At 42.4% G+C, this 72,089-nt stretch overlaps 1 long non-coding RNA gene and 1 other non-coding gene across 7 annotated transcripts; both read right to left on the bottom strand.

Annotated features, from left to right (window-relative positions):
• Positions 1-11,642: 11,642 nt before the first annotated feature.
• Positions 11,643-11,714, bottom strand: trnah-gug (transfer RNA histidin (anticodon GUG)). The gene has a single exon. It is a non-coding gene; the product is annotated as a tRNA-His (tRNA).
• Positions 11,715-36,471: 24,757 nt separating this feature from the next.
• On the bottom strand, positions 36,472-68,867 carry LOC140456928 (uncharacterized). Of its 6 annotated transcripts, none has more exons than XR_011953218.1 (7): positions 68,783-68,867; positions 66,578-66,684; positions 60,144-60,232; positions 57,613-57,720; positions 57,167-57,346; positions 41,220-41,337; positions 36,472-37,243 (listed from the first exon to the last, which is right to left on the bottom strand). It is a non-coding gene; the product is annotated as an uncharacterized lncRNA (long non-coding RNA). The 6 variants fall into 6 exon arrangements; XR_011953221.1 differs by lacking the exon at positions 57,167-57,346 and adding an exon at positions 54,383-54,421; XR_011953220.1 differs by lacking the exon at positions 57,167-57,346 and adding an exon at positions 51,829-51,973.
• Between the last annotated feature and the right edge of the window lie 3,222 nt (positions 68,868-72,089).

The following is a 72,089-nucleotide window of genomic DNA, read 5'->3' as shown; positions in this document are numbered from 1 at the left end:
GGGGCCATTTGTCAGTTTTCCTCAAGATGCTGCGGAAAATGTTTCTGTACTCACATCTGAATTGGTTTACCCTGTTTCTTCCTCAGCTTCCTTCTTCTATCTATTAAATGGTTCAGATTCCAGTACAGACACAAGGTGCAGGTTGCGGAAGTCACGTGCTTGTACTTTTATTGACACTCTGTCTCGCCGGGAGCTGCAGACCTTCCCCACACTGATTTAGACAGCACTGTCCTTCCTGTGACATTGCCCATGGAGAATGGAAGGACAGGCATTAATAACCCGCACTTGGAAACCGAGCGACAGTTTTAAAACATTTCCAGTGCCCCAGCCAGGAATTGAGCTCCTAACTCCCGCATAACATACGGCGACACGAACCACTATACCAGCAAGGACAACAGTTTCAAAGGAGACACTTCAGCCTTTTGTGGTTGCATTTGTCAAAAGCAACTGCTTAATGACCCGAATGGTTTAGCCCATAGCCTTACCTTCTCGAAGATGCCTTGGCAGAACATATTCTCATCTGCATTTTCCTTCAGGTTATAAGGGTTGCTGCCTCTCTTACACTTACAGACTGTGTGTTCCAAATTCCAACACCCGCCGGCCTAAACCGCTTTTCTCCACATCTACTTTAATCTTTCTGTCTCTCTCCTTAAATTTCTGCCCCCCTGTGATCGTTCTTTCCATCGATGGGAAGCGCTTCTTTCAGTCTACCTTATCTATACCCCTCACAAACTCCTCTGGTCGGTGACAAACAGCCCAAGTTGGTACTGTCTCCCTTCATGACTGAAACTCTTCAGCCTCGACACTATCCGAGTGAATCTCTCCTCGAACTTTCCCAGTGCGATCTCATCCCTGGACAATTCTAGCACTGAGCCGAATGAACATATTTCCATTCTGTAATAGCATCGGGGGTGGCTCTGCAGCATTTATTGCCTTCCGGTTTGGAGTCACGTGGACGCCACACCAGACAAGGACAGTAGTGTCAGTGAAACAGATGGGTTTTTCAGACAACGTATTCTTAATTCTAGGCATTTATTGCATTCACATACTATCATCGTCGTGGTGTGGTGGGAATCCAATCCGTGTCCACAGAACATTACCTGGCTTTGCTGTGTTAACAAACCAGCGATAATACCACTCGGCTATCGCAGAAAGCCCTCCTGGGGGATCTTTTCCAATAGAGTCTCTTTCCCCCAATTATTCCCTATGCCCTTTTATTGAGCCTCACGCTCCAATAATCTCTGGTCCATGTCAGTAAAAGCTGCTAAAAGAGAATTGATCTCACAGCCACGATATCCAAACGGATAGAATGATTTGAAGGTGCCAATGAAGAGATTGGGGCAACAGTGAGTGCAACGGCACAGACTGGATGGTACCAACGTGAAAATGTATGTTAGATTGTGCAATGCCTCAGTCAAATGGGATGAGAGACTTAAAAGGGTGCGAGGGAGAGACATCCTCGAGAACTTTTGGGTTTAAATCCTGGTATTTGAAACGCAGAACAACAAAATTCGATGGAAAAGAAATCATCACCTCGCAGAATATTATCTTGTAAAAAACGATTAATTTCTTACCATGTTTCACCAAAAGTAAAGCTTTGAGAGAACTGACCGCTATGGTGTGGATTAGAGCCGAGGTCGCTGCAATCACAACGCAGAATGCGAACTACTAAACGTATGGTGCAGTGGAAGGTTGCAGCAGTCCACAGACCACGCTTGCAAACTGCAACCAATATGGTAGCAGAGGAAATGTCAGGAAGAATGTACAATATCAGGACTTAGCGACAGGCATGTGGGAACGTAAAATGAACCGAATCTTTAACTTTCGCATCCCCAGAGACTGTGGAGGTTCCATGAATGAGAGTACAGGAGAATGGGATTAATGAAACTCTCCAAACTTTTGGGAGAGTGCAGAATATTGTTGAAACGTATGCTTCAATAGCATTATATTTGAACATTGGCTACTTCATCACTTTGCCCACACAAGGCAGGAACAACTGCTGCATGCAATCACACATAATCCCAGTTCCAGATCCGGAATCCGAGAAACTGTGTGAAGCAGCCAAGAAGATCCAATTGGAAACTGGGATGGAATGACAGGAGAGAGACGCATGTATTTCCGAGGTTGGTCCTGGTCAAAAGCGGGGTGGAAGGGAATACTTGCCCCCATTTATACTATTATGACCATAAACAGTACATGTTGCTGAGACAGCCGATTGGCGCATCCAAAGCATGTGGAGACTTTAACTTTGGGGTGGCAATGTACGAAATTTCATTTTCCTGTTTGGATCTGTGGTTTTGACATTGGCACCTGCTTTTGTTCGCATCAACTCAGAATCAGCTTCTTGTTCCCAATAAATACTGCAACCTGGAGAAGGTGGTGTTGTGGTTATATAATAAATTAGTCATCCTTGGGGACTCACACACGGAACTGGTAATGTTAAAGTTCGACGAATAAAACCTGGAATGGAAGCCTGACCTCAGGAACAGACACATGCCTTTGTTATCCTTCAATCCCATTTATACATGTCACTTATACAGGGGATGCTACCATCTTTACCCAATCCTACCTACTTGTGTCTCCAGGACCTGAACGAAATAGCTGACCCTTCATCCGAGAATGACGACCCTGTGGGAAAGCAGGCCATTCGGCCCTTCCAGTCGACACCATCTCTCTGAAGAACATCCTAGCAGACCCACATTCCATAACTGTTCCGTTCCTCTTCATTTCCCATGGCTGACCCCAGTAACCTTCACACCTTCAGTCTGTGGGAGGAAACTCACACAAGCAAAGAGTGAATGTGCAAACTGCACACGGTCACACGAGACTGGGATCGAATCCATGTCTCTCGAGCAGCGAGGCAGCAGCGAATCAGGATGAACAACAAATGCTGTCCTGACCAGCGACATCCCCACCCTGTGGATATATCAAGCAGAATAAAAAACACATTCACAACATGGACAACGGGACTTACGTCTGCATGGACATGATTTCAACCAATCGTTCATCCTGGGTAGATACAAGGACACCGATATCACAGAGAAACCAACGTAATGCGGGATTCAATTACCTGCTGAAGTGGAAACTCATCGACTCAGTCAAACTGGAGACAGACAGTTCAACAGTCCCGTGTATGGGAAGGGCTCAATGAGCAGAAGAACCTCCAGAGTAACCAGCAAGATTACATATCCCAAAAGGAGATCAACTAAACTGTCAACCCTGCTGTTAATCCCAACCAACTGCCAGTTTCATAGTGTCAAAGTCATAGGCTCACGCAGCATGAAAACAGGCCTTTCACTCCTACCAGCTCATACTGAACATAATGCCAAACTAAACGAGTCGCATCTGACGGCTCCTGTAATTGCTGAGGGTTAGTAATGCCCTTGTGATATTATTACTGCATTGTTAATATGAATGTCCAGATATAATTCTGTGGACACTGGTTCAAACCCTGGCATGGCAGATGCTGGAATTTTATTTAAATAAATACCTAGAGTCTAATGATGATGTTGAATCAGTAGATCTGATTCACTAATGCCTGAAAGGGAAGGAAACTGCCTTACCTATCTGGTGTCTGGCTGGTGTGTGACTCCAGATCCATAATATCGTGGTTGATTCTGAACTTCCTTCTGGGCCATAAGTAGTGTACTAGGCATGTATGAATAGCTTTTTTTAATCCCACTGAAACTTTCCAATTCATTTATCGATCCAAATATCCCGTAAATATTGTAAATGTACTTTCATTCATCACTGCCTCAGGAAGTGAATTGCACACATAAACCATCCTCTGTTAAAAAAAAGCCTCTCATCTCTTATTTTAAATCCCTCTTTTCACTTTAAACATTTACCCTCTCGTCTTGAAGTCCCCCCTCCTTGGAGAAAAGACAGTTACAGTTAACTCGAGCCGAACTCTCAATAATTTATAAATTTCCATCAGGTCACCTTTCAAACTTCAGTTCTCGAGTGAAAATATTCTCAGCCTATCCAGCCTTTCGTTATAACACAAACCTTCCCCAGTAGCCATACGCTGGTATACCTGTTCTAAACCTACTCCAGCTGAATCATTTCCTTGCTATGCTGGGCGACAAGAACTGGACACAGTATTCCAGAAGACGCAACACCCAATGTCCGATTCAACTTCAACATAACGTACCAACTCCTACGCTCAAAGGACTGAGCAACGAAGGCAGGATGACATTTTTTTTAACCATTCTGTCTATATATGAAGTAAACTAAAATTAATTATGTACTTGCATTCCTGGCCTCCGTGTTCCATAACACGATGCGACGCTTGATCATTAATTGTATAAGCCCTACTCTTATTTGATGTAGCAAAACGCAATATCTTCCATTTATTCAGATTGAACTTCATGTGACATTTTTCAGCCCAAAGACGCAATGGATTAAGATCCTTCTGGAATCTTAGATCACCTTCTTCACAGTCTCCTATTCTGCTGTCCTCTGCAAGCTTATGAACCATGGCTTCGATGAGTTCTATTGTTTTCTCATATAGGTCAACGATTTTTAATTATTTGTTGTGGCCATCATTTAGCAGTTTGAAAATCAGGTAACAATTAGTCATGTCGTTAACCACGAGGAAGAAAGCCATAGACTGCAGGGAGATTGGAAACAATTGGCAAGAAAATGTGCTGAAAGGAATTCAATCCAGTGAAGTGAGTGATAATGAATTTGAGGACGCACAATGAGAACAGTGTGAATACTGAGAGGTTTAAAGTAATAAAAGAGAAATTGGAGTAGACATTCACGAATGTTTGAAGGTGATTGGACAAGGGATCAAGTGGTCTCGAGGGGTTGGAGATACTTTCTGTTCTTGACCGCAGTTGGGAATATAAGAGCAGGGAAATGATGCTGAAACTTTAGCAACAGCCTATTCAAGATCAATGGACAGGGGAATCAGAATAACGGAAGTGCGTACTGCAGGTGCAGGAAATCAGAATCAAGATTAGAGTGGTGCTGAAGAAGCACAGCAGGTCAGGCAGCATCCGAGTTGCAGAAAAAAATAACCTTTCGGGCAAACGCCCTTCATCAGGAATAAAGCTGGGAGCCTCGAGGGTGGAGCGATAAACGGGAGGACTGGGTCTGGGAAAAATTTAACTGAGAGTGCAAGAGGTGGATAGAGATGGGGTGAAAGGTGATAGATCGGAGAAGAGGGTGGAGCGGATAGGTCGAAAGGAAGATAGACAAGTGGGACAGGTCAGTAGGATGGTGCCAAGATAGAAAGTTGGAACTCGGATAAGGTGGCCGTGGGGAGATGAGGAAACTGGTGAAGACCACGTTGATGCCCTGGGGTTGAGGGTCCCGAGGTGGAAGATCTGGCGTCTGGTGGTGAGGGAATGGTGTGGAGGAGACCCAGGAACTGCATGTCCTTGGGAGAGTCGGGGGACGTGGTAATTGATGTTTTTGGTCATGGGGCGTTGGAGTTGAATGTTGCGGGTTCCCTGGAAATGTTCTCTGAAGCGCTCTACGAGAATGTGTCTGTTGGCCCCAATGTAGAGGAGACCGCATCGCGAGTAACAGATGCAATAAATGACATGTGTGGAAGTGCACACGGACATTTGATGGATATGGAAGGCTCATTGGAGCCTTGGAAGGATGTAAGAGGGAAGATGTGGGTGCATGTTTTGCAATTCCTGTGGTGGCAGGGGAAGGTGCCGTGAGGGGAGGGTGGGTCATTGGAGGGCCTGGACTTGACTAGGTAGTCGTGGAGGAAAGAGTCTTTGTCAAAAGTGGATAGGGGTGGGGAGGGAAATATAAATTTCCCTGTCACTGCAGGAAGTGCAAAACCTGCACCCACATCTACCTCCTCACCTCTGTCCAAGGCTCAAATGGAGGCTTCCACATCCATCAAAGTTTCTCCTGCACTTTCACACATGCCATTTCTTGTATACATTCCGCCCGATGCGGTCTCCTCTAAGTTGGAGAGAGGAGATGTGTTCTCACACAAGACTTCAGAGAATATCTCCAGGATACCCACAAGAAATAACCCCAGTGCCCCATGGCCAAACATTTCAACTCCTCCTCCCACTCTCCCGAGGACATGAAGGTCCTGGGCCTCCTGTATCGCCACTGCCTCACGACCCGATGCCTGGAGGAAGAAAGCCTCATCATCTGCCTCGGGACCGTTCAACCCCATGGCATCAATTTGGACTTCACTCGTTGCCTCATTTCCCCTCCCCCTACCTTACCCCAGTTCCCACCTTCCAGCTCAACACTGTCCGCCTGACTTGTCCCACCTGTGCATCTTCATTCCCACCTATCCAGTCCACCTTCTTCTCTGCCATATCATGTTCACCCCCCACCTGCATTCACCTACAGCACTCTCCGCTACCTTCTCCCCAGCCCCACCCCCTTCCCATTTATCTATCCATCCCATGTGATCCCAGTCTCATTCCTGATGAATAGCTTTTGCCTGAAACGTCCATTTTTCCTGCTCCTCAGATGCCGCCGGACCTGCTGTGCTTCTCCAACACCACTCTAATCTGAAGGGGAGTCAGTTGATTGAGAGGGTTTTCGGATATTTTCTATTGTTGACCACAGGCTGTGGATGATAGCAGAACTTTAGTAACCACCAGTTTAGGGAACAGCTAAAGGACTGAGCACAAGTCTGGTCACCGCATAAATCAACATTTTTCTTAAAATTGTAAGATAAAAGATGGAAGGCTGAAGTATGCAACTTTGCCCATCAAGACCGTTTCACCAATGAGTTTCTCACTGATTCCTTTCCAAGTCAGGTTGCTATGGGCCTTGGAGGGTAACTTGAAAATGGTGGCGTTTCGTTGCATCTTCCAACCTTGTCCTTATAGTCAGTATCGCTGTTGAGCTTTGAAGGTTGTCAAAAATGCCCGAATGACTTATTCCAGTGCATCTTATAGTTGGTGCACTCTGCTGTAATTGCGCCTTAGCGGTGAAAGAAATGAATATTGCAGGTGTTGGAGAGGATACACTCAAGTGACTGCATTGTCGTGGACTGTGTCCAGTTCCTTAAGTGTTATTGAAGTTATATCCATCTAGGCAAATGGAGAGAGTTATATTCCATGTCTCATTTGTGGCTTGCAAACGATGTAGGATTCACAGAACAATGAGTTGAGTTTATAACCAAAAAATGTCTCAAGAACATGTTATTGTTGTCAAAGTGTTTATGTAGCCAGTTTCTATAAGTTTTTTCCCCCGAAATAACAGCTCTGTGGACACTTACACGGGGTAATTTGTTTACAGTAAAGTTATTGAATGTTAATGAGATAAGATTAGATTCGCATTTGTCAGCGTGATCATTACTCTATTTCGTCCTTGTGTGGACCAATCTGATTCCAGTCGCTGTTTGATTTCAAGATCCAATTCCCGTCTGTGCTTGAAATTTCAACCGTTTCTTCGCATAAATGTCTCCACCTGCCTTAATAATATGTAAGGACGCTGCAGGGGACAGCAGAGATTAATGAACATGTTGTCAACACTGGAGAAAATGGAGCTTCGTGGAATGATTGGTTAGGCTGGGATTATTCTCCTTGAAACAAAGGAGTGGGAGGGGACCTCTATAATCACATAGTAACATTTATTAATGTTCAATATTCATGGGATCTTGACAGGGTAGTTACGGGCAGGTGGTTCACCCTTTGGTATGAGGAGAGCACCAGAGGACATGAACTCAGAATTAGATATTGCCTATTTAATTCAGAAATGAGGAGTAATTTCTTTGCTCAGGGGCCACTGGATCGGTGGAACTCCTTGCCGAAATTGTTGTTAAGGCTGCGTTGTTGGTATTTTTAAACTGTACCAGACAGATATTTAACCAGAAAGATGATGAAGCTTTGTCGAGGCAATGCTGGAGAATGGAGTTGAGGATTATCAGATCAGCCATGAGTTCGCTGAATGGTGGAGCAGACTCGATGGGCTGAATGGCCGACTTCCAATCCTACATCATTTGGTCTAACGTCTTATTTTATTGATACCTTTAGAATTCTGAGGGGATGGAATGAAGTAATAGAAAAGGTTTCTCAAACTGATCAGACAGATCAGGAACAAAGCTCATAAGTTCATGAACAGGAAATGTGCTGTGGCCTGGACACAACAAATGGCACTGGGCACACCGCAGATGGGTATGTGCAGATGTTGTGATTGCTAAAGAAAATTGGTGGATCTAATATTGTTGCCAACTTGGTGATCACGCTGGATGATGGATCGCGGTATGATTCACACAGCAAAAGGTTGTGAAAGAATGAAAGATTCGTTTCATTGGAAAGGTTTTCTGCGGTTCCAATTCAATTGACTGTTAAAAATACTGATCAGAACTTTGTGTGGAGTGTTACATTAAAATTCACAATCCCACTGGATAAACTATTGCACCCGATCTCTCCTTATTTGTTACCCTTTCATTCGATGTAAATTCATAGAAAGTCAAGATGGAATGAAAGGAGAAAAGAAGCGTTTGCACTCCTTTTCATTATCCCAATGTAATTTACAACAGAATCAAATTGCTTTACTTCGACTTTGATGAGGTATCGATTTATTACAAATCTCCGGTGCAATGAAGGGCAAGAGCAAGATTCTCCACGTTAAATGTTGCATTCAATTTTGCTCCGAATTTATTTCAGCTTAAAGAAAATACTCATGAGAAAAAACAGAAGGTTGTACTACAAAACAAGATGGCAGTTTTGATGCTCAGTAACTTTGGCAGATTTCAATGGGTATCAAATGAATCCAACATCATGGCGATCGTCCTCCCATCTTTAAGGCATGGGATTAAAGCAGGAACTCGATCTCCAAGAGACCGTTCACTTCCTATTCATTATGGAATAGCTGTGTCTTGACAATAGACAAAATCTGCTCAGTTCCATTTATAATGCTTCATGTGGAATATTAATAGAAATCTTTCAAAACTATGAGTTTTCTTTTTGCTGAATCTTACTCAGCTGCAGACGTTTCCGATATTTCTTTGCATCTGAAGTCGTCCAAATTAGATATTGTTTCCTCGCACCATCTACCCCCGACACCGTCCTTTACACTTTTACCTGGCCACAGGCTGTCTCTCTCCTGGTGAAACTCGCTGCTTCTGTGTCTCTAAATGTGCCTTTCCAAATATTTTGGAAACGGATTGTCTGAATGACAAAAAATCTGCTCCCATTATTTCTTTGTCCTACATCTATGGTTTTGAAATCTTGACTTTCAGAAATTTATGAACTTGAAAGAGTGAATTTGCCACATATTTACTCTCTCCAAACCTCAAATACTCTGGAAAACTTCCATTCTGTTTTTCTTGGTTTAGTTTCGAATTTTCCAAAACACAAATAAATAAAACTCCATCCCCACTAAATGCCGTCAGCATCGTCTCCAATGTCTTAGCAGCCCAGTAAACGCTGACAGTGTCCTCTCTGATAGAATCTCCGATTCCCTCCAATGCAGAAAGTACAGTTCAGACAATCGAGTCTGTAGGGAGACTCTGAACAGCATCTCAACCAGACCTAGCTCTCGTCTCTATCCCCGCAGGCCTCTGGCTTGTGATTTCAACTAAACCTGCTGGAATAAAACCTGGCATCGTGTGACTGCTGACCTTATTACCGCGTTACCCATGGCTAATTCACTTAACTTACTGAATTCACTCCCTGGACACATCAGCGCAAGAGCAGTGCGAACCACTGAACAAATGTACCATCACATTGAACACTATCTGTATCATTTACACACTGGCAACTCCGCCCAGTGAAACAAGCTGCGCCCAGCAACCCGAATTCAATGCATCCAAAAGCGGTTCTGCGCTGTACAACCTCAGTAGTTCTGCTGGAAATGTCTCTGCGCTCAGATCTGAATGAGTTTATTCTGTTTTCTTCCTCAGATTCCTGCTTTAAATAAACATATCAGTCAGGAACGACTCTATATAATGGTTTTCATTGCAAAACAAACACAATGTGCTGAAGTTACGTGTTTGCACTTTCACTGACACTGTCTCAGCGGGAGCTGCAGTCCTTCCCCACTCTGATTCAGACAGCACAGTCCTTCCTGTGACATGTCCCATCGAGAATGGAAGGCCAGCCATTAATAACCTTCACTGGGGAACAGAGCGACAGGTTTAAAACATTTACGATGCCCCCAGCGGATTATTGAGCCCTGTGACAGGCGGGACACTAACCACGATACTGTGGAGGACAACAACATCGAAGGAGGCCGTTCAGCCTGTTGTGGCCACACTTGTCAAACACAACTGCTTAACGACCTGAATCAAGTTCCATCGTTTAGCCTATAATCTTACATGTTTTGGCATCGCAAATTAACATCTCAATTTTTTTTAAGGTGAGAATGATTTCCGCCTCTCTGACCCTTTCCGCAAATCTACTCTAACCTTTCTGCCTTTTCCCGAAATCTCTTGGCCCCAGTGTCCAATCCATCCATCAATAACAAAGGCTTCTTTCAGTCTATCCCATCCATATCCCTCAGCATTTAATACATCTCAGTCATGTCTTCTCCAATCTCCTCCGCTCGGCGACAAACAACCCCAGTCTGTCCAATCTCTCCTCACAACTGAAACTTTTCAGCCCAGACAATATCCCAGTGAATCTCTACTGCAACGTTCCCAGTGCGATCACATCCATGCAGTACTCTGAATTGCAGAACTGCACACAGTAATCTAGCTAGGGCCGAATGAACTATTTTTTCCTGTTCTGTTACAGTATGAGGGCGTCGCTGGCTCGGCAGTATTGATTGCTATCCCTAATTGCACAGCGGGCAGTTGAGACTCAACCATATTGTAGTGAGTGTGGAGTGACATGGAGGCCCGAGCAGGTAAGAATGACAGTTTCATTCCTTAAATGGCGTCAGATGGATTTGTTTTTTCTCAACAATTGAACATGGATATATAGGAGTTATAAGATTCGTAATTCCGGATATTTATTGAATCCCAATTCTACCACCGAGCATGGTCGGAGTCAAACCCAGGTCCCAGGTGTCTGAATTAACAGTTCAGTGTTCAGTGGTAATAGCGCTTGGCCATTGCAGAAAAGCAGTGAAACTGATCTTATCCAATTAAGTCGCTTTTCCCCGATACTGTTCTGTGCCAATTTTCTGAGCTTGACCCCCCGCAATAATATCTGGTCCACATCAGTAAAAGCTGCTACATGAGCATTGAACTCACAACAGTGGTAACCAAATGGATCAAATGGTCTGCAGGTCCCGATGGTGGGGTTGGAGCACGTTCACCCAGCAACAGTGACTGCAGCCACACAGACTGATCGGTATCAACGTGAGAGTCTGTATTAGATTCTGCAGTGCCTTAATGAAATAGGAAATGACTCCTCAAACACATGATGAAAGAGCTGCGCTCCGAAAGCTAGTGCTTCCATTAAACCTGTAAGACCATAACCTGGTTTTGGGTCATTTTTAACTTTGTACTCCACAGTCCAACACCAGCATCTCCAAATTAATGAAATGGGTATGGGATGGAAAGTTCGGTTCGTGATCGTAGGAGGGAAGAAATCTCTGAGAACGGGTGGATTTGAATTCTGACATATGAAACACAGAGATGTGAGCGAGCAGAGCTTGAAGGAAAAAAAACAATCACCTTGGAGAAAATCAAAACTTTAAAACAACTGATTCCTTTGTGTTTCACAAAAGACTGGGACACACAGAGCTGTTACTGCCGTGACTCGGATTCGAACCGAGGTTGCTGCGGCCACAACGCAGAGTACTAACCACTATACGATCACGGCAACCCACAGACGAACACACAGAGCTCCCGCAATAAGTACAATATCATAAGAAATGTTAGGCAGAGCACCAAATCCACAATATCAGTGCTTAGCGAACAGTGGCAGATATGTGGGAACTCAGAATGGTCTGACCGTTTAATATCGGTTCACCCAGTGGCTGTGGTGATTCCATCATTAATGTGTTGAAGGCTGAGATAAATAGATTTCTCCAAAACATCAAAGACTCCGGGGACATCAATGTGGACTTCAACAGTTTCCTCATTTCCCCTTCCCCCACCTCACCCCATTTCCAAACTTCCAGCTCAGCACTATCCCCATGACTTGTCCTGACTTGTCCTACCTGCCTATCATCTATTCCACCTATCCATTCCACCCTTCCCCCCGACCTATCACCTTCATCCCCTCCCCCACTTAACTATTGTACTCTATGCTACTTTCTCCCCACCCCCTCCCTCCTCTCACTGATCTCTCCACCCTTCAGGCTCTCTGCCTGAATTCTTGATGACGAGCTTTTGCCCGAAACGTCGATTTTACTGCTCCTCGGATGCTGCCTGAACTGCTGTGCTCTTCCAGCACCACTAATCCAGAATCTAATTTCCAGCATCTGCAGTCATTGTTTTTACCAAGCTTTTGTTGAAATGTATACTTCAATAGCAATGCAGTTTAACATCGGTGACTTCTCGAGTTTCCCCACACAAGGCAGTAACCACTGCTGCCACATAGTCCCAGTTCCCTGCCCCAGAATCAGAGGAACTGAGTGGCGCAGTCGCGAATAACCAACTTGAAATCAAGATGGGAATGAGGTCGCAGAGATACTCGATGGCTCAAGAGAGGCAACCGGAGAATGCAAGGTATTTCTATGATGGTTTAGAGGCGCAAGCAATTCCAAGATTGGGAGTGCTCCTGGTCAAAAGCGGGGCAGAAGGGAAAATCTGTTCCCGTTTATAATAACAGCGATCTACAGTGCATCTTGCTGAGACAGCTGAGTGCCACAACTGGAGCGTGAGCAGCTGGTTTGAAGTTTAAATTTGCTTCATTATCACCCACTTCCGTGGAATGAATTGCTTTCACCATTTTTATTTCCAATTGTTTTATATCTCCCTGTAGTCTGCAGCTTTCTTTCTCATGGTTAATTGCATGACTAACTGTTCTATGATCTGCACACTGCTAAATCACGGCCACTACAAGTAAATATGAAACATTGATCTATATGAGAAAACAGTGGAACTCACTGCAGACATGCTTCATAGGTTTGCAGGTGACACCAGAATTGTAGACAGTGAGGAAGATGATCTAAGTTTCAAAAGGATCTTAATCCAATGAGTCGTTGGACTGAAAAATGTAACATGGAGTTCAATCTGGATAAATGGAAGGTATTGCATTTTGGTACAACAAAAAGAGTATGGCTTTGCGGATGTTGGAGAACAGGGAAGCTCGGAGTGCAGGTACATAATTCCTTGTAATTTGCATTACCAACAGACAAGATGGTTCAAAGGCATTTAACATACGTCCCTTCATTGCTCAGTCCTTTGTGTATAGTAGTTGGGACGTTATGTTGAAGTTTTGCAGGACATTGTTGAGGCGTCTTCTGGAATTTTATGTCCAGTTCTTGTCGCCCAGTTGTGGGAATGATATTATTCCGCTGGAGTAGGTTCACAAAAGGTATACACGCATGTTGCCTGTGGAAGGTTTGAGTTATAATGAAAGGCTGGATAGGCTGAGACTATTTTCAGATTCGAGATTGGGGTGCTGGAAAACCACATCAGGTAAGGCAGCATCCGAGGAGCAGGAGAATATTTTTTTTTCGCGCAAGCGTCGTTCATCAGGCTCTTTCCCGAAACGTCGATTCTCCTGCTCCTCAAATGCTGCCTGATCTGCTGTGCTTTCCCAGCACAACACTCTCGACTCTGATCTCTCATCTGCAGTTCTCACTTTCTCCTAGTTGAGACTGTTTTCACTCTCGGTTAGGGGTTTGAACGGCGACCTGACAGAAGTTTATGAATTATTGAGAGACAAGTTTAGAGTTAATGATAGCTGCCTTTTCCCAGGAGGGGGATTTCAAGACGAGCGGGCATATGTTTAAGATGAAAAGAGATTTAAAAAAAAGACGTGCGGCATTTTTATAGGGAAGGTGTTTAACGTGTGTAATTAACTTGCTGAGGAAGTAATGGATGAGCGTACGTTTGCAACATTTAATGGGCAATTGATTCCAAACATGAATGGGAAAGTGGGATTTTTAAAATAAATGTATTCATGCCTAGTACATCAGTTATTTCCCAGAGGACACTTAAGAGTCAACCACGGTATTATCCATCTGGAGTCTCCTGTGAGACAGAGCAGATGAATATGACAGTTTGCTTCCCGAACTGGCATGAGTGAATCAGATGGGATTTTCCACACAACTGATTCAGGTCATCACGAGACTCTTCAATTCCAGGTGCGTATTGAATTCAAACTCCACCATCTGTCATGCCAGGACTTGAATTCTTTGTGCCCAAGATATTACCTGTTTTTTTGGATTAACAACACAGTAATAAAACTACAAGGGCATTATAACCACTTAACGGGTACAGGAGGAGGCAGATGTGACAAGGTTAGTTTGGCAGTATGTACAGCATGGATTGTTTGGACTGACGGGCCTGTTTTCATGCTGTATGACTCTATGATTGACGCTATGGAGCAAATAGCTGTTTGGGATTAACAGCAGCATTGATAGCATAATCGAACAACTGATAGGATATGTAGTCCTGCTGGCGTCTCGGAGTTTGTTTTGCTCAGTGATCCCTTCCCACACATGGGAGTGGTGAACGGTCTCTCCCCAGTGTTACTGATTAAATGAGTTTCCATTTCTGTGGTTAATTGAATCCCTTCCAGAAGTTCCCACATTGCCCTGCTTTTTCTGTGGTATCATCGTCTTTTTTTTTCTACCCAGGGTGAACGATCCTTTCAAATTGTGTCCACACAGATACAAATCCCGTTTTCCATGTTGTTAAGGTGTTTTCATTGTTTCTCATTAACCCACAGGGTGTGAGTATCACTGGTCAGGACAACATTTATTCTTCGCCCCTCGTTCGTTGCTGTCTGGCTGCACCACAAACCCGGGTGGGATCTCAGCCTCGGGTGTCTGTCTGTGGGCAGTCTGCACATTCTCTGTGTGTTTGTGTTTTTATTTCTCCCTCTGACTTAAGATGTGCCAGTTACAGGGATCAACAATGGAAAATGCAGGCTTATGGGATAGGGAGTACCGTGGGGTCTGGTGTGATGCGCTTCGGATGAATGTGTGGACTGGAAGGGCCGACAAGTCTGCTTCCCTCACAGTGGGGATTCTTGGATTAAGGGTCAGCTAATGTTTTTTTTTTCTGGTCCTGGAGTCTCTCGTAGGCAGGACTGGGTGAAGATGGTAGAATCCCCTGCATAAGGGACATGGATGAATGAGATTGCAGCAAATTAAAGTCATGATCTCTGTTCCTGAGGTCAGGCTTGCATTTCAGGTTTTATTCGTCGAACTTAAACATCACCCTTTCCGTGTTCCAACCCCCAAGGATGACGAGTTTAAAATATTACCCCAACACCACCTTCTCCAGGTTGAAATCTTGACTGTGTGGAAGAAACTGATACTGAGCTAATGCAAGCAAATGTAGCTGCCACCACCAGTGTTGGAAACACAGATCCAAATAGAAAAATCATCTTTTAAACCCACCACTGCAAAGTTCAGGGCTGAACACGCTCCACTTGTGCCACTCAGCTGTCTTAGCAAGATGCACTGGAAATCGCTATGAGACTATAAACGGGAACAACCGTTCCCTTGAGCAGGAGCACACTCAACCAAGGAATTTCTTGCGCCTCTATACCATCGTAGAAGTACAGCACGCTCACCTATTGCATCACTTGAACCAGAGAGTAACTCCGCGCACACATTCCCATCCCCATTTCCGGTTGGATCTGGGCGGCTGTGCCAATGTTAAGCTAAAATGCTATTGAAGCAAACATTTCAACAATACCCTGTATGGCCCCTCGAGTCTTGGATGTTTTGTCGAAATCGATCAATCTCAGTTTTCAACATTCTCATTCAAGGGATCTCCACAGCCTCTGAGGACATCCAGCTGATAGATTCAGCTCATTCTCAGTTCCCACATGTCTGTCACTGTTCGCTGAGTACTGATATTGTACATTTGCTGTTCTTCCGAACATTTCCTCTGCTAGTGTACATATTTCTGCTTGCAAGCATCCTGTTCTGTGGTTACTGTGATCGTGGTTGTCGGTATTTTGCATTGTGACCACAGCAACCTCGATTTGAAACCAAATCACGGCACTAAGTGTTCTCTCCGTTGTCCTTTTTGTGACACACGTTAATAAATTAATTGTTTTACCTTCAAGTTCCGCTCTCTCGCATCTCTGCGTTTCATATATCAGAATTCAAACGCACCCGTTTTCAGAGATTCCGGTCCTTCCCACGATCATTAAACCTCCTGACCGTCCCTCCCCCCATTTCTCTGAGGCAATGCACAATCTATCACTCTCTTTCACATTCATACTGTTCTCTCTGTGCTGCTGCTGTGGTTACTGTTGTTGGGTGAACGTGCCCCAATCCCACCATCGGGAGCTTCAAACAAGTCGATCCATTTGGATACCGGGGTTGTGAAGTCAATCTCCATGTAGCAGCTTTTACTGACATAGGCCAGATACAATTGTAGCGTCAGGCTCATGGAAAATACCCAGGACAGTTTTGGTGAAAAGACATTTCATTGGAAAAGATCAGCTTTTATGGCTTTCTGTGTTGGTCTTGTGATAATTTCATAGGACTGATAATCCAGAGACCGAGGTAATAGTCTGGGTACTCGGGCTTGAATCCCACCATGTCATGATCGTCAAATTTGGATTCAAAAAATATCTGCAAGGAAGAATCTAATGACTACTATAGATCCATTGACAATTGTTGAAAACAAAATCTGTTTCACTGATGTCATTTCGGGATTGAATTTGCTATCCTTACTTGGTCAGGGCTGCATGTGACTTCAGACTCATAACAATATGGTTGAGTCTCAACTGTCCTCTGGGCAATTCGGAATGGGTAATACATTCTGCTTAGCCAGAATCGCCCTCACACTAATCCAGAAATTTTGAAACAAATGCTCATTAAGCTCAAGCAGGAGTGTTGTGTGCAGTTTTGCAAGTCACATTATAGCAGGGATGTGATCACACTGAGAAAATTGCAGGAGATATTTCCCGGGATATTGTTTGGGCTGAAGAGTTTCAGTTGTGAAGAAAGACAGGACAGAGTGGAGTGTTTGTCGCAGTGTAAAGGAGATGTAGACAAGACATGATTGAGTTAGGGTATGGACAGGGTTGACTGAACGAGTTTCCCATTGATGGAGGGATCGATTAGCAGGGGCCAGAGACTTAAGGAGAAAGACAGAAAGCTTTGAGAAGATGTGCGGAAAAGCTTTATCAGCCAGTGGGTGGTTGGAATTTGGAATACACTGTCTGCATATTTCAGAGCGGCAGAAACCCTTATAACCTGAATAAATATTCAGATATGAACTTTTGAAGCCAAGACATTTAAGGCAGTGGGGTAAGCATTGTGAAATGGGATTCAGTTAATTAGGCAGTTGTTTTTGACAAGTGTGGCCACATTTGAAGGGCCTCCTTTGACACTCTTGTCCTCAGTAGTATAATGGTTAGCTGCCCCGCCTGTCACAGGGCTCAATTTTCTGCTGGGGACAGTGTAAACGTTTTAAAACTGTCGCTCCATTCCCAAGTGCGGGTACTGATACTTGTCGTTCCATTCTCGATGGGGCATGTTACAGGAAGGACAGTGCTGCCTGAATTAGTGTGGGAAAGGGCTGCAACTCTCAGGGAGGCAGAGTGTCAGTGAACAGCCAAACACGTGACTTCTGCAAACTTCACCTTGTGACTGCGTTGGAATGAAGAACGTTTGACAGACTTGTTCCGGATTGAAGTGTTTACTAGAAGCAGGAAGCCGAGGAAGAAACAACATAAACGCATTCAAATATGAGTGCAGAAACATTTCCCGCAGCACGAATGAAATTGTAAAGGACAGATTAGCGTTTCAATACATTGAATTTGGGTTCATTTGTTTTGATGAGGCTGTAACCAGGGTATAAAGCCATTAAAAATGATACAGCATTTGCTCAGTATGATGGAACATTGTCTCAGTAATTCGCACTGCTATTCAGTGTGACGGTTAGGTTGATTGGCAAAGTTAAATTGACCTCTCGTGTCCAGGACTGAATTAAGTAAGTTAGGTGAATTAGCCACGGGGAAGGTGGGGATAAGGTCAGAAGTCACAGGACGTCAGGTTATACTCCAACAGGTTTATTTGAAATCATAAGGGGGAGGGATTCCCCTTCTTCAGGTGAAATATCAGGAAATAGGGAGGGGAGCTGGATCTGGGTGAGATGCTCTTCAGAGAGTCGACACTGGCTCGATTGACTGAAATGCTCTTTCTGCACTGTCGTATTCCATGATTCTATGAATTGATAATGACGCTATTTACTAGGGTTAGCCATTAGAGAAGATGCTGATGGAGCTGTACAATTATACAAGTGATGCAGTTGAAGGAATATCAGAACAGCTTGATGTGACAAGTAGGATGGCATGGGAAAACAGAATGGCCCTTGGTATGATTTTAGCAGAAAAAGTCTGTGTGTGTGTGATGTCATGAGGAAGCTGTTGCAACTTTATTCCTAATAACACTACACCTGCTGGTTAAATTACTCGGGCATTAAGGGGATTGACTGCCTTAGCAGAGTAACTGGCTGAGAGTTCAGGAGTAGACACATCTCTCACGGGATGGATTGAATCATGGTTTGGAAAATGGAAGGGGGTGGTGGTTTCCGTCCTTACTTCCCTGATAGCAATAGTCGGGGTATTGGTAGCCATTGGCTGTTGTATCATGCCCTGTATACGAGGACTCACCCAAAGACTGATTGAGACAGCTTTAATAAAACAAATGCCCCGAAAATGCAATCAGGCAGAGGAACTTTGTCGATTAAATAATGAGGGATGAGTGAGACCAAGATGGATGAAATCTCCGGAATGATGCTTGTGAATTTTGGGGGCAATGCTTAAAAGAAAAGTGCAGAAGATAACAAATGGTAATTAAAGAAAAAGGGGGAAATTGTAGGATCTAGGTAAAGCAGTGTTACTTCTGCAATCATAATTATTTATGCAAGGTAAATGCACTCACACCAGTGTATAATTGTTTCAACCAAGAGCTGAATCAACAAGAATGAAAATTATGTGGAGGAAATATATAATTGTTTTAGTATTAGCTAAAATGTGCATACAAGAATGAAACGTGCCTGCAAACAATGGTAGATATTACAGACAACGAGATAAGGTGCTGGTGGGATGTAGGTTAAGCCAAATATGCTTGTACAAGCAGTAGTTATAAGCATCTGTTGCCCACTTTTGCAAAAACACAAAAGCAAACCCCAATTAAATGGTCATAAGGATCAATATGGTTGGGAAAAGGGAGGAAATGTCACAAGCGATGGATTTAGATAGAGGTGATGGAGGATATACCTAACAGTGGGCCGCAGCAGGATCCGGTGAAATGGCGAAATAAAACTTGTACATTGTTATGCACAAGGCCGGATAAGGCAAGCGAGAAACAATAGTAATGGGCACCCGATTTGGAGTAGTGAATCCTATACAAGATATGTATTTGCTAAACACTGTGTGCCTTATTCCAGGCACCACGCTTGCAAGCGTCCAATAAACATACTGATTGCTTCAGATCTGGTCTTGGACTGAAATTATTGAAGTGAGTGAGCTGTGTTTCTCACACTCTGTAATTTAACTTTACTGTGCTTTCTATTCACTCAAGTTCTCATATTAAATGCTCCTCGTTTTCTTCTTAACTTTGAGACAAATCTCAAAATTCCAGGCAGAATAAAAGCGATATGAATTATAAATTATTATCTGGGCAAGAGAACCAATAAACAGCTATATTGACCTCTTGAACATCCGAGATATTTGAATGAAAAAGCAATGCCTTTCAAAAAAATCTTTGGATGTCTGTATCCTTTTTCAATTCATTAATCCTGCAAATAGCTTATAATTGTCAATTGATCTCTCTTAATGAGTATCTAATCAATGTCATTGCAAACCACCGAAAAAATTGAAACTTTTATTTGTTAAAATGAAAAGATTCATTCTCAATTCGTTATTAAAACAATAAGTGAACCATATTTTACCTGTCCACTAAGGTCAAGTGACCTATCGCCCATAATTGAACATTCTAAATATTCCTACAGCTGGAGAAATCGGAGCTAAAAAGGCCAAACTAAATCAAACATTAGACAAAATAATCAGGTCTAGAAAACTGTGGAAAGCCCAGTCAAAGAGGTCACAAAGGTTCGAGAGATCCAATCACAACCAGCCCGAGAGTTGTGCTTTGGAGAGTTTGAAGCAGACTTCCTGGCACCTTGACTTGCATCCAATGTCTGAGCGTTATACACCTCGCTTGAAAATTATGACAAGTGAAGGGTGTTTTGTACGAAACCCATTGAATGCTTAGAATCCAGAATTTTGGTAAAATGTTGTGAAACATTTCCCTGATCATGGAAATCAGCTCAACATTATTGAAGTCAAAGTACTCCTAATGGTCTTCAAGACCACCTAATTACTGTTCGGTGAAAAACACTTTGTACCTGTCTAATTGTTCTCAGGTTTAATTATCACAGCAAACATCACAGTCTCACCAGATCCAAAGATATGTAAGAGAAACCTTATTATAATTTAAACACTAGATCTTTTCCAGACCCATGATGACACCTTATTTCTTCTGACTGAGGATACTACGAGTAACATTTATCGAGATGAAGCTAGTCCTGAATATAGGATTTTTTTTCTGATAGATTTCCAATCCAAAACTTATGATAACAATGTAATTGTGGCTCATTCATTGTCAACAGATTCCCATTAAACGTATTTATCTGTTTATTCAGAGACACTATTGAAACAAATACGTTGATAAATGCTGTTGACTGTATGTTTCTGTAAAAATAAACCTTCCTTATTGACTTATTTTCTTTATAATTCTGACTCAAATGTCTAAATATTGATGATATGAAAAATTGCATGAATTAAATACAATGCAGAATTTGTTCTTGTTATATATTATAGTTCTCCAGAAGAAAAGTAGAGAAACCAAGTATAGAAATCTTGAAGATCTGAGAATTTTGAATGACAAACCATTTCTGATCAACATCCACTGAATGTCTAATGTCTTTCCATATCATCATGCCAGAATTTGCAGTCTCAGCTGACAGATTAAGAAATATCTAGTCAACATCAAAGCAAATCCATTTAGCAATATTGAATCATTTACTTTGCCAAAGTTCTAAAATTAACTATCAATTCATTGTCATTCCAAAAATCACACAGCAATTCAGTTTAGGTTTTGTAACAAACATCGTCAAATTCACATTTTAATTTATTCCAGTATTTCTTAGTGTCAATATTAAAAAAAAGGATAGTAGTTCCCTTATTCCAGGATAACACAAACACAACCTAATTAATGATTCCCTATCCAACACTCAAAGATAATATCTGGTCCCTTCTCATTTGAATGTTCACAGAAATTATTGGATTAATATTCGTCCTTACATATTAAGAGACGTCTGATTATTTTACACTCCAACAAATGCTGTTCATTTTTACACATGACGGGCAGCTATATGAGATTTCTAATCATTTTTAAGTTTGCTATGAAATGTTTCTAAGATTAATTGTTGCTTATATCTAATATTTAAGAATTGATCAATTCCAGTATATCCAGCTTTAAGTGAGAAATTAAGGCTCAGTAACGTAAACGTATTGCATTGTACAGAAACCAATGATAGCGAATGGTGATTTTTATTTCAATACTTGAATCTTAGTTAATTTGCTGTCCTGGGCATGGCTTGCCCCAACCTGGAATAGAATGCTCCATATTGGCTCATACAAAATGCCTGACAATCAAAAACAGGCAGCCTACCTTAGAACTAAAATACAAGGTGTCAGGGGATGATAAACTAGACGAACATTCTGTTCCAGCCTTAAATTAAAAGAAAGCACACTACCAATTGACCTACTCCAACGCCAGGACTACAGCATTCCAGACATTTCTTAATAAGAGCATGCCGACATGCAGACAAATGACCAATCCTGATCTTCATAAATGAAAGGATTATTGTCGCAGGAAATGAATACACAGCAGCTGCAGGGTGCAGCCCAGTTACCTCACTAAGCAGCTATCATGACAACAGAAGAGTTCATTTGTCAGATATAGTTATTATTTTACAGTTACTCAGAATATTAAACAAAGGTTCTAATTACAGATTCTTGAGTATAATAGGGGAAATTTGCAACATAAGTTTGATACATGTAACCAATGCCTACTAAAAACATTATAGAAAAGCATTTAGACTGAGATTTGAAGTTAGCTAGTTTTAGGAATTAACTTCACGGTATGATGTTGACTGCCCATTAATTATAAAGTCCTGACAGAAAGAGTAGCTGTATAATTTTGCACAATATAACGAACTTTATAACATAAGTCATATTACTAATCTTATGGCAAGTAAGCTAAAATTAACTGTCTTTTCTATTTGTTTGTACATATATAATTAAGACAGTGAACAATATGAGGAGTAATTGGCTTTCATAAAATAAAATATGATGAATAGCAGAATTCAAAATGTCCCAACTGATAAGGTATCCTGAGAGGCGCGAGGGAGTTCAGGAATAACTTTGGAATCTAAGTTAATAAGATGCATGGAAAGATCCCAATAGGAGTCTGGGGATGTCCATTAGAATGCCCATCTGCGATTATGTATTTCAATTGGGTGGCTGGATGAGGAGAGAAGGGCTGTAACCACATTGCATGTGGCCTTTGTGATGCAGAAAGTGCATAAAAATGCTGCTTTTTTACTGTGCATGTTACAGTGTGTTATGGATCTCCCTTCCGAGATTGGCCTCGGGGGATGATCCCTTCATTAACTAGTTGCTGCATGAGTAAACATCTTCCACATGCCTGAGCTCAGCCTGCCTCCTGAGTCCTCATTCTCTGTCAGGGAAAGCACTTCTACACTATGATGACATTTCAATTCAATACAAACTTTTATTGTGTGTGAAATGATTACATTCAGAGTGATTTAATTTTCATGATAAAATTGCTTTACATTTACTTTGTTTGGTGTACAAGAAAATGTTTTGATTATATCCATTTGTTCTTTTGTTCAACCAACACTAAGTTTTAAATTATTGTAAAGACTACAATGGGGGAAACGGGAACGAGTCTTCAGCTCAAATGTCATATGAAATGACTGTTTCCTTTTTTCAAACAATGTGCCCTCCAAAATGATTTTTATTTTCATTATAAGAAAAAATTGCTTGGACAATTGTTGACAATTTTCCTTTTCCTCCCATATTAGGTGTCAGTGAACAATAATCACAAAATTATGAGAATTCCTTTCTGTATCAAATGTCAGTGACTCTATATTTTGTTCACAATAATAGTCACTTTTATGGCCTAATTCTTTTCCTCCTAATTCTGAAATAAATATCGAAGCATTTATTGTGGTAAAAATTACATCAACAAAATTGGCATGACTCTTCAAGAAAACCATTGGAAGCATATAAATCTTGCATTGCCTTCATTTTTAAATAAAATCATTTTTTTTTTCAATTGTTGTTGAATGATTTTTTTACATCATACAGCTAAGTGTTATGCTTTAATTTTCAGTTTCTTAATCTTAATGAATATCCAATCAACATCAAATCAAAGTGTTTTCAAAATATTAAGTCAATTTATCTGTCAGGATTCTAAAATCAATTTATCAATTACAATAATTGCACAGAAATTTAACATAGACTTTGTAAAAATGCAGTTTTTTAAAAAATTTCATTCATTATTTTTTATTAATACCAATATGTTCAGGCCCATACACATACCAAACGACCAATAATATCCCTTGCAAAATTCTTTGTAAATGTCTGATTTTTGCTCAGGTGAAATATAACAATTATCTCAGCTTTTGAAATTCAGAGAGCTCCAATTGCTTTTCCCTGCAATATTACTCTTCATTTCTACATATTACTCAGTCTAATATCAAGATGGGATATCTCATTATTCTCAAATTCATGAATATGATTTTTAAAATCCGTTTGTTGCTAATATATCTTATATCTAATAATTGTGCAATCCAGTAAGGGCTACAAATGTGGAATTATGCTTCAGTACAATAAATACTGCAAGGTCATTACAAAGTACAATCTCTCAATCATTGTGAAAATTGTATTTATTTTAAACTTGCAAACATTTTTTAAATGATTTGATTATAATTTATTTCGATGCTGACACTTACTGTATATACAATCACAATATCAGTAGATTATTTGGAGGTATCATCGTGCATTCCAATAATCACAGTATCTGCTATATACTTTCTTCTGGTCACTCATAGCAAAATGTATCTAATTCCACTCAATCAATATGCCTCAGAAAATATTTGAGAATGTTGTGGTCATAAAGCTGAAATATACAAAGTCACGATAGTCATTAATTTTCTCTTGTTCTGTAGATCTTAGTTAAAACAACACAGAATTTTATGTTCCAGTGCTATAAATATGAGAAAAGATCATTTACATATCAGTAAAGTAAACAAATGTCACTTGCTATTATTTATCAATTAATAATTATTGGTCAGTTTATGAATTGTGTGAGATTTAATTTTAGTTTTCCAGTCATCTATTTACATTGAATGTGATATTGAAATGGTGAGAAAATATCAGGGTTTGTTCATTTGAAAGTTCAATTTGCATATCTCTCACTTATCCCGTTGATTGCATGATGGTTTAAGAACGTTTCACTCAGCAATCCTCGAAAAAATCAAAAACTGTCTGATTTTAAATCAGATCATTTGCACCCAATTATCACTTTGTTCTTAATTCATACAAATACCTCAATTTTATCGAACCCAATGTTAACACTATACAATACACACAAAGCAACACAAAGACTTCCATCGCCATCTGATTATTTTTCAGTAGAATAACCTGAGTAAGTACCTTATTGCTCCTGAAACCAATGACAACAGTAAACATTTGTTTACTATTCCATGCAACAAGTGCAATTGATATCTTCTATTTCAGTTCAGTAGTTAAAGATGATTTATGTTGCTTAAAACAATGCTTCTACTTTATTACGGATATTGACTGTAATACAATCATGCAAACAACAAACGTTTGTCATTCTAAAAATCTTTAAGTTTACTTATTTTAAATTTGTTTGCAAGAGATATTTCAAATTACAACCATTGTTGTTGCATAATTCAGCAATCCTAAATTTGAATTTGGGAAAGTCTTCATTTTTGCAAAACGGAAGTAGTTTTCAGTTTATATAACACATTAAATAACAGTTTTTTTTTCCAAATCACGCGCTCTGCAAAATGATTATTGGTTTCATTTAATTGTAAGAAAATAACTGTTTTGAACATGTCGATTCTTTTTGTCTTTTCTATACCAACACTATTCATCACTGTACAATAATGAACAATTATGATAATTCCTTTATGTACCAAATGTCATTGACTGCATCATTTGTTCACTTTCATGCTCACTTTCATTATCTATTAACTTGCTTCCAAATTCTAACACAAATGTCTGAACTCTGATCATAACATTAATCATCTAAATTAAAATAATATGTCTGTATGATGAAACCATTTGATAGAAATTCATATTTCTTGTGTTACCTTCATTTTTTAGCAATGAAAGAAAAAAAGTTTCCATAATCACTGAATGGCTCATTTTTTCTTCAATTCATAAAGCTAGTTACTATATTTAATTCCACAATTTACCAATTTTAATAAATATCCTATCAACATAACAGCAAAGTGTTTTTGATATAATGAATCATTTTAATTGCTCATATAACAACATTATCAAGTCATTGTCATAATAATAATTGCACAATTGTTTGAGAAAATCTTTTGAACAAGTAAAGTGAGATTCACATTTTAATTTGACCAATTGTTTCTAAGTACCAACACTGCAATATGAAACTTTATTTTCAGGTCAAGTTTCCCACAATGGATCCAATGACTTCTCATCCAACATTAATTGTGAATGCCTAATGTTTGCTTATTTGAATGATCTCCGTAACCACAGACTTTAAATTCACAAACCTGCAATTACTTTTCATTGCAATAATTCCGGTTTGTTTGCACATATTCCTCAGTCACATAGCAAAACGAGATTTCTCATTGTTTCTAAATTCATTTGTCGAATTTTATAATTCAGTTGTTGCTCAAACCTAAAAATTATTCAATCCAGTACATGCTATGAATGTGGAATTATGGTTCTTTACATGAATAACTATTGTAAGGTGCAATCTCTCAATCATTGTTAATATTAATTCTTATTTTACCTGCGGAAACATAGCTGAATTCATTTAAATATATTTCACTTTGATGCGAACATTTACTATATTTCTAACCATAATAAGATTTAAGTATTTTTCATGAAACAATATCATGTAAAATTCCTGCGTTTTGTTAAGTCAAATGAAAAAGAATTAACATTTCTATTTTGTTTCATTCGCAATGACAATGCATTTTGCATTTTTCGAAGTTGAGCATTTTTGCAAAGAATGGATATTGCCTTCAGCTGAATAATAACATTGAATGACTAATTCACAGAATCTGCTGTTTATTCTCTTCGAGTTCCCAAGCAACCAAATTAATTAATTCTGCTGGTTCTAAATTCCTGGAAAGTATTTGATATTGTTGCAGTCTTAAAGCTGAAGAAGTCAATCTAATTTTATTGATTTTTTTAATTGGAAAAAGCTAATTCAAACATTTCAGGCACATCAATTTCTATTGTGCAGTGTTACAAAGATGAAAAGCAAGTAAATTTCTTCATCAGTGAAATAAGCAAATGTCAATTTCCATTATTCTAAGTTAGCTAATTCCCAAATTTTTAATTAAACAATGCAATTCACGTAAATATTGTTGTGCCCGTTGATCACATTAATTTTCTCATTATTGTACATTAATGCTTTGTCAGGGGTTTTTATTTTTTGTTTTCCATTCACCTATTCATATTGAATGCAAGATTGATATGCTTTGGCAACATCAGAGAGTGTTCATTTGAAATTTGACTTTGCACGTCTCTCACTTAACTCACTTCTTGCATGGGGTTGGGCATTGAGAACAGAGGATCAGTGGTTAGTACGCCTGTCTTACAGTGTTATGCACTTGGGTTTGATTCCATCCTCGGCCACATGTTTGCGTGGAGTTTGCATGTTCTGGTTTTCTCCCACAATCCAAAGATATGCAGGTTAGGTACATTGGCCATGCTAAGCTGCACGTTCTGTTCAGGGATGTGTAGGTTAGGTACATTAGTCAGGGGTAAATGTCCAGTAATCTGAGAGCAGAATGGTGCTGAGTGGATTATTCTTTGGAACGTCAGTGTAGACTTGTTGGGCCAAATGGCCTGTTTCCACACAGTAGGGATTCCATATAATTAGAATTGTGTTTTGCTAAACAAAACTGACAATTTTTTGAAATGTTGCATTTAAAACTTATCTTTAACTGTCACTTGTCAATCTTGTAAAATATCTCAATGTTACTGAAATCAATGTTCAAACAAAACACTGCACATAAAGCCACACAAAGATCTTCACGACCATCTAATTACTGTTCAGTGGAATAATCACAGTAAAATTTTATTGTTACTGAGATCAATCCCCACTATCACAGTAAGGATCTGGTTATCATTCCCTTCAATAAATGTAATAGTTGTCCTCTGGTATTTCAGTTCAGTCGTTATACACCATACTGGTTGTTCAAAGCATGGTTATTCTTTATTATGAATGGCCAAGGGTTCTAACGGCAAGAGATGTTGTTCGACCTGATTTGTTGCATGTTCTCAAACAAGTTTTCACGATAAATATTGTAAAAAAATTTGCATTTATTTGGTCTTGTTCAACTGCTGATGCTAACATTTTCAGTTCATGTTCATTAAGCATATTTGGAGAAAGTGAGGAAAGCTGTGGTGTTGGAAAAGTGCAGGCACATTCAAAGAGCAGGAGTATCGAAAAGATTCCTGATGAAGGACTTATGCCCAAAACGTCGATTCTGCTTCTCCTTGAATGCTGCCTGACCTGCTGTGCTTTACCGGCACAATGCTCGTGCCATTAGAAATATTTGACTGAATATTCAGAGACAATACTAAAAGTTACCTCTGTCAATTTAATTTACTGTGCTTTCTATTCACTGAAGTTTTCATGTTAATTGCACCTCTTTTTCTTCTTAAATCTGATACAAATTTTAAAATACAGAACACATTAAAATTCACATGAATTATAAATTTACATTCTCGACAACAAAACCAATGGAAGGCGTGAAAGAATGCTTGAACAGCCTACATATTTGAATGAAAAAGCAATTCCTTCTAAAAAATGTTTCCACGTCTGTATCTTTTTCTCAATTCAATAATCCTGCAAGTAGTTTATAATTGTCAGTTGATCTCTCTGAATGAGTACCTAATCAATGTCAATGTAACAGCTGAAACATTAACAACAGATGGATAACTGGATGTTAAAGACCTTATTTGAAGCCAACAAATGTTTGGTCTTTACTAGAATTCCACCAGAAAACATTCTTGAATCATAATAAAAGAAGTGAGATATGTGAGAGATGTGCAAACCTTATTTTTAAATGAACAAACTCCAATATTTTCAAAGCATTTCAATCTTACGGTCAAAATGAACAGGTGAATGGGAAAATAAAAACAAGTTTCTGACAATTCATAAACTGAACAACAGTTACAAATTCACTTTGATCAAAGGACAGAGTAATATTTAGATGAATCACAACATTTAGTTACAAAGTAGATAATCAGCTGACTGACAAGTAATAGGTGGTAGCATTCGTTAGTTTACTGAAGAAGATATCAACTTTATTTCAAATTTATAGCACAAGAGAATAATGTTTAAAGTGTTTCAATTGTTTGGACTTGCCCCTTTGCAACAAAAAAAGATCAATCTCATTACTTAGACATCGTAATCTTTAATTCTGCAGCATTTTCAAATACTCTCCAGGAACTTATAAGCAACAGAATTAGATACAGGTATCCCCACTATCCGAAAGTCGAGCGTTATTATGAAACCTTACATAAACTGAAAAGGGGTAAATCGAAGAAGCATTAATTTATATGGGAAACACCTCCCCTTTTTTCGTAAAAGTGAAAATCCTCTTCAGATTTATTTCAGTTAGAGAAAACAGGGACAGATGTAAGTCTTTTGTAAAAGCAAAGTGGCTAAAACGAATTTTCCAACACATATTTCTTGGTAACCTGACACAAATAAGTATCAGATTTTGTGATGATTGATATAATAGATAAAAGCAGATCTGATGTTGGATTGAAAAGCAGTTCAGTCTGTGCTTAGGTACTCTCTAATCTCCATTCAGATAGCTCTTGATATATTTGTGTTGAAGGTGTGATTTGAAACCTTCCCTCGGGTCTAGTAATAGAGACACTGCCACAGCTCCACAGGCTCCTTTCATAATGTTCCCACTCAGGACGGTCAGAACTGCAACATTATGTTTAATGTGGTTACACAAATGAAAACTAATCAGCTGTTTATTGTAGTAATTCGATTGGGAATTAATTCGTTGGTTTCTGTGTGTAATGGACTGGAAATTAAACAATATTTTACAATAACAATAGAATAAATGAATGATAGTCTTAAATAAAGAGGAATCTCATGGCAATTCTTTGAAAGACAAATTGACAAAACTGCATGATCATTGTACTTTAATTTTAAATATACATCAGTCATTCAATGTGAATATTCAGCTGACGACAAGTTCCCTTCCTTTCAACAATGTACAACTTCCACAATTTCAAAATGAACAGTCATTGATAAAGGAAGGAACAAGGAGATGTTATTTCTATTTTCTTCACATAAACGTGTGATTAATTTAAGTAAGTTTCATATATGTAAAAAGGAAACTCTTATTGTTGTCCTAAATGCAATAAATGTTAGCATGAAGTGAAATATAATCAAATGAATTCAACTGTGTTTTCTCAGTTAAAATACCGTTCAATATTCAAAGTAGTCGAGTGATTGTACACTGCAATATCTTTACAGTAATTCAGTGCTGAGACATAATTCCACATTTATACGCATCATAGTGAAGCAAACTTGTGCCAGGAGTCTGAGCAGGTTGGGGAGGTCTTTAATGAGTACTTTGCTTCTGTATTCACGAGTGAGTGGGACCTTTTTCCTTGTGAGGACAACATGAAACAGGCTGATATGGTCGAACAGGTTGATGTAAAGACAGAGAATGTGCTGAAAACATTTAAACATAATGGGGATAGATACGTCCCCTGGGCCATAGTTTGTTATGAGAAGGGAGGCAAGTGATTGCTGTGTTTTGGCAATGATCTTTGCATCCTCACTGTCCACTGGAGTCATAACAGATGATTGGAGGGTGGGAAACGTTATTCCCTTATTCAAGAAAGGAAATTGAGATAATCCTGGGAATGATTGATGAGTCAGTCTTACATCAGTTGTGGGCAAATATATGGAGAGAATTCAGAGAGACAGGATTATGATTCTTTGGAAAAGCTTAGATTGATTAGAGATAGTCAGCATGGCTTTGTGAGTGGCAGGTTATGCCTCACAAGGCTCATTGAATTATTTGATGTTGTGGCAAACACATTGGTGAGGACAGAGTAGTGGGTGTGGTGTATAAGGATTTTAGCAAGGTGTTTGATAAGGTACCCCATGGTAGGCTCATTTAGAAAGTAATGAGGCATGGGATATAGGGAAACCTGCCTGGTTAGATAATAAATTGGCTGACCCATAGAAGACAGGGTGAGATTGCATAGATAGTTTTCAGCTTGGAGCACGGTGACCAATGGTGTTCTGAAGGAATTAGTTCTGGGATCTCTGCTCTTCGTGATTTTTACAAATGACTTGGATGAGGAAGTGGAAGGGTGTGTTCGGAAGTTTGCCAATGACACGAGGGTTGGTGGAGTTGTGGATAGTGTGGAAGGCTTTTGTACGTTGCTGGAGGACATTGACTATGCAGAACTGGGCTGTGAAGTGGCAGATGGAGTTCAACCTGGGAAAATGTGAAGTTATTCATTTTCGAATTTCAAATTTGAATGCAAATTTTCAGATTATTTGCAGGATTTTTGACAATGTGGAGGAACAGAGGGATCGTGGGGTGCACGTCCATACATCCCTCATAGCTGACATCCAAGGTGATAGGGTTATTATGACGGTGCATAGGGTGTTGGCTTTCATTAGTGGTGAGATTGAGTTTAATAGCCACGAGGTTATGCTGCAGCTCCGTGGATCCCTGATGAGACTACACTTGGAATATTGTGTTCTGTTCTGATCACCTCATAAGACATAGGATGCGGAAGCTTTAGAGAAGGTGCAGATGATATTTATCAAGATGTTGCCTGGACTGGAAGGCATGTCTCATGAATAAAGATTGACAGAGCTGGGGCTTTGGTCATTGCAATGAAAGAGGATGATAGTTTACTTGATAGCTTTGTGTAAGATGATGAGAGGCATAGATAGAGTGGATAATGAAAGACGTTTCCCCACAAAGTGGCATAATTTTAAGATGAATGGGGGAAGTTGTGGGGAGATGTCAGAGATAGTTTCTTTATAGATAGTGGTGAGTGTGTGGAATGCACTGCCAGTGGTGGTAGTACGTTCAGATTCATCAGGGACATCTAAGCGACTCTTGGATAGGCACATGGATGATAGTAAATGAAGGGCATGTTGGTTAGTTTGATCTTAGAGTATGATAAAAGGTCTGAACTACATCGTGGCCAAAGGGCTGTGCTGTACTGTTCTATATTCTATGGATTGAAATGAACAATTATTATATATTAGCAACATAGAGATTTTCAAAATTCTACTGGCATACTTAAGAATAATGATAAATTTCATCTTGCTATTTGACTGTGCTATCTGCAAAAAATGAACAGGAATTGTTGCAGGGAAAAGTAAATAGGATTTTCTAAATTTATAAGGCTGGGATTACACAGATCATTCAAATGAGCAAAAGTCATATTTTGAACAGTGCGCATTGCATCAGAAATAATGGATTCTTTTGTAGGTGTGTTGATTGGAAATAAAATGGAGTTTTATATTACTATATAGGTACTATGGAAGATTGGATTAAATTCAAATATAAACATCACTGTAGTTGTTAGCAAAACTAAACTAAAGCATACTATAATTATTGTCGTACAAATGCCTTAACAATTACTGTTAGAATCCTGAAAAAAGGATATATTGTACCAATTTTCAAACAATCAATAAATTAAATTGTAAACCTCAGTATACTTGTTACCCAGACCAATTATTCTGCAATTGTTGTAATTGTAATGACGTTATAACTAATGCTAAAACCTAAACAGATAAATTGTTTCAATACTTTGTCAGCATGTTGCTCTGAAATTGATTGGATATTTATTAAGATCGGTAAACTGAGGGACAAAATATAATAGCTCACTTGATAGAATTGAAGGAAAAAATGAGACAGTGTTTATTGAACACAATGGATTTTGTTTAAAAATGCAGTTGATGCAAGAATAATATATTTTCCTCGATTGGTTTTCTAATAGAGACATGTTTTTTTAAAAAAAAATTGTCATGATTGTCAGAGTCTGCAAAGGGGAGAGTGAGAGAGAATGAAATTCTAAAAAAACAAAAAGGAAAGGAATTGGCGAGCAGAGGATCTCCAACTGTACTGTCTCACCCTGCCAACATCTTCTTGGGTGAGCTGGAACGCAGACAAGTCAAGCAACAAGCCGACACAGTCATACGCACAGAATCATAGCTTACAATGTCCTAGACACCATTGTCACCATCCCTGTATGTCCTGTCCCACCGGCAGGACATGGATGTCACTGAAATACTGGAACATGCAGGGTAATGGACTAAGATGTGCAGAATGTGATCAATGTGATTTATTTGACATTTCTCCAGAAATTTAAACTCCAGTCCAAATTGAAAAGTTACTAGCGTCATCAGACTTGAACTACAAATGCCAGAAAAAAAATTATCAGAAAATGACAGCACACTTGGCCAATCCTGGGTAAGTGTTGGCTGAAATACAACTCCCCAGGCGTTACAGCTTTTTTACTCATCATTGAGAGCAAAGATTTCAGACTGAACTCTGCCCTCTATGCTTTTATAATCTGTTTTTTAACATATTCCTTTGGCAGCTGCACACCTTATTTCCTTGTTTCTTTCCCAGCTCTAACTCCATTCTCCATGGCCTTGAGGGACGACCATTTCTGCTGTTGAACCTCTCCTGCCTTCCCCCGTGTGACAGACTGTCTTTGTGTCCTTGTCTCACCCCCACCTTGCTCACAACCTCTTACATTTGGATGGTTCCGAGACCTCTGTAACTTTCACTGCGCCCCCTGGGTCAGTGGTGTGAGTTTTGAATTCTCTTCCTCCTAAGAAAATCAGAACTTTTTCCGGTTGCAGTGTCCCCCAGATTTTATTTTGAAAAGCAGAGCATTTGTGTCAGAGTCTAGTATTTGTGAGCCATCTTCCACAATTCTCAGCATTTGTATGTAATTTGTGACCTTCCCACAGATGTGTAACGTCACTGGATTGGCCATGCTAACATGGTCGCAGTGTGCAATTTAGGTGGGTTGGGCTAGCCATGGTTAATGTGGGGTTATGCGGGTAGGGTGGGTGAGCAGGTCATTGCAGACTCGATGGGCAGAATAAACTCTTTCTGCACCCACGGGATTCTGTGATTCTAACTAGTTTTGATTGTTGTTCATTCAACTCAGATACATATGATTCCTTTATGATTCTGTGGGTGCTCACTCACTCATTTCCTTCAGTTTTACATCAATTTCACACTGTATGTGAGGGTGGGAATGGATTTGTAAATATAAATACTCCAATCAAAACCCCTCACAGGTCAGGAACTGTTTCTGCTACTTTCATCACTCACAAGGAAGAGGAAAATAAAGGTTCAGTCACAAATCTCACAGGAACATAGCGATTATAATCACCAGGAAAGGCTGAACAGGTCGAAACGCTTTTCACAAGAAAAGAGGAGCCTCAGAGACAGCCTGGTACAAACAGAAAGCATTGTGTCTGTGTTTTCAGAGTTTTGAGGTTGAAATCTTTGGGTTGGAAGCATGTTTCATTGCCCCAGATCATCAAAGGTGATATCTAAATGTGCATCTTTCTTTCTATCTGTCTGAGTTAACAATCAGTTGGACAGGTCAATGTCTGAGTGTCTTACCAAATCCCTGATTGAAACTGTCTCCGCCCACAAACTCAGCTGCCTCACCACTCACTGGGTCATGGAGAAACTCTGCCGTTACAATGAGAACTGTCTTTGCTGTCACCGCTCCTCATGCTTCCACCTAATCCCCACTTCCCTTCATTAAATCCCAGCTACCTCTAGTCCACCCATGTGGACATGTTGAAGAGCATGACAGGAGATTGGATTGAAACCAAGAGTTCAATAGCCAGAATGAAATAGGAAGAAGTCAATAAAAGGTGATTGTGGATCCTAGGGGATACAGACTCCAGGATTAGTCTTTGTGGGCATTCCTGCAGTAATACACGACAGTATTCCATGATGAGAGTTAAACCCGGGTGGCAGGAGAGGGAGCCACTGAACATTAGTAAGTTTATTTCAAACACAGGAGGTTTGTTCAGTCAGTAACAATGTGTTCGATATGGAGGTGAATTGAGCAGTGACGGGAAATGTTACCACAAGCTGACAATGGAAAACTTTCGTTGGAACAGGAGGAGGCCATTCAGCCCCTCGACTTTGCTCTGCCATTCATGATGATCATAGCTGATGTGTGACATAACGTACAATTTTCAAAACCCTCTAATTTCATCAATAAACTCCTCTGCAACAGACAAGATGAGAATTGGAAAACTAAACATCTGCACATGCTGGGAAAAACTGAAAAAAATAAAAGAAATTGCTGGAAAAATTCAGCAGATCTGGCAGCATTTGTGGAGAGTGAACCTTTCAGGACCAGTGACAAGTCAGGTGACCAGCCGCAGCTGACCATTCTGCCTGTTCTGGAACACTCTCTGGAACAAGTTCTGGTGTGAGATTGTCAATGATAATTGAGAGAAATAGGAGGACGGGCTCAATCAGAATAAGGAATTCACTTCACCCGAACAGTGGGACACTCACCGACACAGTCACACTGCAGAGAGGCATTTCACCTGCCCCACGTATGAGAAGGGATTTACTCGACCTCACAATCTACTGAGGCAGATCTCATTCAGATGCTCAGTGAAGAGAAGGGATTCAGTTATTCATCCCACCCCCTGAGACTCCAGCGTGTTCACACTGGGTAGGAGCTGTTCACCCCTCTGTGTGAGAAGAGAATTGCTGCGTCTTCAACACGATTGAGAGCCCAGTGAGTGCTCACAGGGAAGTGGTCATCCCCCTGCTCCATGTGGACTGCAGGACTCTGATTCTGATGTTACTGTCCATCAGAGTCAGGAGTGGACCTTGTACATGATGACACTGTTGGAGTATTGATGTTGTTGTTAACCACATTAACTGGGCTGGAGGTGACTGAACTTACATTGCCACTTTCTGAACCTCAGGATGTCTCTCTGGGCAGTAAGTCCCCACAAACAGCAATGTGACAATGAGCAGGGATCATCTGTTTTGATTTAAATTGTGATTGTAGCACAGCTGCTTCACAGCATCAGGTACAAAGTTGGAGTCCAGCCTTGTCCAACGGCCTGTGTGGAGTTCCCACATTCTCTCCATGATAGTGTGGGTCCCCTCCAGGTGTTCTGGTTTCCTCCCACAGTCCAAAGATGTGCAGGTTAGGTGGATCAGTCGTGCTAAATTGTCCACAGGATCCAGAATTGTACAGACTAGGTGGATCAGCCATGGGAAATGCAGTGTTACAGTGATGGAGTGCTCTGGGCGTGATGTTCTTCGGATGGTCGGTGGGGTTTGATGGGCCAATGCTCTCCTCCCACACTGTAGGGATTCTATTCTATGATTGAGGATAAATGCTACACAGAAGGGTGTCCTTGGAAAAGGAGCATGTGGTGTGCATCAATGCTCTCGATGCCTTTAGATAGAAGTGGGCACCGCAGGGGATATAGTGCTTTATCTCCATCGCTGCCCCCTCCCCACAACTCTACTTTGATTTAGTCCCTTCTCATTCTGACACTTGTAATGGTTTGCTTGGCCCGAAATGGGCTTTGTTTGGAAATATTCAATTGGTTACACAAATGGTTGACTGCTGGTGATTATATGTCTAGATTAGAGTGGTGTTGGAAAAGCACAGCAGGTCAGGCAGGATCTGAGGAGCCGGAAAATCAACATTTCAGCAAAAGGCCTTTTCCAGCATCCCTCTAATCTAGGCTCTTGTTTCCAGCATCTGCAGTCCTCACATTTGCACTGCTGGTGATTATATGTTAACCAAAAGCAAAATGGCGTACTGATGATTTTGATGGTGGGTAGATTGCTGTGCTCACATTTCTGGGTCGGAGAAATGGGGAAAAAGAATGCTTCACAGCTAACAGAACGAGAACTGAAAAGCAGTTAAATCAAACCAAAGGTTCAGATAGGGAGGGAATATTTCCCTGGAGTTTGAGTAGCTGGAAAGTGATTGTGTCCAGGAATAGACAGGATTTTGTTTTACAAGGGTTGAAAGTTTTAAAACTGTTATATTCAGACAGTTTACGTTATTTTCTTTAATTTTATTTGCTGTGCAAAATAACTTTTACAACATTTTAAAACCAAAATTTACAAACCTTTTGTTAAAGATAAATGTTAAATAAAATCCATCAAACCATCCCTCACTGAAAACTGTTGTGGAAGTGCAATCTCCTGGAGAATCCCTGCGAACTCCTTCCTGCCCAGGCTCCATAACTATATACAGACCTGGGGGATAGCAGCAGGAGGAGACCATTCAGCCTTTCAATCCTGCTCCACCATTCAATGGGAAACAGCTGACCATCCAGCTCAGTCTCCTGCTGTGTTCCAATCCCTTTTCATGACTTTACCTTGAAGAACTATATCTAAGTCCTCCTTTGGCTTCACTGCCTTTTGTTCCAGTGATGTTGCTGTGTTACTGTGTGGGTGTAGGCAGGGGTAATGTGATGGTGCTACCTCCTGGAGGATGCACTCAGCGTCCCTCATCATCCTGCAGGAACATCAACTGGGGTTCAGCAACTAGAGATAGAAACCATTTCCAGGATATGGGCATCACGGTCTCAGCCAGCATTTATTCCCCATCTCTAGTTACCCTTGAGAAGATGGTAGGGAGCTGCTGTCTTGTACAATTCACAGTCCATTTGGTGCAGAGAGATCGAAAATGCTGCGATGAGAGTGTTGCAGGATTTTGGCTGAGTGATTCTCTGTCTTTGCTTCTTCAAATGCTGGTTAACTTAATCATGATCTGCACATGACTTTGAGATTTCAGTCTGCAAATCTTCACCATCTAGCACCCTGTATAAAGGAATATGTACATGTTAGAAATTCAGAGCAGACAATTCTACTTACTCTTTTTCCCTTTCTTCCCTCAAAGCTGTAACCCTCCAGCCCACTTACTCTCTCCCACCATTCTGACTCTGCTACCCCCTAATGTACACCCTCCCCATTCCCATGGTGTTACTGATAAACAGATCCATGCCACCACTTCCCGTCCCTGGTTAGACTCTGCACCCTTTCTGAGTTCACTTCCTTTCCCTTCAGTTGCTGCAAGTGAATAATGTAACAGCAGAATGAAACAAAAGGAAAGAAAGGGAGGTGGCAGATCCTGGACAGAAGAGGAACCTTCAATCTGGGAGAATGGATCAGATCCTTCTTCGTTCCCCATTAGTTGATTCCGACCATTACAATGAATTGGGGATGGAGAGTGGTCCTACATGGATGTAGTGATACTTTGACCCCCTCCCCCAACAGATCAATACTATGAATAAATACGTTCCTCCTCCAGCCAATCACAGAGTGAAAAACTTTCCGCAAAGCATATTTACCCAAAGCACATGCTCCAAAACCCGCACACATTTTGTACATGTACAGTGCCGTGTTTCCCCACACACGTGTGGTCCCTGCCTCAGGGATTGTGGGAGTTGTAGTCCCCATGACGCCATTGGAGCCCTGTCTCTGGAAAGTCAACGAAAAGTGTAGACTGGAGGGTGTTGTGTATCTGATCCCCATTCAGACACACATAACATTTGGATTGTCACTGGGTTTTATTGAAACATCTGCTTCCACAACCTGATTTTCTGATGTAAGGAATATAGATTCAGCCAACTGGGGTGTGGCGAGAATAATAGGAGCAGGAGATTTTAAGCAGAGGTGACTCAATGGTTAGCATTGCTGACTCACAGCGTCAGAGACCTGGATTTGGTTACAGCCTTAGGCAACTGTGTGGAGTTTACACGTGCTCCCTGCGTCACTGCGGGTTTCCTCTGGGTGCTCGAGTTTCATCCCACAGTCCAAAGATGTGCAGGTAAAGTGGATTGGCTATGCGAAATTCCCAGTGCCCATACCTGTGCAGGTTAAGCCATTAACCATGGGAAATACAGGGAATGGGTGAGTGTGAATGGGATGCTCATGATAGGGTTGGTGTGGACTCCATGGACGATTACCCTATTTCTGCACGGTAGGGCTCCTATTCCATTCTCATATAGAAGAATGTACCTATCTCAATGTGCTGTGTATCTGTGGAATTCCCTATTCAAAATGCGGTAGATGCTAGGACAATGAGCAAATTTACTGAAGAAATACAGATGTTGAATTTGCAATGAATTGAAGGGTAAGAGAGAGCAGGCAGGAAAATCCAGCTGAGACCGAGGTGAGCTCAATCAGCATGGTATTAAATGGTGGAGCTGCATTGCCTCTCCTGTGCCCAGTGCTTATCTTCTTGCGGTAATAACGGAAAAACTGAATCCAAAACTCACCACCTTCACCAAAGGAGATTTTTGGAAAAAGCAGGATAGTCAGGTGGATTAGCGTTTCAAACTTCGAAAGTAAGGAAGCATGTGGGAGAAAATGATTTTTCAATTTTAAACTGAGGTGAGTTAGACCGGTTATAGTCCAACTTATTTAATTGGATCATGAAGAAGGAGCAACGCTCCGAAATCCAGTGTGCTTCCAATTAAACCTGAGGGACTATAACCTGGTGTTGTGAGATTTTTAACTTTGTACACCCCAGTCCAACACCGGCATCTCCAGATCATGTAAACTGAGGGGAGACAGTGATTTATGGTTTTAGACTGTTCAGTACATTCACACCGTCCAGAATACTCTGTTTTGAACATCTATCCTGTACTTTATTACAAAGCCAAGGTCTCTGACAATGAAAACCAAAACATCCAGGTAACATGGCCTCACCTCGTAATCTGATAAAAGACTTGTGATAAATCTGGTTGAATTTAGAATACAGTTGGAAAGCGGGAAGATTAAATCCAATCCCAAGATCCTGTGTTTAAACAAAGGAGACTACAATAGGATGAGGCAGGAGTTGGCTAATGTAGACTGGAAGCAAAGACTTTAGGGTGGGACAGTTGACAGACAGTGGAGGAATATCAAATAATCTTTCAAACTGCTCAGCAAAATTATATATCAGTGAAAAGGGAGGACTGTAGGAAATGGAATAATCTGCCGTGGGTGGATAAGGAAATAAGGGAGTCTATCAAACTGAAATAGAAAGCATTCAAATTGGCAAAGACCAAGAAGAAACTAGGAGATTAGAAAAACTTTAAAGATCAACAGAAAGCTGGATGGGATTGGGGGAGAAAAGTGATGAGTAGCTATCCCCAGGGCTGGAATAGCAGTTTACACTGCTAGAGGGGAACCTATTATTTGGGGAACATATGGCCTCTGTAATTGTTGAAGCACTTAACTGTTACCATAGAGATAATCCTGATCAAGTGCAAAATCTCAGCACACTCCAAAAGCTTGTACTTCCAAATAAACCTGTTGGACTATAACTTGGTGATGTGTGGCTTTTAACTTTGCCCACCCCACTCCAACACCAGTTCTTCCACATCAGAATCCTGATAGACAGCCCCACGGAAACTGAAGTGCCTGTCAGATACCTGACTGAGCCACAGGGCCGTGAGGGAGGGGTATGTGGTTTAACCACAAAGTGCTGAGCTGAACTCGACTTTTTTAACTGCCATTGCCATGGAGATAATATTGAGAGACAGCGTCCATTCAAAACACAAACCACAAAGGTATAAGAATGGGAGCGGCACATCGGACAGGCGGGGAGTTACCTGATGCTGCCTGGAGGTGTTCTGCATGTACACTATCCAGGTAACTGCCATGTCTCATCAATAAAGACTCAAAGAAGACCTCTCAGAGTTCTGTGCTCAGTTATTCCTATCCAGCAGGGTTCAGGAATATGAGTACACAGCAGTCAGTCTTCACAGTGGAGGATACGAAGAACATGCCAGTAATTGATAAGGAGACTGAGGAAGGTGAAGACCAAGGAACAACCATTATCACGAAAGTGTTAGAGCTGGGCAAGCTAATGGAGCTAAAGGTAGACATGTCTCTTTGCCAGGATGGAATACATCCCAGGGTACTACCAGAGGTGGCGGGAGAAATAGAAAATATATTTGGAGTCAGAGTCCTACTGCAGAGTCAGGCCCTTTGGCCCAATCTGGCCCATGCCGGCCAATATGTCCATCCACGCGAACCCATTTCCCTGCACTTGGCCCATCTGCATCTGACCCTTTGCTATCCATGTATTTGTCCAAATGTCTTTTACATGTTGTTAATGTACCCACCTCAACCACTTCCACTGGCAGCTCAGTCCATATACATACCACCTTCTATGTAAAACAGTTGCCCCTCAGGTTCCCTTTCATAATTTCTCCTCTCACCTTAAACTGATGCCCTCTACTCCTTGATTTCCTGGGAAAAAGACTGAGTGCATTCACCTTACCCAAGCCTGTCACAATATTATACACTGCCAGAAATAGATCTCCCCTCTGTTTCCTCTGCTCTAAACAAAAAAGAATCCTCGCTTGTCCAACCTCTCCCTCTAACTCAGACCCCTGAGCCCATTTCTTCTGCACCTTATCCAGTTGAATAACCGAAATCTTCACTGCATTCATCACATTTCCAGTGTCTCCCCACGGCGCTGGAACAGACGTGACATCGCCAACGGATTACAAGCCATGATCGAAAATTAACCCCATTACAACAATCCCGTTTTCATTGTATTTTCCATGGTGCAGGTATCCTTCTGTCTTTCTGGTTGCATGGTTAATTAAAAACTTGTCCTCATACAAAACAAATCTGTAACTTCATTATTCCTGGGAAATGTGACATGTATTTTCAGACTTTTAAAAACAAATGAAAGATCTCTCCACATTCACCACGCTGACATGGACTTGGCTGTGTCTCAGTAATTTTTCCAGTCACATTGACACTTGAAATATTCGCCCACGGACAGAATACACACCTTTCTTTCCACATGAAAAGGCCAATGATATTCAGATCGGCACGGATTAAGTAACTGTCAAAACTGAACATGAAGTTCAATCTGAATTTCTCATTCACAAATCTGCCCTTTCAGTACCCTACAACAGAGAAAACAAGTCACCACCATTAACACAGGATGGAAATTCATAAGACAATTATAGTATTAAATTGTAGTTTCTTTGTTCCCCCAAAGCTTTAATTCTCAGTCTCACAATTTCTCCCTTCTGTGAACTGAAATCCAAACCAATCTCCTCACCCCTTTCCTCCACACCCAGTTCTAATGCTCTCTCCTCTCGTTGAATTCAGCTTCTTAGCTCCTGCCTGCAGACTAAGGACCAAAACAAAGGTGTGGCACGATGGCACTGCTGCCTCACAGCGTCCGTGTGGAATTTGCATGTTCTCTCCGTGTCTGCGTGGGTTTTCTCCGGGTGCGCCGGTTTTCTCCCACAATCCAAAGATGCATTGGTCAGGTGAATCGGCTAGGCTAAATTGCCCATAGTGTTATGTGCATTAGTCAGAGGGAAATGGGTCTGGGTGGGCTACACTTCCGAGGGTCGGTGTGGACTGGCTGGGCCGAAGGGCATGTTTCCACACTGCAGGAAGTCTAATCTAATCAAATCAATGAATCTGACTCGGAGTCTCCTGGGTGTTGGTGAATCCTCCCCCCACCTCCCAAGGTTTCCTAGTCAGACCAACATTGATTTTTTTTTTCCAATCTGGAACCTCTTATTTATTTCCTCCACACCAACCATTTGATAAGAACCATCCTGCACACACTGGACAAATCACATCTGGTTGAACTAAAATGAACCAAATTAGAACTTTAATTGCAGGCCTACATTTGTTCCTTTCCATAACATTCCTGAATCTTCACCTGAGTTCTGATAACTTTCTGCAAAATGCTCCCCCCACCGATACGCCGACCACTTGTCACGATACCAGGGCAGGGACCAGTCCCCTGGGTCCTGTTCTCAGAGGGAGGAAGGGAGGGAGCAGCCAATGACAGATTAATCCCACACATCCAAAGCCTCCCTCACTGGCACTGACCCATACTGCACATACGCCAACAATTGGCCAGCACTGCGCCCGTGCACAGGTCTCCCCTCCTACAGAGCATGCTCCAGATCACACAGGTGCCTGGGTGATTGACAGCAGCTGTGCCCAATAGAGTGGTCGGAGCGGGGCTGGAGGACTGGAACAATGGGATTGTAAACAACGAATGAATGTGGAGGACACTTGGGGATGGACAGGTCAGTGAGGGACAGGAGCAGTGCAGCAGCAGGAGGGAATACTGGACAAACTGAGCAATGGGAGAGTCTGACAGGAGAGAAACGACAGGATGGTTCTGTTTGGAGACTCAGGCAGGGACAGCTGGGAGACAGTATGGCCTGGTGGCTTGGGCATGATTTCCAATCAGCCTCTTCAAAGCCGCTGTTACCAAACTCTGAACCCGATTCTCTTGGTCCAGAGGTAAGGACACTACCGCCATTTCTTGGTGGGCTAGTGGAAAGAAGGGAAGATTTTCTCAATCTCACTCACATGGAAACTCCATGAGCTCCTCCCACTTACTGTCTACGGTGGGAATGGAGGAGACAGAGCAACTGGAAGGGGGTTAGGGATATAGGGACTGCCTTTCAAAAGGAACTCATCTGTGTTGGTGTTATTAACAAGACTCAGTACACAGTCACCAACACAAAGCTGGTGTATGTGAAATTTATCCAGAATATTAACACCCATAACTGGGTGACGCAGACCCCAATGTACAGAGTTAAGTCCGGGATATTAATAACGGCTTTGTGTGTGAGAAATCACGTCTCATGAACTTGATTCAATTTTTTTGAAGTAACAACAAAGAGGATTGATGACGGCAAAGCGGTAGAAATAATCTACATGGACTTCAGTAAGGCATTCAACAAGGTTCCCCATGGGAGACTGGTTAGCAAGGTTAGATCTCATGGAATACAGAGACAACTAGCCATTTGGATACAAAACTTGTTCAAAGGGAGAAGACAGAGGGTGGTGGTGGAAGGTTGCTTTTCAGATTGGAGACCTGTGACCAGTGGGATGTCACAATGTATCGGTGCTGGATCCTGAAATGTTCATAATTTATATAAATGATTTGGATGTGAATATAGGAAGTAATGTTCGTAAGATGACCCCAAAATTGGAGGTGTAGTGGACAGTGAACAGGATTACCTCAGATTATAATGGGATCTTGATCAGATGGTTGAATGTGCTAAGGACTGGCAGATGGAGTTTAATTTAGATAAATGTGAGGTGCTGCATTTTGGAAAAGCAAATATTAGCAGGGTGAATACACTTAATGATAAGGTCCTCGGGATTGCTGCTGAGAAAGAGACTTTGGAGTACAGGTTCATAGCTCCTTGAAATGCAGAATCACAGGTAGATAGGATAGTTAAGAAGGTGTTTAGTATATTTTCCTTTATTGGTCAGAGCACTGAGTATAGGAGGTGGGAAGTCATATTGCGGCTGTACAGGGCCTTGGTTAGGTCATGCTTGGAATATTGCATGCAATTCTGATCTCTTTCCTATCAAAACAATATTGTGAAACTTGAAAGGGGTCAGCAAAGTATTACAAGCATGTTGCTAGGGTTGGAGGATTTGAACCAAAGGGAGCGGATGAATACACTGTTTTCCCTGGAGCGTCAGATGCTGATGGGTGACCTTATAGAGGTTTATCAAATCAGTAGGGGCATGGATAGGGAAAATACACAAGGTCTTTTCCCTGCGGTGGGGAGGAGGCATGATGGGGGATGGGAGACAGAGGGGAGACACCGAGAGGGGGAGGGTGACCGTTATTTTGTAGATTACAACACAACCCTGTTCCTGTTCTCTCCCTATCCCCTTCAATCCCTCTGAAGGGCTCAGAACAAGTGTACAGTCCCTGGAAAGTAGAGCTTCAGGGTGATCAAGTGCTGAAGGTCAGCTACCTGACCTGCTGTGCTTTTCCAGCGCCACACTTTAACACAAGCTGGAAGAACAACACCTCATTTTCTACTTGGACATCCTGAACACCTCTATCAAATTCAATAATTTTAGGCCCTGAACTCTCCAATGTCCTAGCGCCCTAGCCTCTTAACCCACACACCAGTCCTTGTTATCATAGAGCATGCCATTACACACTACCTATGGTTCGCCACTAACAGTCCTCATAAACAGCTATTTACCCTCCCCCAGCCAGTTCGTTATCCACTCCGTTGTCCAACTGCTCCCATCTCTTTCTTTGGACTCTATCCCCACCTATCATGTACTCCTTAACCCCTACCTTCTGCATAAAAAGCGACATTTCTTTTCAGTCACATCGGCTCTGAGGAAGGCTCAGCGAATCCAAAATGTTAATTCTGATTTCTCTTCTCAGATGCTGCCAGACCTGCTGAGCTTTTCCAGTACCTTTTGGTTATTGTGAGATTTACAGCATCCGCAGCTCTTTTGGTTCTAATTTACCAGGAATTTCTAATTCAGGTCTAGCCACCTAAAACCGTGTGTTTATCAACATTCCCAGTCCATACAAACTCAATTTCTCTCCCAATCTCTGCTGTCTCTCTCATTCCCTTCACACTCACGGAGTACACCCGCACCATAGTGACAGTGCACCTGCACAGTTTATGGTCACATGTTGGCCCACTGGACCCACCCCTCATTCACTCCCATTGTCTGGAGGATCACATCAACTCTCCTATTGGTCTGAAGCTGCCATCAATCTCACCGGCCCCATTGTGACACGAGTTGTGCGCTCCTCCCAGGAGTATTGGAGGCTGAAGGGTGACCTTATAGAGGTTTATCAAATCATGAGGGGCATGGATAGGATAAATAGACAAGGTCCTTGCCCTGGGGTGGGGGTGTCCAGAACTAGCGGGCATAGGTTCAATGTGCGAGGGGAAATATATAAAAGGGATCAGAGGGTCAACTTTTTTCACAGCAGGTGGTGTGTGTATGGAATCTTCTGTCAGGGGAAGTGGTGGAAGTTGGTAAAACTAGACCATTTGGCATCTGGATGGGTGTATGTATTGGAAGGGTGTAGTGGGATGTGTGCCAAGTGTTGGCAAATGGGACGAGATTAAGTTCGGATATCTGGTCAGCATGGACTAGTTTGACCAAAAGGGCTGTTTTCATGCTGTATATCTCTATGGCTCTGCACTGGCATGAGCTTCAACATTCAGTGAAAGGGGGCAGTATCACAGAGTAGAGGGACTGGGGGCTATTCAGCCCATTGGGGCTGTACTCTCTCTCTCTGGAGATGGTGCCAGTCTGTCCCAACTCACCTCCCATTTGCCTGTAAGAAATCTGCTCCTAGTTGAAATCACTGCTTAACTTTCTGAGTTCCAAGGAGAATTATCCGACCTTCTGCTAACTCTCCACATAGAGAAACGTATCTTATTTTAATGTTTCAGTGTTATCGAGATGTACAGCACAGAAACCAACCGTTTGGTCCAACTTGTCCATGCCGATCAGATATTCTAAATTAATCTCGTCCCATTTGACAACACTTGGCCCATAACCTTCTAAACCTTTCCTAATCACTTACCCAATCTTTTAAATGTTGCCTTTTAAATGTTGCAATTGTTCCAGCCACCACACTTTCTCTGGCAGCTCATTCCATACACATAGCACGTTCAGCTTGAAAACAATGCCCCTCAGATCCCTTATAAATTGTTTTCCTCACTCCTTAAGCCTGTGCCCCATAGATTTGGACACACCTAACCTGTGAATAAGATCCTGGTTGATCACCCTATCCATGTCCCTCACAATTGTATCAACCACTGAGGTCATCTGTCAGCATCCGATGCTCCAGGGCAAACAGCCCCAGCCTATTCAGCCCATCCCTATATAGCTGAAACCCTCAACCCTAGTAACATCTTTGCACATCTTTTCTGAACCCTCTCAAGTTTCACAATATCATTCCGATAGCGGGGAAACCAGGACTGAAAGCAAAATTTCAGAAGTGGCTGAATCAATGTGCTGAACAGCCACAAAATGCCGTCACAACTCGTGTACTCAATCCACTAACCAGTAAAGGCAAGGATACTAAACGCCTTCTTCACTACCCTGCCTATCTATGACTCCACTTTCAGGAACTATGAACCTGCACTCCAAGATCTTTGTTCAGCAACGCTCCTCAGGACCTTTCCATTAAGTGTATTAGTCCTGCCCTGATTTGATTTTCCAAAATGGAGCACCTCACATTTTTCTGAATTAAACTCCATCTGCCACTCCTTAGCCCATTTGTTTGAAGTCCCATTGTAATCTGAGGTAACCTTCTTCCCTGTCCACTGCACCTCCAATTTTGGTATCTATGTAAAGTCACTGACCATGCCTCCTATATTCACATAGAAAACATTTACATAAATGAAGAAAAGCAGTGGACCCAGAAACGATCCTTACAGCATATTGCTCATAGAACATAGAACATTAAAACACAGTACAGGCTCTTCGGCCCTCAATGTCGCGCCGACCTGTCATACCAATCTGAAGCCCATTTAACCAACACTATTCCATGTACGTCCATTTGCTTGTCCAATAACGACTTAAATGTACTTAAAGTTGGTGAATCTACTACCGTTGCAGGCAAAGCATTCCATACACGGACTACTCTCTGAGTAAAGAAATTACCTCTGACATCTGTCCTATATCTATCACCCCTCAATTTAAAGCTATATCTCCTCGTGCTCGCCGTCACCATTCTTGGAAAAAGGCTCTCCCTGTCCACCCTATCTAACCATCTGATTATCTTGTATGTCTCTATTAAGTAACGTATCAACCTTCTTCTCTAACGAAAACAGCCTCAAGTCCCTCAGCCTTTCCTTGTAAGACCTTCCCACCATACCAGGCAACATCCTAGTAAATCTCCTCTGCACCCTTTCAAAGCTTCCACATCCTCCTTATAATGTGGGGAACAGAACTGTACACAATACTCTAAGTGCAGCCTCACTAGAGTTTTGTACAGCTGTAGCATAACATCATGGTTCCGGATTTCGATCCCCCTGTTAATAAAAGCTAAAACCCTGTATGCCTTCTAAACAACCCCGTCAACCTGGTGGCAACTTTCAAGGAAATGTGTACCTGGACACTGAGATCTCTCTGCTCATCTACACTACCAAGAATCATACCATTAGCCCAGTACTTTGCATTCCAGTTACTCTGACCAAAGTGAATCACCTCACACTTGTCCGCATTAAACTCCATTTGCCACCTCTCAGCCCAGTTCTGCAGCTTATCTAAGTCTCTCTGTAACGTACAACATCCTTCGTCACTATCCACAACTCCACCAACCTTCGTGTTGTCTGCAAATTTACTAATCCATCCTTCTACGCCCTCATCCAGGTAGTTTATGAAAATGACGAACAACAGTGGAGCCAACGCCGACCCTTGCGGTACACTACTGGCAACTGGACTCCAGGATGAACGTTTCCCATCAATCACCACTGTCTGCTTTCAGCGAGCCAATTACTGATCCAAACTGCTTTATCTCCCACAATCCCATCCTTCCGCATTTTGTACAATAGTCTACTGTGGGGAACCTTATCGAACGCGTTGCTGAAATCCATATACACCACATCAACCGGTTTACTCTCACCTATCTGTTTGGTCACCTTCTCAAAGAACTCAATAAGGTTTGTGAGGCACGACCTACCCTTCACAAAACCGTGCTGACTATCCCTAATCAAATTATTCTTTTCTGGATCATATCTCTTATAACCTTTTCCAACACTTTACCAACAACTGATGTAAGGCTCACTAGTCTATAATTACCAGGGTTGTCTCTACTCCCCTTCTTGAACAGGGGAACCACATGTGCTATCCTCCAGTCTTCTGGCACTATTCCTGTAGACAATGATGATTTAAAGATCAATGCCAAGGCTCGGCAATCTCTACCTTGGCTTCCCAGAGGATCCTTGGATAAGTTCACTGGGCCAAATGGGTTTTATCTATTTTCACACTCTGCAAGATTTCTAATACCTCTTCCTCATGAGCCTTAATCCCACCTAGTCTAGTAGCCTGTACCTCAGTAATCTCAACAACATTGTCATTTTCTAAAGGGAATACTGTTGAAAAATATTCATTTAGTGCTTCCCCTATCTCCTCTGACTCTACACACAACTCCCCACTACTATCCTTGATTGGCCCTAATCTTATTCGTCATTCTTTAAATACCTATAGAAAGCCTTAGGGTTTACCCTGTTTCTATCCGCCAACAATTTCTCATGTGTCCTCCTGGCACTTCTGAGCTCTTTCTTTAGGACTTTGCTGGCTATTTTGTAACCCTCAAGCGCCCTAACAGACGCTTCACATCTCATCCTAACATAAGCCGCCTTCTTCCTTTTGAAGAGAGATTCCATTTCCTTTGTAAACCACAGCTCCTGCACTCTACAGCTTCCGCCCTGCCTGACAGGTATATACTTATCTCGGACAAATAGGACCTTTTTCTTGATCTTTGAGGGTCCCTATTCTCTGCCTGCTTACTCGTTTATCCTTAGTGTATTTCTGGAATCTCTGGATTCTCTGGGAACCTATTTCCCAAAGCTCTCTCATGTCCCGTTTTTGCTCTCTTGGTTTCCCTCGAGGAGACTCCGACTGCCCCTATACTCCTCCAGGAATTTACACAAACCCAGCTGTCTGCACCTGCCGTATCGCTCCTTCATTTTCTTGACGAGACTCTCAATTTCTCTCGACAGGCAGCATTCCCTACACTACCTATTAAGGCCTTAACAGGAACATACTGTCTGTGTACTCTCGTTGTTGCAGGCCTATGGACGCAATGGCAGATGAGGACAAAGAAGCAATCATTCTCAGTAAAGAGGTGGTGTTGGGAAAGATAACAGCCGAAAGGTAGATGGGTCTCCTGGCCGTGATGGAGTGCATCCCAGGGGACGTTAACAGATGGCAGTGGGTAAATAGCAAATGCACTCGTGATAATTCACTAAAATTTGCTGGACTCTGGGACAGCTCTGACAGATTGGCAAGCTACAAATGTGATGCGAATATTTTAAAATGGACCTGTTAGCATAACTTCTTTGGTGGGGAAAATGCCCGATCTCTTAAGGAAGAAATAGTGAGCTATGTGGATAGAAATTATCTCATTGAGCAGACACAGCATCGATTCATGAAAGGTAGACTTCACTAAGATGAGTGGTAGAGCAATGTGTGCCGAGGCCACTGTAAGTCTGCACAGGGATACAGATAGGCTATGTGAGTGGGTAAGGATCTGGCAGATGAAGGACAAGATTGGGAAACGTGAAGTCATCCATTTTGGTCAGACTAACAGCAAACTGATGATGAAATGGTGAAAACTTGCAGCATGCTGCTGTGCAGAGGGAGCTGGGTGTCCTTATGCACGAATCACAGCAAGTTGGTTTTCAGGTACAGCAGGTAATTAAGACAGTGAAGGGAATATTGTCCTTCATTGCTAGAGGGATGGTTATGCTGCAGCTGTACAGGGTGCTGGGGAGGCTACACCTGGAGTACTGTGTACAGGTTTGGTCCCCTTACATTCGCAAAGATGTACTGACACAGGAGGGAGTGTAGAGGAGGGTCACTAGTTTCAGTCAGGATTTCAGAGGGTTGGCGGATGCAGAGAGATTGAGTAAACTGGTAGTATGCTCATTGGAATTTCGAAATATGGGAGGTTGGATGGGAAAAAAAATAAAATTATGAACGGAGTAGATAAGATAGAAGCAGGGAGGTGATTTCCGCTAGGGGTCGCTTAAACTAGGGAGCAGAGCATCAAAATAAGGGGGTATCAGATTTAGGACTGAGTTCAGGATGGACTTCTTCAGCTAAATCTGTGAATCTGTGGAATTTGCTGCTGAGTGCAGCAGTTTAGGTTATCGACTTGACTATCGTTAGGTCAAAAGGTAGATTTGTGAACAGGAAAGGAATTAAGGGTTATGGTGAGAGAACAGGAAAGTGGAGCAGAGGCCATGAAAAGATCAGCCCTGATCTTATTAAATGGAAGAGCAGGCTTGAGGGGCCATGTAGCCTACTCCTGCTCCTCTTTCTTATGTTCTTATGTTCCCACTTTCCAGCCTGGGAATAGCAAAGGAATACCTTGTACTGTCAAAATTCGCCTTTGTCCAATTTAGAACACCATTTAGATCTGGTCTATTATTTTCTGTAACTATTTTAAAACTAGTAGAATTATCAAAGAACCCTGACAGCGTGGAAGTAGGCCATTCAGCTCATCACAACCACACGGACCCTCAGAGACTCCTACCTTACCACTGCATTCCCCATGGCTAATCCACCTAGCGTGCACATCCCTGAACAATATGGGCAATTCAGCCTGGAATATCCACACAACCTGCATATCTTTAGATAATGGGAGGAAACCAGAGCAAATAGACGAAACCCACGCAGATAGTAACAACAAGGTGATGATCCCTTTCTTATTTCCCAGTTCCACCAAAATAACTTCACTGGACGTACTCCCAGGAATATCCTCCCTCAGCACAACTGTAATGCTACCTCTAAACAAAAAGGCCACTCCGCCTCCTCTCATGTCCCCCTTCCTATCCTTCCTCTTGCATCGATACCCTGGAACATTACGCTGCCAGTCCTACCCATCTCTGAGCAACGTTTCTGTAATACCCATGATATCCCAGTGCCACGTTCAAAACCATACCCTGAGCCCATCTGCCTTCCGTGTCAGGCCTCTTGCATTGAAGTAAATGCAGTGTAACTTGTCAGTTCCACCTGGTTCTGTGCCTTGCCCTTGCCTGTCTTGACTGTCTGACTTCTGAACTGTACCAGCCTCAGACTTACCTCTTTTCTCACTATCTCTTTGGGTTTACCCTCACTGGATTAATGCCACCTGAGTAACACTAGCAAATCTCCCTGCCTGGATATTAGACACTTTCCAATTCAGGTACAATCCATCCTTCTTATGCAGGTCAACTCTACTCAAGAGGAGATTACAATGATCAAAAGATGTGAATCCTTCTGCCCTACACCAGCTCCTTAGCCAATCATTCATCTCCTCCATCCTGCTATTCCTACTCTCACTAGCATGTAGCACCAGAAGTAATGCAGATATTATGGTCGAGGACCTACTTTTTTATATTCCAGGCTAATTTGCTATATTCTCTCATCAGGACTTCATCTCTTCCCCTTCCTATGTCATTGGTACCAATGTACAATGACCTCTCACTGGTCATTCTTCCCTTTGAGAATATTCTGCTAACTGTCCGAAACATCCTTGATCCTGGCACCAGGGAGGTACCACCCCATTCTGATGTCTGTCAGCTACAGAAAGGGCAGTCTGTGCCCAACTACAGAGTCCCTTATCATCCTTGAGCGTTTGGAATCTGATATACCTCTCATTATAGTCGAGCCAGTCTCAGTAGCAGTAACTTGGCTGTCAGTGCAAAATTCCCCTGAGAGTCTATGACCACCTACATTATCCATAATAGTATACTTGTTTCAGATGGGGATAGCCACAGGAGACTCCTTCTCTACCTACCTCCCTCTCCTACCTTTCCGAGAGGTAACCCATCTACCTGACTGTATCGGCAGTTTTTCGGCCTGAAACTGCCACCTATCACACATCCTGACTTTTGTAAATTCTTCATTACCATTAAGCACCGCTCCATCTGATCCATGTGATCCAAGAGGATTTGCATCACTTCCTGTAGGCTATCCTCAGGATCATTCAAACTCCCCCTACTCTCCTCCAGGAAGTGCACATCACTGTACGAATGGCCATCTCTGCACCTTAATCTGTAGACCCAGAAAAAGGCAGAGTCTTACAGCTTTACAAAAGACTACTCTCAAATACATTAGTACCTGTATTTTACATTTAAAACATTCAACCAAAAGATCATAACAGAGGCACTTAAACTAGTAAACACTCACCCTTCTGAATGTTGCAGATTTGAAAAAGTAAAACAGAGTAAGATTTACCTTTGAAGAGACTGAAACCCACTGAGCTGATCCCCGGCTGTGAGTCACAGACATACAGCATGGAAACAGACCCTTCAGTCAAACTCGTCCATACCGACCAGTTTTCCGAACCTAATCTCGTCCCATTTGCCAGCACTTGGTCAATATCCCTCGAAACCCTTCCTATTCATATACTCATCCAGATGCCGAATAAATGTTGCAATTGTACCAGCCTTCACAACTCCCTCTGGCAGCTCATTCCATAAACACAACACCGTCGCATGAAAAAGTTGCCCCTTAGGTCCCTTTTATATCTTTTCCCTCACGCTAAATCTATACCCTCCAGTTCTAGACTCCCCCACTCCAGTGAAAATCCCTTGTCTATCTATCTGATCCATGCTCATGATTTTATAAACCTCTGAGATCACTCCTCAGCCTCTGACGCTCCAGGGAAAACAGCCCCAGCCTGTACAGCCTATCCCTATATCTCAAATTCTCCAACCCTAGCAACATCCTTATAAATCTTTTGTGAACCTTTCAAGTTACACAACATCTTTGTGATAGGTGGAGAACAGAATTGCGCACAATATTGCAAGAGTGGCCAAACCAATGTCCTGAACAGCCGCAACATGACCTCCCAACTCTCTTACTCAATACTCTGACTAATCAACGAAATCATACCAAACACCTTCACTATCCTATCTACCTGCACCTCTACTTTCAAGGAGCTATGAACCTGCACAGCAAGGTCTCTTTGTTCAGCAACACTCCCCAGGACCTGACCATAATGTGTATCAGTCCTGCTAAGCTTTGCTTTTCCAAAATGCAGCACCTCGCACTTATCTGAATTGAACTCCATCTGCCACTCCTCAGCCCATTTGCCTATTTGATCAAAATCCCATTGAAATCTGAGGTAACCTTCTTCACTGTCCTCTACACCTCCAAGTTTGGTGCCATCTACAAACTTACTATCTATACCTCCCGTGTTCACATCTAATTCATTTATATAAATGATGAGAAGTAGTGGACCCAGCACGATCCTTGTGGCACTCCACTAGTCACAGGCCTCCAGTCTGAAAAATAATCATCCATCACCACCACCCTCTGTCTTCTGCCTTTGAGCCAGTTCTATATCCAAATGGCTACTTCCGTGAGATCTAACCTTGATAACCAGTCTCCCATGGGGAACCTTGTCGAACACCTTACTGAAGTCCATATAGATCGCATCTACTACTCTTCTCTCATCAATCCTCTTTGTTACTTCTTAAAAACCAGATCGAGTATGTGACACATGATTTCCCATGCAGAAAGTTATGCTGACTATCCCTAATCAGTCTGTGCTTTTCCAAATACACGCAAATCCTGTCGCTCAGGGCTCCCTCCAACACCTAGTCTAGCACAGCATCTGTAGTTCCTGGGCTTGTCCAAACTGCCTTCGTTAAATAGTAGCGCCGTATTAACCAACCCGCAGTCTTCTGGCACCTCAGCTGTGACTATCAATAATACAAAAATCTCAGCAAGAGGCCCAGAAATCACTTCCCTCGCTTCCCACAGAATTTTAGGGTACAACTGATCAAAGCCTGGGGATTGATCCACCTTTATGCGTTTCCAGACATCCCGTACTCTGTAGTATGGACATTTTTCAAGATGTCACCATTTATTTCCCCACATTCTACATCTCCCGTGTCCTTCTCCACAGTAAATACTGATGCAAAATATTGCATCTTGATAAAACAAATGAGGGCAGGACTTACACTAATTAAAAGTAAGGCTTTGAGTAGTGATATGGAACAAAGAGACTGAGAGGTACAGGTCTTCTTAGTCTGTGTCACATGTAGACAGGGTGATTAAGAAGGTGGTTAGCACACTTATCTTCATTGCTCAGACCTCTGAGTACCAGAGTTGGGAATTTAGGTTGAGGCTGTACAGGATGCTGGGGAGGCCTCTTCTGGAATACTGTGTCCAGTTCTGGTTGTGCTGTGATAGGAAGGATATTATTAAATTGGAGCGGATTCGGAAGAGACTAACCGGGATGTTGCCATGAATGGAGGGATTGTGTCACAAGGAGAAGCTGGATAGGCTGGGATGCTTTTTCACTACAGCGTAGGAGGTTGAGGGATGACCTTAAAGGATTATAAAACCATGAAGCGTGTAGATAAGGGGGAGGGGGGGATTCAAGACCTGGGTGCATACAATTTGAAAATAGAGGAGAAAGGTTTAAAAAATAAATTGGGGATTTATTTTTACCTTTACATGTGTGAAGTGAACTCCCAGAAAAAGAAGCAGCTGTGAATACAATTACAATGTTTAAAAGACATTTAGACAAGTCCATAAATAGGAAATATTTGGATGAATGTGGACCAAGCGGAGGCAGGTGCGATTAGATTAGTTGGGAATTATGGTCAACACGGACTGGTTTAACCACAGGGTCTGTCTCTGTTCTGTATCATTTTAGGACTCAAGCTCTCGCTATCTCTGAATTCCTCCATGCTCACAACTCCCCAGATCACTGTCACCTCATCCAGACTAAACTCTTCCTTATCTCTAGAAATCCTCTCTCGCCTCAGAACCATCACTATCTCTGGTATCACAAGCATCTCTGTAACATCCTCCAATTGCCTCCCATCTCATCACCCACCCTCACGATCTCTAATCTTGACAACCCCCACAAATCTGTCCTTCTCCACAGTAAAAACTGATGCCACTCGTTTAGTATCCCCCCCAACAACCCCATCTCCTGCATCTTCACACATAGGCTGCCTTGCTGATCTTTGAGGTGGCCTATTCTCTCTCTAATGACCCATTTGCTCTTAATGTATTTGTAAAAACCCTTTCCCTATTCGCCAAAGCGGTCTCCTGTCCCCTTTTTGCCTTACTGATTTTACTCTTAAGTATACTCCTCTTGCCTCTATACTTGAAGGATGTTTGTGATTTTTGGATTGGAGTAAATGCAAAATATTACATCTTGGTAAAACAAACGAAGGCTGGACTTAGACTGATTAAAAGTTGGGCCTCGGATAGTGATATGGAACAAAGAGACCGAGGGGTTCAGATCTTTGAACTATGTGTCACATGCAGACAGGGTGGTTCAGAAGGGGTTTAGCACATTTGCCTTCATTGCTCAGATCTTTGAATATAGGCGTTGGGACATTATGTTGAGGTTGTACAGGATGTTGGGGAGGCCTCTTCTGGAATACTGTGCCCAGTTCTGCTTGTGCTGTTATCGGAAGGATATTATTAAATCGGAGCAGGTTCAGAAGAGATTTACCAGGATGTTGATGGGAACGGAGGGATTGAATTATAAGCAGAGTCTGGATAGGTTGGGTCCTTTTTCACTGGAGCACAGGAGGGTGAGGGGTGAACTTATTAGAGGTTTATAAAATCCTGAAGAGTTTTGGTAATGTGAACAGCAGGTGCCCTTTTCAGGAGGGGGTGCGATTCAAGATTGGGGACATCCTTTTCTCAAATTAAAAAGTAAGGCTTTAAAAAGAAGTTCCGATGTTATTTTTTGTTTTTGCACAAGAGTGGTTCACATGTGGAATAAACTTGCAGAGGACGTGGTAGATGTGAATGCAATTACAATTTCAGGGTGGCACAGTGGCTCAACGGTTAGCACTGCGACCTCTCAACACCAGGGACACAGGCTCAATTCCTGTATTGGGTGACTGTCCATGTGGAGTTTGCATATTCTTCCCCATGACAGCGTGGGCTCCTCCACGAACTCCCATATCCTCCCACAATCCACAGATGTACAGGGTAGGTGACCTGACCGTGCTCAATTGCCCATAGTGTTCAGGAATGATTGGGTTGAGTGAATTAGTCGGGGTAAATGTAGAGCAAAAGGGTAGGGGAATGGGATTCTAATAGGAAAACAACATTTGGACCCGTATATCAATAGGGAATGCTAGGATGGACTTGGACCAAGTGGAGGCAGGTGCGATTAGTTCAGTTCGAATTTATGGTCGACACGGACTGGTTGGACCACATGTTCTGTGTCGATGCTGTGTAACTTTATGACTCATTACCTCTGTAAATTCCTCTATGTTTGGAACTCTCCCTATCAGTGCCATCTCATCCAGCCTTACAAATATTCCTCATCTCTATAATTCCACTCCAGCCTCAAAATTCAAAAACCTCTATCACAAATATCTCTATCTCTGTAACATCCTCCATCCTCACAATCCTTTCCAACTTGCATCTCCTCCAGCTTCATTATCCTCCCCATGTCTAATCCCCTCCAGTCTCTCAAAGCTCTGCTATATGTGCCTTTCTTTATTTCCAGCTTTCAGGATGCCCAATGTTTATTTCTCACTTGATGATTGCCCTTTACAATTCCTGCGCTGAGCTTCTGAATTTCCTCTTAAATCTCTGCATCTCACTTTCCTCCCAAGAAAATCGACCAATCATGTGTCATCTATTCTAGTATCACCGTTTCTGACCTGATGTCCAATGGAGCCTGTCATATTCCTATAATAAACATCTCAGCGGTCTACAGAACAGAAAAACGCTCTGGTGGTCCATCGAATCTGAGAGAAAGAAAACTACGACTGAAAACTACCACCATACTATTATCCTCCTCTATTTTCCAGTACATGTGGAAAAGTGTCATCTATCATGGCATAGCAAGTGCACACTAAATACATCTCAAATGATTTCGGGATTTGTGTCTCCCACCCTCACAGACAGTGAGGTTTAGTGCAAGTGTTGCTCGATGATGACATCACCCACAGGAACACAGAGCAGCTGGGTCTGTGCAAACCAGAGTTTGCCCACACATTGGGAAGGATGGCAGGGTCCCTGAGAGGGGGCACAGGAGAGTTACCAGGATGGTTCAAGGAATGGGGGATTTTAGTTGCAGGGACATGGGTGTTGTTAATACATATCAAGAATAGCCATCTACAATAGATGGACTCTTGTTCTCAACCTCTCCCCTTGCCTGGGCTGTGGTAACCTTCAGGTTAAACCACCACCAGACATCTCTTCCTAATGAGAGAGCAGCCCTATGGTCTGGTAGGACAATGCTGACTTTACCTTTTACACAGTGATGCCACTGTGCATCGGAGGTGGAGAGAGGGAATGCTGAAGGTGGTGGATGGGACACCACTCAGGCACAGTGCTTTGTCCTGGAGGATGTTCGCTTTCTTTAATACTGTTGAGGGCTGCACTGATGAAGGCAAGTGGAGAATGTTCCAACACGATCCTGATGTGTACCTTATAGAGAGCAAACAGACACTGGGGAATCAGGGGTTTGGGGAAACTGAGGTGTTCTCATTGTAGCAAAGGAAATTGAGGGGAGCTGAGAGACAAGTGCTTACAAAACATATACAACAGGATGTTAAACCTTGCACTCATCAACTCATCATAAAAGGATTACTGGACACATATTGAAGATTTTGGGGAGATCTATTGAGGGACGGTTTGATTCAAAGGAGAATTTTTATGCAGAAAATGGAATTGAGCTGGAACAAAATACTCACACACAGTGCAAATATCCAGGTCCTGAGGTCCTGATGAATGGAGTAATTCAATCAGAGTTTGGCATTACAGTTACTGAGATTGCCATCTGAATATCCACCTGTAGTATCCTGTAATACAAATTTATAAAATCTGTCACTGTCAGTTCAGGTTAGAAACTCACACCATCCCCTCCTCCTGGTCCAGGATGACTGTACATATTACCCCTTGTGGAGGTCAGTAGTCAGTTCAGGGGGAAATCTATGTGGGTTTCTATGATTTTCCAACTTGGGACTTCATGTGACTGAACAGGGCAGATCTTTGACACATGGGACAGAATGTTCCAAGAGTCAGTGAGATTTGGAGAGCAGGATTTCCTTCCTTTTCTTTCCTTCCGTTCTGCCGCTGTGCCTCATCAATAAGACATGGGGTGGGGGGGGGTGTGAAAGGCTCATGCAGCTCGATGGGCAAGTTGTCTCCATTCTGACCAAAGGGCAGCAAGATCCTCCCAGTCATTCCAAAGAGTCTCTCTGAAAAGACAGCAACTCAGCATGCTTCCCACTGGCCGGTGCTCCCTGGAAAGGTTTAGAAGAATGAGGGGGGAGTCTCCTAGAAAATGTAGAACAGTAAAATTCCAAAAGGATTATAAACAGTTTACAGAGATGGATTCGGAGAAGTGGACAAGTTGGTAAATGGAGCATAACTTGGGATAATGTGAAGTTGTTCATTTTGGAGGAGGTAATAAAAGAACAGAGGACTATTTAAATGGTGGAAACTGTAGAAAGCTGCAACACAAAAGGGACCAGGGGGTAACTGTGCAGGAAACACAGAAAGCTAGCACACAGTTACAACAGGTCATCAGGAAGGGGAATGGAATATTATTCCTGATTTCAGGGGATTTGCAGTATAAGAGTTTGGAGTATATACCTGAGAGCCACTTTATATATGCGAGTGAGACCACATATGGAGTAATGAGAGAAATTTTGGTCCCTTTATTTAAGGAAATACATCACTTCATCGGAAGCATTCAGAGAAGATTTACTGGGATGATCCCTGGTTTGCAGGGACTATCTTTTAAGAAAAGGCTGAAGAAGTTGGGACTGGACTCATTGGATTTGGGGGAGAATGAGAGGCGATCTTATTGAAACATAGGCTTATTAAGGGGTATGTCAGGGTAAATACTGAGAGGATGTGTCCCATCATGAGGGAACCTAGAACCAGATTCTGGGTCAGTTGCAGAATCAAGGGTTCTGTTTTAGATTTGTCAACTTTAATGCAACACAGACATGGGTAAGGGGTTTCAGTAGCAATGGAGCTGGGGTGAGGTGGAGAAAAGCAACATTTTAGAGATCGGAATTCCAGGTGTTTGCAATTGTGTAGATGTCTGATCAGAAGGTTACCTTGGGGTCAGAACATGAGAGCAATATTGTTAAGTTCTGCCTCAGGCATTTCCCAGTAAGAGGGAGGGGCTGAGCAGTAAGGGAAAGTAATTTGTAATAGCAACTGAAGGCAATGGGTTTAACCATTGCAGTGTTTCATTGGAGGAAATTGCAGCCAATTGTTTGGTAAGCAGTTTGATGAATGAGTAACAGTGGAGCAATGGAGAGGGATGATAGGGAGAGAGAGCTGGGCATCGTCAGTGTACATGGGAAACCGATACGATGTCACCTCCTGGCAGTGTGTAGGTGAGATACAGGAGGGGACAAAGATAGATCCTGGATGGACACCACATATGAGGAATTCAGAAAGGAAAGGGAGAGTGGAGATGGAGCAGGATTTTCCAACAACCTTGAGGTCAAGTATTAGTTCTTAGCAGAATTGGAGAGAAGGACATAACCAGAAAAGACAGACAGAACAACGAAAAATATTTGTGAATTGGGGAGGGGGAGTGATGAGGAGGGGCCCGACTCCAAAACTGCTATTTCTACATCAGTGACATCACCCAACTCCACCATAGTCTCAGCCCATTTACTGAAATACTCGTCCATCCCTGTGTTATCTCCAGACTACGTTATCCAAACACAGTCCTGGCCAGCCTCCCACATTCAACTTACATATAATCCCAAGAGTATCGAAAACCCTCCTGCCCGAGTGCTCACTTGCACCAAAACTTGTTGATTCATCAAAAGGCTCCTTCCAAGCAACAATTTAAAATTCTCTCCCTTGATGTAATTCCTGGCTGTGAACATCCCTGTCTCCCTGAACCACACAACCTGAGAGACCTCGACAACTCATTTTCTTTCAGACTCCCAAAGATGCATTTACTCATTGCTTCACCAGTCTGGCTGTTTCGACACGGTCAAGGGAACAAAGTCTGGAATTCGCACCCTGACCCTCTCAGACTTGCTTTCCTCCTTTAATGTATTCCTGAAAACCTGCTTATTTGGCAATACTTTTGATCACCTGACCTAATATCCCCATCTGTGGCCTTATGTCAGAAATTCTCAATTTCTGTGAAATTATAAAAATGATAAAAACACAAACCGTTGTTGATTTGCACACACATTGTCAACTCTTCACTGTCACTGAGTGAATAATCTGTAACATCTCTTACCCAAGTCACCACACCAACTGCAGCTGTACAAGGAAGTCAAACATCACCCTCTCCACAGGCAATGGGGCTTTGGCATTAATCACTGGTGTCTGTGGAGAGAGAAACACATAGTTGATATTTCAGGGAGTGCTAAATGCATTACAGGAAGTGAGAATGTTGCAGAATTTGATGGTCAGAAATGGAAGGAAAATGCACTCTTTTGTTGAAAAAAAGATTTATTCACTGGCAAAGATACTGTGGAAAATTTAGTCCGTTGAGAGAGCAGCACATTGTCAGGGGTTGGGCAGCAGAGGAAAATTAACTTACAAAAGGTCTGTGAAAGTAACAGTAAAACACTAAACAAGCCAAACAGCCTGTGCCCAAAGACTTTAACTCCCCTTCCCGCTCCACCAAAGATATGCAGGTCCTGGGCCACCTCCACCGCCAAATCCCAGGCATCTGATGCCTGGATGAAGAACGCCTCATCATCTGTGTTCAGATCCTCCAATCACATGGGATCAATGTGGATTTCACCAGTTTCCTCATTTCCACTCCACCCACCTTATCCCAGATCCAGCCTTCCAACTCGGCACTGCCCTTTTGACCTGTCCTACGTTTCCATCTTCCTTCCCACCAATCAGCTGCTGCCTGACCTGCTGTGCTTTTCTAGCATCACACTCTTTGACATTGAAAACATCCTGACTCTGACACTGTGTAAATCCTGCCCTATCACTCCCTGCCAAGGAAGGCTGTGCATGCGTCCCCCTACAGCTTGCCCCTCTCAAAGTTGGCAGCCACACACATGTCCCGTGGATCACTGCCCCCAATAAAGATGGCGGCGATCACTCACACCTTTCACCATTTGAAGCATTTTCCCGTTTGCCACAAACACAGGCCTGGGATTTTCAAATTTGTGTTTTCCGATGTGCACTAAGTTCTGTAAAACGTCTCAGCCCGTTCCATTAAAATTTCCTTCTCTTCCTGATCAATATGTCTTTCCTTAACCATGCCCTGCACCTTCACACATTTCCATTGCCTTGATCACAACATCACAGTGCTGCCAGTGAAGCTTATCACGTGGTATCACTTTATTCCTGATGAAGGGCTTTTGCCCGAAACGTCGATTTTGCTGCTCCTTGGATGCTGCCCCTTGGATGCTGCCTGAACTGCTGTGCTCTTCCAGCACCACTAATCGAGAGGCTTATCATGTGGTTGAGTGTAGCCACGCCCCTCATTCACTCAGACCAACCGGCACGACCTTGTCTTTCAGCCCCGTCCCCATCCTTTTATTGGTCCTGCACTGAGATCAATCACCAGAGGCCCTTTGTGAGCTGGAGCATGCTCAGTGCTTCCTGCTTTTGCTGCTGTTTATCAGGTATAAGAGAGAGAGTGTTCATTCCTGTTTCTCCTAATGTCAGACATTAACAACAACGACCTGCATTGTATGGAGCCTTTCACACTGACAAATCTCCTAAAGTGCTTCACGAATGCTGGAAATGTTGATTAAAGAGAACAACTTTAAGATACATCTTTGAGGAGTATAGAGGGGGTTGGGAAGGATATTTAAGAGATTTTTAGATCAGACAAACCGTCTAAAGAGCAACCCACCCAGACCAATTCCCCTACATCTAACACGACGGGCAATTTAGCATGGCCAATTCACCTAACCTGTACATTTTTGGACTGTGGGAGGAAACCGGAGCACCCGGAGGAAACCCACGCAGACACTGGGAGAATGTGCAAACTCCACACAGACAGTTGCCGGAGGTGGGAATAGAACGCGGGTCTCTGGCACTGTGAGGCAGCAGTGTTAACCACTGTGCCACCGTGCCGCCCATCTGCAACTCTGTCCTCTGCAGCTCCAATCATGGAGTGATGTCTGTGGAGAACAGCTTACGACGGAGACAGTTAGTGGCTAACCGTAGTTTAGCAACCCCATGTCCTAGCCCCCCTACCCCACACACCAGTACTTGTTCTCACAGCCTGTCATTACACATTACCTATGGTTAGCCACTAACAGTTTCCACTAACAGCTAGTAGCCCTCCCCCAGCTAGATCGTTATCCACTCCTTTATCCAACCCTTCTTCTCGCTCTATTCCCACCTATCCTTTAATCCTTACATCCTCCCCTAAACCCTTCCCTCTGCATATAAACCAACATTTTTTTCTCTCAGTATCAGTTCTGAGGAAGGGACACCGGATCTGAAATGTTAACTCTGATTTCTCATCACAGATACTGCCAGACCTGCTGAGCTTTTCCAGAACCTCCTGGTTGTTTTTTCTGATTTACATCTTCCACAGTTCTTTTGGTTTTAATTTCCCGGGAGTTTGTAATTCAGGTCCCACAGCCTCTGTCCCAGTCTCTGCTGTCTCTCCCAACCCCACCCAGTGACACGGCACCTGCACAGCTCATGGACCTGTGTCATCTTGCTGGCCACACCCCTCATTCACTCCCATTGGCTGCAGGACCACACAGACTCTCCTCCCATTGGTCTGGAGCTGCCGTCAATCAGCCGGGCCCCATTGTGATGAGAGTGGAGGGCTAATCCCTCTCTCTGCCCTGGGATGAGCTTCATCATTCACAGTGAATGGGGCAGTACCACAGAGCACAGGGCCTGGGGGCTATTCAGCCCATTGGGGCTGTACTCTCTCCCTCTGGAGATGCTGCAAATCTGTCCCAAATCCCCTCCTATTTGCCCACAGCCCCCCAAATCTTTCCTTAAAAATTAAAATTCCAAGTCTCTTTCAGAATACCTGCTGAATCTGTGTCATTCAGACTGTTCCAGATGCTCAGAACTTACTGAGTACAATAATGTTCACATTTTCACTTTGTATTATTTGACAATTACTTGAAAGTAGTTACTAAAAGTTATGACAGTGTTAACAATTCCTCTCTCTCCTCAAATTCAAGACCTTGGAACCAAATCTGCACCAGGTCAAAATCACTGCTTCACCTTCTCAGCTCCAAGGACAATTATCTGTGCTTCAGCTTGCTCTCCACAAAAGAGGAATGCATCTTAGTTTATTAATGTCATAGACATATACAGCACAGAAACAGAACTTCGGTCCAATTCATCCATGCCAACTAGGAATCCTAAACTACTGGAGTCCCATTTGCCAGCTATTGACCTGTATCCATCAAAACCCTTCCTGTTCACGTACCCAATCGGATGCCTTTTAAATGTTGTGATTTTATCAGCCTCCACTACTTCATCTGGCAGCTCATTCCATACACACACCACACTCAGCTTGCAAACGTTGCCCTTAGATTCCTTTTAATCGTTGCCCTCTCAACCATGTGCTCCAGTTTTGGACCCATCTAACCTCAGGAAAAAGAACCCCGTCTGCTCACCTTATCCATGCCCCTCGTGATTTTATAAATCTCCATGAAGTCACCTCTCAGTCTTGGACTCTCCAGGGAAATTAACCCCAACCTATTCAGCCTCTCCCTGTAGCCCAAATCCTCCAAACCTGGCAACGTTTTTGTAAATCTTGTCCGAACCTTTTCACGTTTCACAACATCCTTCCCAGAACAGGGAAAATCAAACTGAAAACAGAATTCGAGAAGTGGCTTAATCAATGTATTTTAAATGTTGTAATTGTACTCTCCTTCACCCCTTCCCTTGGCAGCTCACTCCAAACATGCACTGCCCTCAAACTGTCCAACTCTGGCAAAGTCCTTGCAAACATTTTCTGAAATGTTTCAAGCTTCACAACATCATTCCTGGAACAGGGAGATTGGAACTGAAAACAGAATTCCAGAAGAGCCTTAATCAATGTCCTGTACAGCAACAACATGACGGAGAGCATAACAAACGCTGCATTCACTCCCTTACCTACCTGTGACTCTACTTTCAAGGAACTATGAACCTGCACTCCAAGGTCTCTTTGTTCAGCAACACTTCCCAGGACCTTACCAGTAAGTGTATAAGTCCTGCCCTGATTTGTCTTTCCAAAATCCAACAGCTAACATTTATCTCAATTGAACTCTATCTGCCATTCCTTGCTCCACTGGCCCATCTGATCAAGATCCTGTTGTATTCTGAACTAACCTTCTTCGCTGTCCACTACACCTCCAATTTTGGTGTCTTGTGTAAAGCTACTAACCATATCTCATATATTCACATCCAAGTCATTTATATAAGGACCCAATAATTGATCCTTGTAGCACACTGCTGCTCACAGTCCTCCAGTCCACAAAGCAAATCTCCATCATCACCCTCTGTCTCCTACCATCAAGCCAGTTTCGTACCCAAATGGCTTGTTCCCCTTCATTCCATGTTATGTAACCCTGCTAACCAGTCTGCTTTGTGGAATCTTGTCGAATGTCCATATAAACAACGTTCACAGCCTGGTTTAATCAATTTTCTTTGTCACTTCAAAACATTCAGTCAAGTTAGTGAGACACTATTGTGCACGTACAAAGCCACATTGAGAACAGTCAATAATTATTCCTTACTTTTCCAAATAGATGGATATCCTGTCCCTCAGAATCCTTTCCAACAACTTGCCTGCCACTGACTTCAGGCTCACTATTTTCTTGTTCCATGGCCTCTCCTTACCACCTTTTTAAAATAATGGCACCTCATCTGTCGCTATCAATGATACAAATACCTCAGGAGAGGCCCAACAATCACTTCCCTAGATTTCCAGAAAGTTCCGGGATACATCTGATCAGGTCCCAGGGCTTTATTCAACTTGATGCGATTCAAGACATCCAGTAACACCTCCACTGTAACATGGATACTTTTCAAGTTCTCTCTGTTTATTTCTCCAAACTCTCGAGCTTCCATATCTTTCTCCAGTAAAAATGACGTGAAATATTTCCATATCTTTCCCACCCCTGGTGGTTCCATAGACAGCCTCGTTAATCTTTAAGGGGTCCTATTCTCTGGTCCAGTTAATCTTTTGTCTGTGATATATTTGTTTGATCTCTTTGGATTCTACTTAAACCATTTCCTGAAGCTATTTCATGTCAAACAGCATCAGCAGCAAGCAACAGAGCTAAACGATCCCACAACCAATAGATCAGATCGGAGCTCTGCAGTTCTGCCACACCCAGTTGTGAACGGTGATGGACAATTAAATAACTCACTGGAGGAAACATCACAGATATCCCCACCCTTACCGGTGAAGGGGTCTCACACGCCCACGCACCAGATAAGATGACAGCATTTGCAGCAATCTTCAGCCAGAAGTGCAAAGTGGGATGATCCATCTCAGCCTTCTCCAGTGATTTCCAACATCACAGATGTGAGTTTTAAGCCAGTTTGATTCAGTGTGAATAACATCAAGAAATGGTTAAGTAGTGCAAAGGCTACGGGCCCTACCAATATTCTGGCAATAATACTGATGGTTTGAGCTCCAGAACTTGCCACCCACCAAGCTAAGGACCGCTCCAGCCCTGGCATCTAGCGACAATGTGGAACCTTGCCCAGGGATGTTCAGCACAAAAACACAGGGCAATGCAACCCAAGCAATTTCCATCTATCAGTCCACACTCGATCAGCAGTAAAGTGATGGAAGATGTCATCAACAGGGGTATCAAGCAGCATCTGCACAGCAATAGCCAGCTGAGTGACACTCATTTTAGGCTCCACCAGGGTCACTCAGCTCCCGATTGTGTTACGGGCCTGATTCACAACCTGACAACCAGCTGAATCCCAGAGGTGAGGTGAGGGTGACAGCCCAGTCCCACTCCAAGATCACTATTTCTAGCTGATTCTACCCTTGTCTCAGCTCATATGCTGTCATCCACCTTGTGTTATCTCCAGACGTCAGTATCCAAACACACTCCTGGCCAGCTTCCCACATTCAATCTCCCTGTAATCTTAAGAAAAACTAAATCTCTGCTGCCCAAGTACTCCCTCGTACCAAAACTTGTTGATCCATCACAAGGCTCCTATTCATAATCAACAACATAGAGCCACAGAGATGTACAGAATGGAATCAGACCCTTCAATCCAACCCGTCCATGCCAACCAGATATTCCAACCCAATTCCGTCCCACCTGCCAGCATCCGGCCCACATCCCTCAATTTAAAATTCTGACCCTTGATTTAATTCCTGATTGTGATCATCCCTAGCTTGCCGCATCAGACCTCCGTGAAGACCTCGACAACCCATTCTGTTCGAGACTCCCAATGATCTATTAATTCATTACTTCACCTGTGTGGCTGCTTTTACAGTTGCCAAAGCATCATTTTCTGAAATTCGCAGCCAAAACCTCACAGGTCTGCTTTCCTCCTTTAAGACATTCCTCAAAGCCTGCTTATTTGGCAATGCTTTTGGTCACCTGACCTAATACCATCAGTCTCTGACCTTATGTCTAAAGTTCCCAATAATATTTTTGTGAAATTATAAGCATGATGATAAAACTACAAACTGTTCTTGATTTGGACATTACCTTCAAATCATCACTGTTGCTGTAATGAATACTCTGTAATATCTCTTACCTAACCACATTGTGGGAGTACCTTCACCACACAAACTGCAGCTGTACAAGAAAGTCAAACATCACCCTCTCCACAAGCAACAGGACTTTGGCATTAATCACTGGTATCTGTGGAAGGAGAAACACAGTTGATGTTTCAGGGAGTGCAAAACAGATTACAGGGAATGAAAATGGTGCAGAATTTGATAGTCCGAAATGGAAGGAAAATACACTTGCTTATTGGAAAAAAGAATTCTTGAGTGTCAAAGATTTTCCAGAAAGAAAATTAATAAGCAGCACATGGTCAGGGGCTGGGCGGCAGAGAAAAATTAACTTACAAAAATGTCTGTAAAAGTAATCGTAAAATACGAAACAGACCAAAAATACACCCATTGTTTGATACTGAGCAAGCTAGATATTGACAAAGTGCTCATAAGGGAGCCCAGAGATGAAGTATAGCTGTAGAAGCTGTTATGATCCCACAGTCATAGAGACGTATTGCACCGACACAGACCCTTCGGTTTAACTCATCCTTGCCAACCCGGTATCCGAACCTAGTCTATTCCCATTTGCCAGCACTTGGCCCATATCCCTGTAAATGCTTCCTAATCATATCATGTGTCTATTTAGATGCCTTCAACATGTTTTAATTGTACTAGCCTCCACCACTTCCTCTGGCAGCTCATTCCACCCACTGCATGAAAGAGTTGTTCTTTAGCCCCCTTTGAATTTTTGCCCCGTTAACCCTAAAGCAATGTCCTCTACTTTTGGACACCACTACTCCAGGGAAAACACCTTGTTCATTTACCCTGTTCATGCTCCTCATGATTGTATAAATCTCCATAACATCACCGCTCAGCCTATGGCACTCCAGGGAAAACAGCCCCAGCCTTTTATGCCTCATCCTGTAGCTCAAATCCTCCAACCCTAACAACATCCTTGTAAGTCTTTTTTGAAACCTTTCAAGTTTCACAGCACCCTTCTGATAGGAGGCAGGCCAGAATTGCACACAATATTCCAAAAGTGGCCTAATGAATGTCCTGTACAGCAACATGACCTCCCACATCCGATATTCAATGCTCTAGCCAATAAAGGAAAATACACTGAACACCTTCTTCATCATCCTATCTACCTGCAACTTGACTTGGAAGTACTGTGAACCTGCAGTCCAAGGTCTCTTTGTTCTGCAAACGTCTCCAGGGCCTTTCCATTCAGTGCATAAGTCCTGGGCTGAAAAACGTATTGCTGGAAAAGCACAGCAGGTCAGGTAGCATCCAAAGATCGGGATAATCGACATTTCGGGCATGAGCCCTTCTTCAGGAATCCTGAAGAAGGGCTCATGCCCGCAATGTCGATTCTCCTGATCTTTAGATGCTGCTTGACCTGCTGTGATTTTCCAGCAACACATTTTTGAGCTCTGATCTCCAGCATCTGCAGTCTTCACTTTCCCCTAGAGTATAAGTCCTGCCTTGACTTGCTTTTCCAAAATGCAGCATCTCACATTTATCTAAATTAATGCTCTAGCCAATAAAGGAAAATACACTGAACACCTTCTTCATCATCCTATCTACCTGCAACTTGACTTGGAAGTACTGTGAACCTGCAGTCCAAGGTCTCTTTGTTCTGCAAACGTCTCCAGGGCCTTTCCATTCAGTGCATAAGTCCTGGGCTGAAAAACGTATTGCTGGAAAAGCACAGCAGGTCAGGTAGCATCCAAAGATCGGGATAATCGACATTTCGGGCATGAGCCCTTCTTCAGGAATCCTGATCAATATTTCACTGTAACCTGAGGTAACCTTCTTCCCTATGCACAATACCTCCAATTTTGATTGACCTGCAAACTCAGTTACGATAGCAAGTCCTTTAAATGAATGACGAAACAAATCCAGAAATAAACATTCATTACTCTGAGTTTGAATGTACTCTGTGTAAATCCTGCCCAATGACTCTGTACCAGAGAAAGGCTGCACATGCGCCTGGCTGCACCTTGCCCCCTACAAAGATGGCGGCTGCGCACGTGTCCAGTGAATCGTTGCCCCGAATAAAGATGGCGGTGCTCACTCAGGCCTGCAGCCGCGCTGAGGCAATTTCCCTTTTACTACAAACACGGGACTGGGAAGTTCAAATTTGTGTTTTCCGACGTGCACAACATGCTTGTAAAACCTCTCCCCTCATAGCAATACAGTTTTTCTCCCGTTTCCCTCTGTTTATTTGTTTCTTTCCTTACCGTATCCTTTCGCTCCATAACTTCCGGAAAATTCATTACAGCGACTCTCCGCTGCGCGCGAGGGTAACCACGTGGTTTAGTCTAGTTCTGCCCCTAGTTCACTTCGATTGGTTGGAGGACCAACCTCCCCTGGTCCTCCAGTTCCGCCCACCGTCCTTTCATTGGTCCGGTGCTGACATCAATCACCCCTGGTCCCTTTGTTGGCTCGAGCATGCACTGTGCGTCCTGCTTTCGCTGATATGTTGGATAATGCGATGGGAGAGTTTACTGAGGGGAAGGATCCCTTTGTGTGAGCTCTGCAGTAGATTTCCTTTATACATGGAGGGAATTGCCTTCCTACTCATGACTGTATAGCTGTGATTGATGAACCAATGCCAAATGATCCAGTACATAAACACACCATTTTCACAACATCTGAGATCTTCAGCACATTGTATCACACTCTTCTTTGGAGATAAAAAAAGCATGAAATGGAGCCTCAAGGAATCGGATCCGGAGTAGGGCATTCATTCCCTTCGGCTTGTTCCCCCATTCTATCAGATCATGGCTGGGCCAACCCAGACCTCAACACCTCTTTTATGCTTGATCCGCATAGCCCTCAACTGCTCAATATTTCAAAAATCTATCTGCCCTCTTTTAGAATAATTTGAGACAGAATCATAAATTCCCTACTGTGTGGAAACAGGCCCTTCAGCCCAACAAGCCAAGCTGACCCTCTGATGACGAACCCAACCAGATCCATTCCCCTTCCACATTTAACTTTCACAATTTTTGGTGCTAGAAAATTCTAGCCATTCACTGAGAGAAAAAAATTCTTTACATTTTTTACAAAATGAATGTTCCCTTATGTAATGTTTAGTTTGAGACTTCATTGGTGCTAGAAGATCGAGTCAACATCTACCCTGTCAAGCTCCTCAGAACCTTGTTTCCATAAGATCACCCCTTATATTATGTGGGTGGCACAGTGGTTAGCACTGATATCTCACAGTGCCAAAGACCTGGGTTTAATTCCTGCCTCAGGTGACTCTCTGTGTGGAGTTTGCACGTTGTCTGCGTGGGTTTCCTCCGGGTGCTCCGGTATCCTCCCACAATCCAAAAAAAGTGCAGGTTAGGTGAATTGGCAATGCTAAATTGCCTGTAGTGTTAGGTGAAGGGGTGAATGTTGGGGAATGGATCTGGGTGGGTTGTGCTTCGTCAGATCGGTGTGGACTTGTTGGGCCAAAGTGCCTGTTTCCACACTGTATGTAATCTGTTTGTCGAGATTCTATTGAATAATGACCTAACCTGTTTAGCTATTCTTGATAGGTCAACCTTTTCATCCTTGAAGCGGCTAGCTGAATTTTTTTTGAATTGTCTCCAATACTGGTTTATCCCTTATTAAATATGGGAGCTAACATTGTGTACAGTACTCCAAGTGAGGTCTCAGCAACAGCCAGTGTGGTTAACCAATCCTCACTCCATGCAAATAGGTTACCCCTGACACAGTGAGCTCCTGTATTATGCAATTAACTTTTCTATAGCACCTTATCATATGCATTTTTTAAAACCCAAATACAGAACATCATTGGATTGCCCTTTATCAGCCCTGCTTGTTATCTCCTAAATGAACTGTTGCAAATTTGTCATAGTGTCTCTTTCACAAAACCCAGTCTACAATGTTAAATGATAAGCTTTTCTAAATGTCCTGCTATTTATTACTTTAATATTCGACTCTGCCATATTACAAACACAGACATTAAACTAACTAATCTATAGTTTCCTGATTTCTGTCTCCCTTCCCTTCTTGAACAGGTGCATCAATCCACTGGATTTTTCCTGTATCCACTGATTCTGGAATATTCCAATTGATGCCTTGAATATCTCTGCAGTCAGTTGCCCTAAAAGTGTTTGATCCAGGCCATTAGGTCCTGTCTGCCATTAGTCCTATTAGTTGGTCAATACTTTGTCCCTTGTGACAAAGACTGTTATAACATTTTTCTACTCATGATTAACTTGCTTATTTGCTACCTTTAGGATGATAACGGTATCCTCCTTCATGAAGATCAATGTAAAATATAGGTTTAAATTATCTGCTGTTTCCCTGTACCCATGATCAATTCCACAGTCAGAACCTCCAAGGGTTCGATGCTGACGTTAGATACTCAATTTTTATATTCCTGTACAACTCTCGCCATTCATTTTTGTTTCTTGTCAATTTAATTACATGATCAGTTTTCTCCCTTTTTAGTCATCCGCGGCTATGTCATTCTTTTCCTTGTGGGTACTGCTCTTGACTGCCTTTGTTACCCACGGGCGGTTCACCTTTCTCTTCGCGTTCTCCTTTTTGCTTCAAATTAACTTTTGCTAAGAATTATGTAAAACAAAACTCATCATATTACAGTGACTGAGCATGTGATTTTTTTTAAACATTGGATGCCTTAATGTTCTCATTGGGTTTTGCTGTTTCAAAGAAGATCTGAGATCAGCTGCAAAGGAAGTGACAGCTGATTCGCTGTTAATTTCCAAAATTAATTTGAATACTTGCAAAAAGAAATTGTTTGTATTACTGTGAAAGCAGGGATCTAGCCAAATACCTATTTTAAAAAGGTAGCACAGTTGTGATGGGTTGAAGAGGGGCCTCCGATTTCAAAAGCACAATGTGATCCAAGTTGTCTTCTAATCTGTGCTGTACTAATTCTTTCTGATTGAGATGACTGGGTTGGCATGTGCGCAGGTTGTAGCAGGATCTCTGACTGCCACAAACCGATCTGGGGGAACAGCTCCTGTGTCAGTGACAGTGCTGTTGGACTAATAGAGGCAACAACATTCAGACTTCACGAAGCAACTGCGAACCAGGGCTGCAAACCCACAATTCAAAGAACTGCAGGTTAGGTGAATTGGTTATGCTAAATTGCCATAGTGTCCAGCGATGCACAGTTTCAGCGCATTAATCAGGGGTAAACATTGAGGAATAGGTTTGGTTGGGATACTCTTTGCAGGGTTGGTGTGGATTTGTTGGGCTGAAGGGCGTGTTTCCACAACGTAGGGATTCCTTGCTATGAGTAATTTTGGGGATCTAACAGAATCCTGGAATTCAGAGGGTTCACTGTTAGTTAAAATAGTATTGTGCACTCAGCTTATGCTACCTTCTGAAGCAGTTTGAGGTAGACTGCTCTGTGCAATTTTACAGAACAGATGCTCTGGAACCAATCAGGGAACAGCTATTTTAGACCTGATAATATGATTGAATAATGAGCTCAATGTAAAAGACCCTTTTGGTAAGATGCAATGCAGCATGATAGAATTTAGCTTTAGGGTGAGGAATTTG

Source organism: Chiloscyllium punctatum, chromosome 31 (assembly GCF_047496795.1).
Source record: "Chiloscyllium punctatum isolate Juve2018m chromosome 31, sChiPun1.3, whole genome shotgun sequence".
Taxonomy (NCBI): domain Eukaryota; kingdom Metazoa; phylum Chordata; class Chondrichthyes; order Orectolobiformes; family Hemiscylliidae; genus Chiloscyllium; species Chiloscyllium punctatum.
The sequence above is the reverse complement of the archived record's forward strand: the minus strand, read 5'-3'. Positions and strand labels throughout refer to the sequence as shown.